Source organism: Syngnathus typhle, unplaced genomic scaffold, assembly GCF_033458585.1.
Source record: "Syngnathus typhle isolate RoL2023-S1 ecotype Sweden unplaced genomic scaffold, RoL_Styp_1.0 HiC_scaffold_33, whole genome shotgun sequence".
In the NCBI taxonomy this organism is placed as follows: domain Eukaryota; kingdom Metazoa; phylum Chordata; class Actinopteri; order Syngnathiformes; family Syngnathidae; genus Syngnathus; species Syngnathus typhle.
In genome coordinates this window covers 313,313-385,401 of record NW_026871939.1, presented here as the reverse complement: position 1 = coordinate 385,401, position 72,089 = coordinate 313,313, and the positions used below count along the sequence as shown (strand labels likewise).

Below are 72,089 nucleotides of genomic sequence, written 5' to 3'. Positions count from 1 at the left end.
CGCGCAATCCACGCCCGTCGTTCGAGCAGGTTCCAGCGCCATGGGCTTCGCGGCCGCCATCAGAGTTCCTCCCGGTGCGACCGGCTCTGCTGTTGCAATCGGACTTCGCCCATCTGCAACGCCAGACTCGCGGTCGCCGTCGGACATCGCTCCAGCGACGGCGGATCCGCGGCCACCATCAGGGTTCCTCCCGGCGCCATCGGCTCAACGGCTGCCATCGGACTTTGCTCCAGCGACGCTGGACCCACGGCCGCCGTTGGTCCTTGTGCCAGCAGCGCCCGAACCTGCAATCATCACCCGACCCCACATCTAGGAAGGCAACATGCTCGACTCCTGCTGCTGCGCACAACTCCGCCTCCCAGAATGCCGATTGCGGCATGGACTCCCCGAATGCCGTCGAATGCGGTCCTGTTTCCCCGGGTGTCTGCCGATTGCAGTTCTGTTTCCCCGGGTGTCCGCCGATTGCGGTTTTGTTTCCCCGGGTGTCCGCCGATTGCTGTTTTGTTTCCCCGGGTGTCCGCCGATTGCGGCATGGACTTCCCGAATGCCGCAGAATGCGGATCTGTTTCCTTGAGTTGCCGCCGATTGCGGATCTGTTTCCCCGAGTTGCCGCCGATTGCGGATCTGTTTCCCCGAGTGTCCGCCGATAGCGGTTTTGTTTCCCCGGGTGTCCGCCGATTGCGGCTCTGTTTTCCCGGGTGTCCGCCGATTGCGGCTCTATTTCCCCGGGTGTCCGCCGATTGCGGCTCTGTTTCCCCGGGTGTCCGCCGATTGCGGCTCTGTTTCCCCGGGTGTCCGCCGATTGCGGCTCCGTTTGCCCCTAGTCGCTGCCAGAGTGCGGAACGGTTTGCCCCTAGTCGCCGCCCAAGTGCGGATCGGTTTGCCCCTAGTCGCCGCCCGAGTGCGGATCTGTTTGCCCCTAGTCGCCGCCCGAGTGCGGATCTGTTTGCCCCTAGTCGCCGCCCCAGTGCGGTTCTCTGCCCCTAGTTGCCGCTGTGGGGGGTTGGGTTTTTGGGACGTCGGGAGCCGTCCCTTGTGAGGAGGGTTCTGTCATGCCTCGTCTCCAGTTTTGGTTATGTGTCTGTGTGCTCGCCCCTCCCTTCCTGTGTGCCCTTGATTAATGTAACCACACGCACCTGCCTCTCGTTACCTGGGATGTATTTAAGTTCTGTTTGCGGGTCACTTCCCGTCGGAGCATTGTGCGTAAGATGTAGACAATGCATGTCTCACGGTCACGGTTTGTTTGGTTCCTGTCTTTTGTTTCACGCTTTGTTCTGTTAGTCTTGTTAGTTGGTTGTTTAGTCACGTCAGTTTGCCGAGTCTTTTGAGTTTGCTGCAATAAACCCTGGTCCAAGCTGCACTTGGTCGCCCTGCTCCATTTCTCTACTCCGCACCGTGACACTTTGTACGTTTTTCCGGCCAAAGAACAGCTTGGGTTCAAGTCCCAGCGTAAGGAACGGACTAAGAAAAAGAACAGAGCTTCTTTTTCTTAATTGAAGAAGGGCGTAGATTCTTTTTTTTGTCCGTTCTTCCAAGCTGTGTTGGAGGGTTTTAAACCCATCCTGGATAGGCTTAGAAATAACAAGCATTTGTGTTTGTGTGGTTGAGAGAGTGCGACTGGTAGGATAAATTGACTGCAGAGAGAATTTGGTGAGAGGTCAATTTAAACCTGCATTGAGGATCATCAAAGAAAAAAAAATTGTATAAACCTAAAATACCAAATTAAGATGGGAAACAAAACCGGTAAATCCCTAGCTCTTGAAGGAGATGAGAAGTACATGGCGACTAAATTTCTTAATTGTATGCAATACATGCCAAAGTGGAAGAAAAAGTATGGAGTAGAAGCAAAGTTGAAAGTGGAAGTCTGGAAGATAGTGGTTGATGTTTTGGAGGAGAGTGTGAATAGGAAGTCAAAGGGACTGAAAAAGAAAAGTAAAGAGAAATAATTGATTTGCGCTAGAATGTGGTTGAGTGCTTCACAAGGGAGAAGAGAACAAATCCAAAGGACAAAAGATAGAAAGTTGAGAAGTGATGAGGCTGCGTCTATGTTTGTCAGGCCGGAAGACAATGAAGCCACAGTGCGCAGGCGCACTGTCCCGGCCACGGCTCCAGCCGTAGCTGGAAATGCAGTTCAAGCGGAGCAAGAGGGCTCTTCCGCTCGTATGCAAAACTTGTATCCAGGTTTAACAGACCTCCACCCTCCCCCATATAACAGACAAAAAAAACAGGGTCACATTGCTAGAAGTCCTGTACAAACAAGAAGTTTGACCACTGCTGCTAGGTTTTCCATTAATTTGGACAATGTTGATGTGTGCCCAATGATACAGGTGCCAAACCCTATTGTAGGGGAAGGCCAACCTCCACATACGTATGTTTTTCGGCCATGGACTTTGGAAGAAGCAAGAAAAGCAGTTGAAGGGGTTACCCCTGTTGCTGAAGACCCAGATAAATGGGCAGAAGACATGGCTGGAATCATACATTCCTATAGACTGAATGGGCATGAGGCAGGAGAAGCTGCAATGTCTTCTTTGGGAAAAGACTGGGCAAAGGTTAGAGGTCATTATACGGGTAGAAATAATCAAGGGCCATTTCCCTATCCCGGTGAGGGAAATCAATTGGTAGGGGAGTATGCAGCACAATGGAATGATCTTGTGCAAAGAGTGAGAACTATATTTCGAAGACGAGCGAATTATGGTCATTTGGTAGGAATTAAACAGAAGCCTGGGGAAGATACTGATGATTTTCACTTAAGATTTGAAAAAGAATTCAGGGTGCATAGTGGCATCCCATTCAATGATGCAGCTGAGGGTGCTTATCAGCAACAGCTTAAAAACAGCTTACGAATTTCCGCCATGAAATCGGCAACTGGGTGAGGAAACATTTGGTGGAAGTAGATGTTGCAAGTGTGACAACAACTATGCAATGGGCCAGACATGCTGAAAAGGTGATCAAAAGAGGCAAAAGTTCTGATGTATTTCATCTAGGCAACGATGATGATGATGACCTAGATGAAGATACAACAGTGTTCTTCCATGGGTCCCAGCGGGCCAGAGGAAGAGGTAGAGGCCAGCAAGGTCGCAGGCCACCATATATCTCAAAACCCCCATCAGATTCTGACAACTGTTGGAACTGTGGGAGACGAGGACACTTGGCAAGATCGTGTCGTTTTGCAAAACAATACCAATCAAAGGGTGGAGGAAATGGCAGAGGAAACGGCAGAGGGAAAGCCAAATTCTCAGCATGACTAGATTGCCCCCCCTGTGATCTCTTGTCCTCCTACAGAGGAAGAGATAGTAGATGCCCATGCAGCATGGGACATTTTGAATGCATTAAAAGAAAAAACATATGTTACCTTAAACATTGGAGGAAGTGAAGTAGAATTTTTGTGTGATACCGGAGCGTGTAAGACCGTAATAAAAACTAAAGTCCCAAATCTAAAGGCCGCCCAAAATACTATTTGGGTAAAATATGCTGATGGGCAGGTACACAGGGAGAGTATCTCCAACTCAGTTGTAGTGAGAGATGATGAAACGGGAGTCATAGCTTCAGTCTCGATTGTGCTATCCCCAAAATGTCCCATAAACCTTCTGGGACGAGATCTGATGACTAGATTGGGAATTGCAATAATTCCAGTAAAGGATGGCATGCGAGCATGTAGAGTGAGAGATGTGGACTCATATGCTGCACAAACAGGTGAGCGGATTTTCTGTTCCTATGACGTCTCTGCTGAACAGAATCCCAAGCTACCAGGCAATTTGCTGAGTGAAGCCCGAAAACAATTGACACGACCTGAATCAGAAATGACTTGTAATCAATTACATGTCACCATGAATATCCTCACTGACCCACATGATGACTATATTGAAAGTTTTCTCAGTGACACAGAAGTAACTTTAGCAATCACTGCTATGTACACTGATCGCAGGTCATTTGCAGCTGCTGCTGTGCTTCTGCCCGCTCCTCAGGATGACAAATACAAGTTGTCGGCTGTACCCCACATTTCATTTTTTAAACCTCACAGTATCACATGGGCAGATGTGGGTTGCCGGATTAAACTTGCTGCTTCTGTCACTGATTATGAGGATAAAGGTGATGGGTGGAGCTACAGTACCAGTTGTGACATGTGGAAGCGAACTGTGTGTGAAGTAGGTGTTGGTGGGGCAGGCGCGTATGCGCGTCCCTGACTAGTTAACATTTGTTTGAATGAAAAGGAGGAGGGGGAATTGGCTGGGCTTCCTGACAAGCTGTGGACAAAGGGGCCATCTGATGTAGGACAGTTAACATCCATTCCGCCAGTGCAGATCAAACCAAGATCAGAGTGGCGTCCAAGAGTTAAGCAATATCCTTTAAAACAGGAGGCAATAAACGGGATTGCCCCTGTTATAAATGATCTTTTGTCAGGAGGAATCATTAGGAAGTGCTCGGATTCTCCTTGCAACACCCCTATTATAGACGAGACTCAATACAGGCTGGAGGTTGACCTTCTGACCACGTGGTGCAGGGACAACAACCTCCTGCTGAATGTCGACAAGACCAAGGAAATTGTTGTGGACTTCCGGAAGGGTCACACCCAACACCTGCCGCTGACCATCGACGGTGCTGTGGTGGAGAGAGTGAGCACCGCCAAGTTCCTGGGGGTGCACATCAGTGAGGATCTCTCCTGGTCCGCCAACACCGCATCACTGACAAAGAAAGCCCAGCGCCGCCTGTACTTCCTGCGGAAACTCAGGCGAGCGAGCGCCCCTCCGGCCAACATGACTACATTTTACCGCGGCACCATTGAGAGCGTCCTCTCCAGCTGTATTGCTGTTTGGGGTGGCGGCTGCACTGACTGCAAATTGAAGGCCCTGCAGCGCATAGTGAACACGGCTGGTAAGATTACTGGTGCTTCGCTCTCCTCCTTGAAGGACATTTACACCTCCCATCTCACCCGCAAGGCGACCACGATTGTGAGTGATGTGAGTCATCCCGCTCACTCTTTGTTCGAGCTTCTGCCCTCTGGGAAGAGGTACAGAAGCCTTCGCTCCCTCACCACCAGACTCTCAAACAGCTTCATACTCCAGGCTGTCAGGATCCTGAACTCGCTTCCCCGTTCTGCGTAGCGTCCTGTACTTTTACTGTCTGTATGCACACTGGCTTTTATTCGTTGTGTTATCTATTTATTTATTATTTATTGTTACTCTTATTATTTATTGTTTGTGCCTTCTTGTTTTTTATATTGCGTCGTTTACTTGTGTTAGAATAATTAGTTTTGCTGAAGCGCTGGTCGGCCTGGAACCGAAGGTCACATATCTTCGGTCAAGTCAACATATGTGCCTTATGAGCCTTGGGGGAGTCCTTATACTCCCTTCCTTGTCTTATCTGTGAAGAGGCCCTCACAAGTTAGAAACAGAACATCTTTGTTCTTTGTTTCTTGTTAGTTCAAGAGAAGTCCTCTCTCTGTTAATTGTTTTGTCCGAGACAGTGTTTAGTTATCCCATATTTACTCAATGTTTGTTTAAGTAGACTTCATACAAGTTATCTCACATCGTTGTTGGAGTGTATGCACGAGAGAGACACGGCATCCAGTTTTGGAGATTGCAGCCAGGAACAAGGATGCCAACCATCTAAGAACAGACTCTGCATTCCTGGGGTCACTGATCGGCCAAGGCCATGCGGCCTCGCACCACACAACATTATTAGCTAGCTGAAACAGTGTTGCTACAGACACACTCTCCCCTCCCTTTAGTGTAGCAACGCCTCTTGTAACCAGGGCAACCCAATATAAAAAGAGGAGATGACGGTAGGGCAGGTCAGAATTGGTGGAGGACTGTGAACTGGGCCCTCTACCTAATTCTCCTCGCGAGCAAAAGAATACTGGTTTTCTTCTCCTCTTTGTTTCCAGCGTGTAAATAAATGTCTGATGGTATTTAGACCTGACATTTTATTGGTCCTTCGAGCCGGATGCCAATACACCCGAGGATTCCAGCGGGCGGCAGCGGAGATCCAGAAAGACTGCGCGCGGCAGGACCTCCCTAGGTGAGGTCCTAGAATCCTTTTCAAGGGCTGGCTGTCTGCTCCGCCGGCTGGGTTCCAGAGGTTGAAGGCAATCCGAAGTGCAGAGGTGAAGAGAACCAGAGGGTGAGTTTGTTTTTGTTTAAAAGTGTGGTGCGGCCGAGGGCTTGTCGTGCCCTATAAAAGTCCTAGGACAGAACGGAGAGGTCCGTTCTAAAGGTACCAAAACGGAGAGGTCCGTTGAAATAAAAGGACAGAGGTGTCCAAGAAAAGTTACAAAACGGAGATGTCCGTCTAAAGTAACAAAACGGAGAGGTCCGTTGAAATAAAAGGACAGAGGTGTCCAAGAAAAGTTACAAAACGGAGATGTCCGTCTAAAGTAACAAAACGGAGAGGTCCGTTGAAATAAAAGGACAGAGGTGTCCAAGAAAAGTTACAGAACGGAGACGTCCGTCTAAAGGTAACAAAACGGAGAGGTCCGTTTAAATAAAAGGACAGAAGTGTCCGACGGAGAGGTCCGTCTAAAAAGGTCAGCGGAGTCCACGTGAAGCCGAAAATTCCGTAAAACTGTGTGAATGAGAGTGTGAATGGGAATACATATCACTAGATATAGTATTCCATATTAAAGCAGTGGGGAACACATAACGTGGTTCTGTGGACGCAGTAGGCAAGGTTTCTCCACCAGCCACCAGAACGCTGGTAGAAGTGAGAATCACCACAGGATCTTTTCGTTATCCCACTGGAAACACCCGACTTTAGAAACCCCTATGGTTTTACAGTTGGGACCAAATTGATTAAAATGGGGAACGGGAAAAGTAAAACTAATATCCGAGATACTCTAAAATGTAACGATTGGGAAATAATTGAAAGGCAGGGTCCCGACCAACTTAGAAATTTCGATAAATGGGTTAAAAAAATATAAATTTGAGGGACAACCAAATTATTAGGACTTAGAGGTGCCATAAACGAAACAACATAAATAAATCTTAAAGAAATTAAAGAAGGCATCTGATGATGTAGTGTTTTGGGAGAGAGAGAGAGAGAGAGAGAGAAAGGGAGAGAGAAAGACAGAGAGCTCAGAAAGCACTGTATTGCAGGTAGGAAGATAATGAGACTGGGCCTAACAGTAGGCAGGCAAGAGAAAAACAAAATTTACAGAGTTAGAGAAGAAGGGAGAGGTCTAGAGAAAGTAGAGAAGCACGTAGAGAAAACACATGCTACAAATTCAAAACTAAATATCATAGCGGGAGGAATACATAAATCACCCCCTCCATGCAGAAAGTGTAGTAATAGACAAACAAAAACGAAAAAAGATGAAAGCTTCAAAAAACACTTTTTTGGTAGACCAGGATAGTGACACTTTTTACCAAAATGCAGGGCGAACAATACCCAACAGAGAAGGCTTTAGAGGCCGAGGAAGAGAAGTTGTGCAACCTCCAATAGAATGCTGGAGTTGCGGGGAAAACGGTCACATGGCACGTGACTGCATAAATTACCAAAGACAGTTATGACTAGGCCAAAGTCAAATCAAATCAGGTTTCCATGTAATGAAGTGGGAACCTGGATGCCAAAATTAAAGAGAAATTAGCTTAAATATACAGGAAATATTTGTGTTAAAAGGATAAAGTAATATAAAGTAACACTGAAGTTAAAATTGGCTAAATAAATGGAAAAGAATTACAAATAGCTTCTAAAAGTAAAAAAGAGAATAAATCTAACAAGTAAGACGGGTAAAAAGGTCTTCTTAGTGCGTTCTATGTGATCATATATGTTGTGCGTCATCCTTTTGTGCTGGTGTGTGTGTGCGTGTGCGCGCAGAGGATCCTCATGAATGAGTGCGTATGAGTGCGAGTGAGATGTGTGTTCTATGGAAGAAATCAGTAATGGAGAATGTTCTGGAGGCTGTTGAGCAATAATAGGGAAATTGAGAAGTGGATGATGGTGTGTTTAAGTTGGTTGGAGAAACTAAGATGAGCAGTGTGTGGCAGTAGAGAAAATAAGACGTGCGTGGCAGACAGTGAATAGAATGGTGGCTTGATAGGACGAGAATAAGAGACAGCAAATGTTGTGTAAAAGACTGAAAGATGTTGAAGATGAACATGATGGGGAGGGCAACAGCAGAGTTGGCCTGCCCTTTGAGAAGGTGGAACTGATAAGCGTGCCTGCGCTCGCGCGTTGTCGCGGGGCGGGGCTGTCCGCGTGGGCCTTTGCTATGCTCGTGTGGGCGGTGGGCCGGCATCATGGTTGTTGCAGGAAATGGCCAGCCTGTGACCAATCAACATTGATGCTGCGCCCCCCCTCGCACGAGGGGTGCTATGGCTGCGGGCGGGGCTGGGACAGTGTGATTTTCTCAGAGAGTGATGCTTAAGGAAGATGTGACAATATTTGCATGAAGGATAAAAGGCACTGATGAGAAAACAAAAGTATAACCAAAACGTCAAAATAGAGGATGACGTTTGCGCAGCGTTGTTTGTTTGTTTGAATTGTTTGTGAGTTGTGTCTCTGCTGTAAGTTTTTGTGTTGTCTGTGTGCTGTCAGTGTTATGTGTTAAAATTGGCTAATGTAGGTGCACAAAAGAATTGATTTGCACCGCAAAACAAAAGCAATTTTGAAAAGAATAAGAAGAGAAGAAAGGCGAGCAATTTTTTGTGGGCAGAAACTGGTCCATACTGCATTAATGCCTATCCATGATGAAACAAAATTTGAGAGATGGAAAGAATTTGCTTTCTGGAATTGGATGAAGCAAAATTATTAAATAACAACATTTCCAAGTTAAATTTAGAAGAAATAGTCAATTGGTTGTGTCAAGACTACACAAGTTTTTACATTTGAGGATAAGAGAATGATTGAGTTAGTTAAAGTTAAGAAACAACAAGAATTGTCTATTATATTAATTTACTGGTGTTATTTTGTTAGTTTTTATCTTTATCTTGATTGGTTTGACACTTGGAGGGAGGAAAGATTAGGATGTGGAACACGGGTTGAGACGGCCAGTTACACACGCAAAACATGTATGCACTGGGACACTGAGAAGCATTTTGAAAGGTGTGTCAAAATTAAATGAAGATGAAATCATATGTAGTAATACAACACTTTACTACATATGGATTTTCTAAATCGTACTATTGAGTAAAATAAAACATACATTTTGATTTTGATTTTTTTTACTGAGATTCTTGTGATAAACGATGAGAAACTGATTGAAAAGAAACTACAACTAAGCTAGTTGTGGAAGCAGTCCAATTGCCACAAAAAGTAGCTATATGCACGTGTGCAGGGCACACACACAAGAAGCTGATTAAATTCAAGAGGTAACAAGCTTGCAGACGGAACCGCATAGCTGTGGTGCAAGAGATGCTTCAACTTTTATACACACAAGAAGCAGATTAAACTCCTGAAACGTTTTTAAAGATGTGCAGCGACAATGTCCATAGACTGAAATTCAATCATGGACAAAAAGAGGGGGAAGAGTAGAGAATGGCATCTATAAATGACCAGAAGACAGACCTATCCTACCAAAGAACTTATACCAATTGGCAGCAATATTGAGCCATAGTGCGTGTCACATGGCTCAAGAGGAGGGATATTGGGGCAGGTCAGTCAGCTTTATACAACATACGGATTTGATTCATATTCAAAACATTTTCAAAACAAATTTTTTTTTTGTAGAGCTTGTTTAACATGCAATCCACAGGGTTATACTGCCTGGTCATAAAAGATGCATTCTCAAAATGGTTTGAATCGGTTTCAACAAAAACACTGAATGCCTTAACAGTGGCAAACACGTTATGCAAAGAAATAATACAGAGATATGGGATTTCGGAGATAAATTCTCATGATAATGGGGGCACTTTGTAAATCAAGTAATGAGGAGAAGAAGCACAATGTTCAATAAAGACTTAAAAATCATTGTGCACACCATCGCCGAAGTGCAGGATTAGTATAAAGTGTGAAGAAGTGCATGGAAGAAACTGGAAGATAATGGACAAAATGTTTAGACCTGGTCAAACTGTACATAAATATTACAAGTACTGTGGGTTTAATCCCGTATGTTTGGGCGACAATATAGATTACCATGTTTTAAAACCAAGTGGGAAATTAAGGATGATTCAAATTTGGCATTTACATTTTATAATTAATATTTTAAAAGCAAAAAGAACAAAGCACGTTCTCATTAAGAGCATTGAAAATGAAATACTGGTGTTCTTCCAAAGGGGAAGGCCCACATTGAATATTGATAATTACGTCAACTGCCATTAAAATAGCACAAAGGTCAGTTGAGGTGGTCCTAGCAAATTACAAAAGGGTAATTTCTTTTGAGGTAACGTTCAATCGGAAAAAGTGACCCAAAGGGAGCCTTACCTCTTAGAGAAATGCCGGGAACAAGAAAATGGAGCAATGACGTTATGGCATGTAAGGTGGCCATCTTTGTTGCCACTTTGTTAACTTCAGCAATATGGTATTTGTGGGAACTAAGTCATAATGAGTAGGGGAGAGATGAGTGAACAACTTATATTGATCACTCCTAAAAAATGATGCTGCATTGTAGCGATTTAAAAGATCAATTTGACCTTTGCAGGATGATCTGCTGTGTCAGATCTGGACTGCTATGAAAGTATAATGTTTATATGTGTACTTTGTCAACAATCGCTGTAGATGTTAATGAATGGGATGAATATATCTAAAGTGAATGTGGATAATTTGTTTCAGGTAACTAGTATAAGAGTAAACTGCTAAACGAAACAATTGATTGCTAATGGCAAAACAAGCTGTAAAGACAAACAAAAATCATATGTATGGGTTTGTGACCATTGCTTTATGTTGTACCGTCACCATTGATCAAAGATTGTGTGAAATCTATCTATTGGATTGTGAAATGTGTGACAGAACATTCTATAGAGCATCCATTAAGAAAAAAAAAAAGAAGAAGAAGCCATTGCTTTCAGAGAATGTAGTCAAGTGAAATTGTATATGCATCAACATGCCAAGATCAGGAAAGAAAGCTAGTAAAAACCAAAATATTTTTAAATTTGAGAGGCGACGATGATCTGACCGAAATTGATGCAATTGGAGTCCCTAGAGGAGTCCCTGATTAATAAGAATTAATTGACCAAATTGCAGCGCGACGGGAGTCCTCCATTTGCTGTTGGTGAGCGGTGAACAAGAACGTAGACAGAATAAATTACATCCACTACAATGTGAAAAAATTGGGCAATTGGACACAAGCGGGGCTTGAGGCAGTGCATGAACAGCTAGCCACAACCTCCCTAATGGCATTCCAGAACCGTATTGCTCTTGATATGTTGTTGTCTGAGAAAGGAGGGGTCTGCGCAATGTTTGGAGAACAATGCTGCACCTTCATCCCCAACAACACCGCCCCTGATGGGGGCCTGACGAGGGCGATTGCAGGCCTGCAATCCCTCAATGCGAAGATGAAAGAGCACTCTGGTGTGGACACATCAGTGTGGGACAAATGGATGGATGTTTTTGGGAAGTATGAAGCCTTGTGTCCTCAATTTTGATATCAGTTGCCGTATTTGCTGCTATACTCACCTTGTGTGGATGTTGTTGTGTTCCTTGCCTGCGTGCTCTGTTTAACCGTCTCATCACTACAGCAATATCGCCCATGGAGGACAAGATGGCTCGGATGTACCTAATGTCTGAGCGCGAAGATGATAGCGATGACGATGATAATGATGTCGATGACGGGATTTGTACACAGACGCTAGAGGACTTTTTCCCCGATCCATGCGATTCTGAATGATGACGACGCGACGTTTATCCTTTGAGTGTAAACATATTTGTTTTCATAAATGTGATCCGACAACTGAAAATCGAGAGAAGTGGTTGTTTACGGTGATGTGAGGATTTGAGCAAATATGTGATAAACAGGAGGGAAATGTTAGAATAATTAGTTTTGCTGAAGCGCTGGTCGGCCTGGAACCGAAGGTCACATATCTTCGGTCAAGTCAACATATGTGCCTTATGAGCCTTGGGGGAGTCCTTATACTCCCTTCCTTGTCTTATCTGTGAAGAGGCCCTCACAAGTTAGAAACAGAACATCTTTGTTCTTTGTTTCTTGTTAGTTCAAGAGAAGTCCTCTCTCTGTTAATTGTTTTGTCCGAGACAGTGTTTAGTTATCCCATATTTACTCAATGTTTGTTTAAGTAGACTTCATACAAGTTATCTCACATCGTTGTTGGAGTGTATGCACGAGAGAGACACGGCATCCAGTTTTGGAGATTGCAGCCAGGAACAAGGATGCCAACCATCTAAGAACAGACTCTGCATTCCTGGGGTCACTGATCGGCCAAGGCCATGCGGCCTCGCACCACACAACATTATTAGCTAGCTGAAACAGTGTTGCTACAGACACACTCTCCCCTCCCTTTAGTGTAGCAACGCCTCTTGTAACCAGGGCAACCCAATATAAAAAGAGGAGATGACGGTAGGGCAGGTCAGAATTGGTGGAGGACTGTGAACTGGGCCCTCTACCTAATTCTCCTCGCGAGCAAAAGAATACTGGTTGTCTTCTCCTCTTTGTTTCCAGCGTGTAAATAAATGTCTGATGGTATTTAGACCTGACAACTTGTATGTCTGTCGTGTAATATGTCTTGTCACCGTGGGATAGGGAAAACGTAATTTTGATCTCTTTGTGTGTCTCGGCATGTGAAGATGTTGACAATAAAGCAGACTTTGACTTTCCAGTTCGAAAGGCCAATAAAATTGATTGGCGAATGATACAAGATTTACAAGCAGTGAATGATGCAGTGCAGACAAGAGCACCTAATGTGCCTGACCCACACACACTTCTGAACACTTTGAAACCTACCCAGAGGTTTTTCACGGTAATTGATCTTAGCAATGCATTTTTCTCAGTGCCAATTCACCCAGACTCACAGTTCTGGTTTGCGTTCACCTTTAAAGGGCAAAGTTATACGTACACCAGATTGCCACAGGGATTTGCTGATAGTCCAACTATTTTTATGCAAGCTATCATGGCCTGTTTGGCTGATTTTCAGATGTCAAACAAAAGCCAACTTCTAGTTTATGTAGATGAGCTCCTGGTGGCCTCTGAAACTGAAGCTGCTTGCAGGGAAGAATCCTTAGCATTGTTACGCTATCTCTGCAAAACAGGGAATAAAGTGAACAAGAACAAACTCCAATGGGTCAGGCAGGAAGTGAACTATTTAGGTCACACGTTGACAGCTTCTGGAAGACATCATTGCAGATGCACCAAAACCGGAGACGAAGAAACAAATTATGTCATTTTTGGGGCTCTGCAATTACTGCAGAGCATGGATCCCACATTATGCGGAAAAGACGCAACCGCTGTTAGATATTGCGCATGGAGTCCCCATGGCAATGACAGAAAAATTAATGTGGACTCCAGAAGCAGATGATGCTTTTGTAGTGCTGAAACAGGCTGTTAGAAAAAATGTATATATAGTATTTTATCATGCGTTCTCTAATCAATGCCTTACCGCAATATTACTGCAATATATGCTTGCTGTTTTAGCCTTGCTGTTTTTATGATGTACCACAGAAGGACAGTTCCTTTCTAACAAAGACCACTTTGTTAGACAACATGCCTCATTGCTGTCCTGCACCCCAGATGAACCTCCAAGTGACCATTAAAGTCAGGGTTTCCCAACTATCTTGATCGTAGGATTAGGTTGGAATGTATATAACCAGTAATAAATAACTTAGCTTGTTGCATCCTACACAATGTCGTAAAACTTCCCTTGCTATGTTTTAACTAGAGGTCAAAGGTTTTTTCTTCTGTATCCAGTCCACTCAAACTTCTCTTCCCAGATGTTCTTATCAGTATGTAAACACCTAGTGATTTTTGCTTACGAGACAAAGCCCACATGCTTTCCTCCTCCCCTTTTAGTGGCTTATGTCTCACACTGTGGGTAGGGCAATTCCAAATAAAAAGAGCGGGAGTGCCTACAGATATTCAGTGTGTGTAGAGATTGTATTAAGCTATCTGTACTGCACTCCTCGCGAGAAAAGACTTAATATTCTGTCTCACTTGTGGTTTGTTTGCTGTTGCTCTTCTTAATAGTTATTCAGTCAGAAAATTATGTGGACACCAGTAGCAGATGATGCTTTTGTAAGTGCTGAAACAGGCTCTGATGGAAACCACATCTCTTATCTTGCCAGACTACAATAAAACCTTTGTACAAACAGCAGACTGCAGGAATGGTTTTATGACTTCAGTGTTGCTGCAGAGCCATGGCAGCAAACTACGACCAATTGCATTTTATTTGAAAAAATTGGATCCAGTGGCTCAATCCTTGCCAGACTGTGTCCAAGCAGTATGCGCGGCAGCGCTTGCAGTGAGACAATCTGCAGATGTGGTGCTCTTTCACAACATATTCACTGACATATTTCACATTTTGCCTCGTTGTTATTAAGTAAAATATAATATCCCCAAACCAGACTTCTCTTGCGTTCGCCGCCGCCGTGGCCATGCTTGTTTGTGTTTGTTTGGATTGGAACGGGGGGCGGAGGAGGGCTTGGCTTGTGAGAAAAGGGGGCGGGAGCAGAGCAGAGCAGGACACGCCGGTGCAGCAGGCGGAAGGAAAAGTAGTGCTAGCATGAGTGCAAGTCGTCAAATTGGAGCAGAAAAAAATGAGGAAAAATATAATTAAATAATTGTAAGTATCGATATTTTAGCTAGGGAGATCAATACTCAAAAATAAGCAGCCTGGATCGATATATCGATATTTTGGTATCGATCCGCCCATCCCTAGCTGCCACACAAAATCGCCACAAAGAAAGCCAGTAAGTGCGAAAGATAAAAGCCATCAAAGCAAAGGAAAAAAAGTAACCGGCCAACCAGCACCCCTCAATATCAAAGAAAGCCCCAAAACACACAAAATAGCTTCCATGGGGTCCATAAACAGGTGTAAGGACAGTCCAGTTCAACGGCGCCCAATGGACCGTGGTCTGGTCGTGAATTGGTGAAAACATCACAAAACAGGCAAACGTGTGAGCAACGTCCTGGGCACGTGCAGATGGACACCACGGGGCTAGCACGGTGAAAGTCGTTGGTTCCGACGAGCACGAAGATGCGAGGCCAAGGCGAGTGTTGGAATAATTTAAGTGAAGCCTTGGCCTGCCAGACCTGTAAGCCTTGTCTCTACGAGTTTATGGCTTTCCTTTTATCTACGTTCTTTCTCTTTAGTGACAGGGATGTCTTTTGATCCCTGTCAGCCATATGTGTCCTTCCTGTCCTTATGTTATCTGTGTGTTTTTGTTCCTGTGAGAGGCCTTCACTAACAATGAGCAGAGCTTATTTGCATAGGTGAAATGTTCCTATTTGGTTTAAAGAAACTCCATTCCTTTTAGTTAACTGTAGGTTTGGTTCATATATTGTTGTTGATCAAAACTGTTTTTCTTTGTTAAGTGTTAAACACAGTTTGAAGTGGTTGCCTACAAGTTATCCCATATTTACTCAAGTCTTGTTCAAGTGTTTAGGACAAGTCACTCATTGTTATTGAGTCTTAATTTACTAAGTAGATAAAGTCTAGCCAAGGTTAAGTTGCATTGTTCCACAGGAAAAGCGGTAATTCAAGTTATCTGATCACACTCGAGGACGACTCGGCCAACAACTGGAGAAGAACAGATGGACAAACTCTGCGGGGGTCACGGGCCGACAATGAAGTGCTAATTCACACCACACTACATTCCTTAGCTAATCAACGTTGCTACAGACACAATCTTCCCTCCCTTTAGTGTAGCAACGTCTCTGTAACCAGGGCAACCAAAACATTAAATAGAGGAGCACGTGGAGGGAGAACTCAGAATTGATGGAGATTGTCCCCGAGTTTCCTCTCTCTATCGTTCTCCTCGCAAGAAAAGACTTAATATTCTGTCTCACTTGTGGTTTGTTTGCTGTTGCTCTTCTCTTAATAGTTATTCAGTCATTGAAATAAACCTGGCAGAAATTGGGGGCTCGTTCCGGGATCTCAACACGCCCTGAACGGTTCCAGCAGGCTCTTCGACACAGGCAGAAATCCTCGGCCGAGGTAAACAAAAGCCCTTTGACGGGACTGTCTCGATCAGTCCGGCTGGACACCGGGAGGGTTGACGAGATCTTCCGAGGAAGAGAATCAGCAGACCGTGAGTAGGAATATTAATTCTACTAAAAAGGAATGAATGAGCTGTGACAAGAGGTCACTTAATTAATGAGCTGTGACAAGAGGTCACTTAATACACTTAAAACCTTGAGAATTCTAGACCCTATCAAGTACAAATAGTAACAGTTAAATTCTGCAGGGGCGGATGTGGAGCTCCCTAGCTTTTAAGCTAGTTAAATTCCGCAGCAGGAGGGGCGGACTCCTCTGTTATTAAAAAAAATAAAAAATAAAATCGCGCGTGGTATGCTTGTGTACGGTTTGACTGAAAGTGATCTCATTTGAGCGCTCCTCTATATAAACACACAGGATTGTAAACGGTGGCTTTGTGTGGGTGCAGAGGTAACAACTCTCCGTTCCCTTTTGGGGGAGGTGAAAGGAGACTTACCACACATTTAATTTTTAACCACTGTCCTGTGAATAAAGTTGGTTTTAGGACACTGTAGGTCCCATCCAAATTACCAACTTTAAAATTTAGAAAAATAAACCATGGGAAACTTAAATAGTAAGTGAAAGTCCCTACCTCGACATGAACTAAAATGCAAGGATTGGAAATTAATGGAATGGGTCGACCCAGAAAATGTAAAATATCTTGACAAATGGATAACCGATTACAACTTTGATGGCCAGCTGAGCTCAAAATCATTAAACGACCTAAAGCAATCAATTAAAGCCAAGTGTGGCGCGAATAAAAAGAACAAAGACGGGTATCATTTAATAGTACAATGGGAATTGGAAACTTAGAAAAGAAAATGTGGACAACTGAAAGAAAAATTGAAGAATAAGGGAAGTGAAGAAAAATCCAAAGAGAGCTTGTTGTTGCATAGGCAGGAAGATGATGAAACGACATCAGCGCGGCCTCGCTTGAGGGCCGTAGCTGAGGGTGTGACAAATGAAGATGAAAGGATGATCAAATTACAAAGGAAGGCGTTGTGGGACGCCAAAGCGAACCATCCTTTCCGACTTTGTACCCCAAATTGTCAAGCCCAGGTGATCCTCCAAAGTATAGTGATTCTGCTCATGCCATGGTGACGCGGAGCTGCGTGAAGTCAGAAGCTCCCTCTCCCTCCGCCCCCGCGGCGAGCTGCGGCCCAGGCTACATAGGAGCGGAAGTAGCTGACGCTTACCCTATGATTCAAATAGCAAATCCTCATGATGACGGGGGCCCCACAATTTTAGTATACAGAACATGGACACAAGCCGATGTAAAATCAGCTACAGAAGGAATAGCATTGCCTTCTGAAGACGTTGAACAATACTGCACCGACATAATACAACTCATTGCTTCCTATAACTTGAGAGGTGATGAGGTGCAGCAGGTTTTTATGGCAACCTTGACCAAAGATTGGGCCAGTGTCAAGGGCGGGTGACACTTTTGATGACCAAGGCCGTCCATTAGAATATAATGGGGTGCCATTGAAAACTCAAATTGACCAACTATTGGGTAGGATCAAAATAAAATTTCAACGTAGAGCAAATTATACAGATATTGGCCGAACCAAACAAAAAGAGGATGAGTTGTTTGAAGATTATAGACACAGATTGGAGAAGGTGTTCAAAGCCAATAGTGGTTTGGAGCCTGGAACTGATGTCTATAACCAACAACTCAAAAATGCTCTACGTACATGCAAATTCACGACCAGCAATCCAAAACTGGGTTGCTAAACACATGATTACTTTCCCAACCTCTACATTGCCACAATTTATTGATCATGCTATACACGCTGAAAAGGTTGTCAATTTAAAAAAAGGGAAAAGAAAAAGGGAAAGTAGCTGCCATCTTTTTTGCAAATGATGATTCATCTGAGGTGTTTTATCAAAACAGAACCTCCAAACCACGCCAGAGAGGGCGCGGTCGTGAGAATTTCTGTGGCAGAGGGAGAGGAGGGTATAATCGTGGTGCGCTCGATTATGACCCAAACGGCCAGCCCGCCCAGGGTCAGTCAAAGCGATATGACTCCCGACCTCCTCTTTGTTGGTCATGTGGCAAAGAGGGCCATATAGCAAAATACTGTCCAAATTCCCATAAGGGTCAGGCTGATCCTCCTTTATGACTAACCGATGGTCAACAGAAAATTGAAAAGACTGTCCTGGCGAAAGCTCCCCCTGCTGATGTAGATTTGAACATTCAGGACTTGTTGATGAACAATGTAGAGAAACCTTTGATAACTTTGATGGTAAATGGGACTCCCATAACGTTTTTGTGTGACTCAGGCGCGTGTGTGACCACATGTCGCGACATACCTGCTGATGTGCGAGAAGGAGGAAAGACTTTCTGGGTGAGAGCGGCAAATGGTGTGACAACCCCAGTACCCCAGTCTCGTCCAGTCTGGATACGGGACCCAGAAGGGGGAAGTTGTTGCATTCCCATTTTGCTGATGCCCAATTGCCCTGTTAATTTGCTAGGAAGAGATGCTCTCACTGCACTTAGTCTTTCCCTTGTGCCCAATAATGACAAAATCATTGTCAAAAGGCGACATCAATTACAGATTTTTGGCCAGTTTCATTGCTATTATTTCTATTCATTGGATTTGACTAATGCAGAAGTTGTGCAGTTTGGAACCCCTCTTTTAGCCCAGGCAGGCACCCTGTTGCGCTGCCCTGAACAGGCGATGGACCCAACCAACCTGCACGTAACCATGTGGCAGAAAGACACGCCTGGTCCTGATCACAACTACGAGAACATGCTTGAGGCTGTTACGCCTGCCTCCTTGAAGACATCCTTCCTCCTGCATGATGGTGAAAGCCATGCCTGTGTTGTCATAGGGCCGGCTCCCTCTGAGGTGCAGAAATTGCACATGTCTCCCACTCCGCTCCACATCTCATTGTTTCGGCCTTTTACGGCCACATGGCAGAGTTTGGGATTTATGGCCAGAGATGCACTGGTGGCTTCTGATTGGACTCAAGTTGGGCCTGACTCCTTTTGTAGTCCTTCTACTAAGTTTTTTAAACAAAACATGAACCAGGTCCTGTCATTTGTTAGTGGAGTTCACGTTGACTCCTGTTCTGAGAAAGCATCCTCATTTTGACATTTTGTGCTGTCGTCAGATGACGAGCAAATCCTCGCTGGGATTCCAAGTGAACTTTGGTCGACAGGTCCCTCTGACGTAGGTTTGGTGAAAGGAGCACTTCCTGTTGTTATTAGACCTAAAAATGAATACCGCCCTTGTGTGAGACAGTACCCATTGAAACCCGATGCCTTGCAGGGTATTGCACCTGTTATTTCAGATTTATTAAGGGCAGGTGTCATCATTCCTTGCCCTGATTCTCATTGCAATACTCCAATTTTCCCTGTGAAAAAGGCACTACCTTCTGTCGGGTGGAGATTGGTGCAAGATTTGCAAGCAGTGAACAATGCTGTCATTCAAAGAGCACCTTGTGTCCCTGACCCGCATACCCTGTTGAATTCGTTAACACCTGATGCGAAGATATTTTAAGATGATGAGACTTGGCCTAACAGTAGGCAGGCAAGAGAAAACCAAAATTTACAGAGAGCTAGAGAAGAAGGGGGAGGTCTAGAGAAAGTAGAGAAGCATGTAGAGAAAACACATGCTACAAATTCAAAACTAAAGATCATAGCGGGAGGAATACATAAATCACACCCTCCATGCGGAAAGAGTAGTAATAGACAAACAAAAACGAAAACAAATGAAAGCTTCAAAAGACACTTTTCCGGTAGACCAATAGGATGCTGGAGTTGCGGGGTAAACGGTCACATGGCACGCGACCGCACAAATGAACAAAGACAGTTATGACTAGGCCAAAATCAAATCAAATCAGATTTCCATGTAATGAAGTGGGAACCTGGCTGCCAAAATTAAAGAGAAATTAGCTTAAATATCCATCCATTTTCTGTACCGCTTAGTCCCCACTGGGGTCGCGGGCGTGCTGGAGCCTATCCCAGCCGTCATCGGGCAGTAGGCGGGGGACACCCTGAACCGGTTGCCAGCCAATCGCAGGGCACACAGAGACAAACAACCATTTGCACTCGCACGCACACCTAGGGACAATTTGGAGTGTTCAATCGGCCTACCAAGCATGTTTGTGGGATGTGGGAGGAAACCGGAGTGCCCGGAGAAAACCCACGCGGGCCCGGGGAGAACATGCAAACTCCACACAGGGAGGGCCGGAGGTGGAATCGTACCCTCCTAACTGTGAGGCGGACGTGCTACCCAAGTGCGCCACCGAGCCCCTAGCTTAAATATACAGGAGATATTTGTGTTAAAAGGATAAAGTACTACAAAGTAACACTGAAGTTAAAATTTGCAAAATAAATGGAAAGGAATTACAAATAGCTTCTAAAAGTAAAATAGAGAATAAATCTGACAAGTAATACGAGCAAAAAGGTGTTCCTAGTGCGTTCTGTGTGTTCTTATATGTTGTGGGTCATCCTTTTGTGCTGGTGTGTGTGTGCGTGTGGGCGCAGAGGATCCTCATGAATGGGTGTGTGTATGAGTGCGAGTGAGATGTGTGTCCTATGGAAGAAATCAGTAATGGAGAATGTTCTGGAGGCTGTTGAGCAATAATAGGGAAATTGAGAAGTGGACGATGATGTGTTTAAGTTGGTTGGAGAAACTAAAATGAGCAGTGTGTGGCAGTAGAGAAAATAAGACGTGTGTGGCAGACAGTGACTAGAATGGTGGCTTGATAGGACGAGAATGAGACAGCAAATGTTGTGTAGAAGACTGAAAGCTGTTGAAGGTGAGCATGATGAAGGGGGCAACGGCAAAGTTGGCCTGCCCTTTGAGAAGGTGAAACTGATAAGCGTGCCTGCGCTCGCGCGTTGTCGCGAGGCGGGGCTGTCCGCGTGGGCCTTTGCTATGCTCGTGTGGGCGGTGGGCCGGCATCATGGTTTTTGCAGGAAATGGCCAGCCTGTGACCAATCAACATTGATGCTGCGCCCCCACCCCTCGCACGAGGGGTGCTGTGGCTGCAGGCGAAACAGAGAAAGTGTGAGTTTCTCAGAGAATGTTTGAATATTTGGAGCAGGGTGATGCTTAAGGAAAATGTGACAATGTTTGCATTAAGGATGAAAGGCACTGATGAAAAAAAAAAAGTATAACCAAAACGTCAAAGGAGGATGATGTTTGCGCAGCGTTGTTTGTTGGTATTGTTTGTGAGCTGTGTCTGAAATTGAAATTGGCTAATATAGGTGCACTAAGGTATTTATTAGTCTGTAATCTATCTGATTTGCACCGCAAAACAAAAACGATTTTGTAAAAATAGGAAGTAAAAAAAAGCAAGCAATTAGTTTATGGGCAGAAACTATATTAATGAAACTTAATTAGAAACTAGCATTAAGGCTAGGAATTAATGCCTAGCCTTGATGAAACAAAATTTCAGAGATGGAAAGAACTTGCTTTCTGGAATTGGATGAAGAAAAATTATAAAATAATGACATTTTGAAGCTAAAATTAAAGGGTATAGTCAATTGGTTGTGTCAAGACTTTTAAGTTTTTACATTTGAGAATAAGAGAGCGATCGAGTTGAAGTTAAGAAACAACAACAATTAACTATTATATTAATTTACTGACGGTTAATTTGTTGATTTTTATCTTTTCCAATTCTGCTTATCCGGCCGGTGCTGACGTGTCCCTCGCCTTGCCTGTTTTGTGATGTTTTCACCAATTCACGACCACGGTCCATTGGGCGCCGTTGAACTGGACTGTCCTTACACCTGTTTATGGACCCCATGGAGGCTATTTTGTGTGTTTTGGGGTGTTCTTTGATATTGAGGGGTGCTGGTTGGCTGCTGTTACTTTTTTTCCTTTGCTTTGATGGCTTTTATCTTTCGCACTTACTGGCTTTCTTTGTGGCGCTGTTGTGTGGCAGCCTTATGAGAGCCTATTGAGTTGCGCTCATGCCATCTGTGTCTTTTGTATACCCGCTCTGTGGTATGGATTCTGATTGGGCCTGAATTTCCCCACCCCCGGGATCAATAAATGTTCAATCGATCAATCAATCAATCAATCGTTTAATCAATGTTGGCATGGTGTGATTGTGAGCACTTTGAATCTAGCAATCCAAGTTCAAGTCTTGGTGGAACTTCCAATTTGTAGTCATTTACATGGAACACAAATTTGGAAATTCCAATTCAGTACTTTGTGGACAGCCCTATGAGTGTGTAAACCCTGCCTCCACTACTTCTGTCAATTTTGTAAAATGAGCACCTTAGTTAGTACATTGTGCTCAGAAAAATTATGCTCCTCCTTCTGTCACTGCCAGGGTTCTATGGTGATAATGGTGAGCACTCTGGACTCTGACTCAGCGATCAAATTATTTGTCATTTAGCTGGGAAAAATTTGCAAAATGGTGATAGCTTGTGTGCTGCCCCATGAAATTGTAGGCTTCCCTACACCTGAGGGTTCCATGAGCGCCCCTCACAGAAAGACGCATATTCCACCTCCACGAGATTTTCCCCCTTGTACAATGGCCCGGTCCGCCCGATAACACGCTAGCCGCTACATGAGATCCGCCCAGAGTTTTTAAAGGCTCTGGATGTTGTGGGACTGTCATGGCTGACACGCCGCAACAGCACTGCGTGGACATCGAGGACGGTGTCTCTGGATTGACAGACTGGGGTGGTGGTTCCCCTCTTTAAGAAGGGGGACCGGAGGGTGAGTTCCAACCATAGGGGAATCACATTCCTCAGCCTCCCTGGTAAGGTCTATTCAGGGGTGCTGGAGAGGATGGTCCGTCGGGAGGTCGAACCTCGGATTCAGGAGGAGCAGTGTGGCTTTCGTCCTGGCCGTGGCCAGTGGACCAGCTCTACACCCTCGGCCAGATCCTCGAGGGGGCATGGGAGTTCGCCCAACCAGTCCACATGTGTTTTGTGGACTTGGAGAGGGCGTTCGACCGTGTCCCTCGGGAAGTTCTGTAGAGGGTGCTTCGGGAGTACGCAGTGCTGAGCCAACTGATAAGGGCGGTTTGGTCCCTGTATCACCGATGCCAGAGTTTGGTCTGCATTTCCAGCAGTAAGTCGGATTTGTTCCCAGTGAGGGTTGGACTCTGCCAAGTCTGCCCTTTGTCACCGATTCTGTTCATAACTTTTATGGACAGAATTTCTAGACGCAGCCGAGGCGTTGAGCGTGTCCGGTTTGGGGACCTTTGTATTGTGTCTCTCCTTTTTGCAGACAACGTGGTTCTATTGGCTTCTTCAAGCCGTGATCTCCAGCTCTCACTGGGGCGGTTCGCAGCCGATTGTGAAGCGGTCGGGATGAGGGTCAGCACCTCCATATCCGAGGCCATGGTCCTTGGTCGGAAAAGCGTGGGATGTCCTCTTCGGATCGGGTATGAGATCCTGCCCCAAGGAGTTCAAGTATCTTGGGGTCTTGTTCCCGAGTGAGGGCAGGATGGAGCGTGAGATCGACAGGCAGATCGGTACAGCGTCTGCAGTAATGCGGACTCTGTAACGGTCCGTCGTGTAAAGAGAGAGCTGAGCCAAAAGGCAAAATTTACCGGTCGATCTACGCTCCTACCCTCACCTATGGTCACGAGCTTTGGGTCGGATACAAGCAGCCGAAATGAGTTCCCTCCGCAGGGTGTCCGGGCTCTCCCTGAGAGATAAGGTGAGAAGCTCGGTCATCCGGGAGGGACTCGGAGTAGAGCCGCTGCTCCTCCACGTTGAGAGGAGCCAGATGAGGTGGCTCGGGCAGCTCACCAGGATGCCTCCTGGACGCTTTCCTGGGGAAGTGTTCCGGGCATATCCCACCAGTAGGAGACCTCGCGGCCGACCCAGGACGTGCTGGAGAGACTATGTCTCTCGGCTAGCCTGGGAACGCCTTGGGATCTCCCTGGTTGAGCTGGATGAAGTGGCTGGGGAGAGGGAAGTATGGGAGTCCCTCCTAAAGCTGCTGCCCCCACGACCCGACCCGGATAAGCCAAATAGAATCGATAAATGGATGGATGATAAACGAGGGATTGTCTGTCTGCACTTATTATATATGCACTTATTATGCACTTTATATTTATCTTATTTATCTTATCTTATTTCATATTTATATAGAAATGTCACTTTTTATCCAGCCGAAATGTCATTCCTTTGTTGAGAGCCGTATGCAACGTAATTTTGTTTTGTGTGCACTGAGTGTTTACAAAATGACGATAAAGTCTGTCTAAGTCTAATATAGATTGGTCATCAAGGACTTTGTCAGCTAGTGTGAGCTCAACCAGCTTCAGCTGAACACCAGCAAGACGAAGGAGTTAATTGTGAGCTTCGGGAGGACAGCACCCATCTTCACTCCGGTGAACATCCAGGGATCGGGCATTGAGGTAGTGGAGAAGTACAAATTCCTGGGTGTTCGCCTTAACAACAAACTGGACTGGACTGATCACACCCACGGCCTGTACAAAAAGGGCCAGAGTCTCCTCCACCTGTCAGACTTTACAACATGCATGCCACCTGATAAAATGAATGTGTTTTGTCTTTACTAGCAGCACTTGTGTTTATCCTTGTCTGTTATTTACCCTTTTTTGTAATTCTGGCAGTTGTTTTATTCTTGCACTCGTATTATTCTTGCACCCATGCGCTGCTGTGACAAGTGAATTTCCCTGCTGTGGGATGAATAAAGTTCAATCAATCAAGAGTTGGTTCAGACTGAAATAAAGTGTTTGATTTCTAAAGCATGACATTAAATTGACTATGAAGGGACTCAAACTCGCAATCATCTGATCCGAAGGCAGACGCCTTATCCATGAGGCCACATCGCCATGTGAAAGACTCAATTTTTTAAGTGAGGCCTTGATAAGACTAAGAATTGAACGGCTCCTAAAAAGCAGGGACGCCCAACGTGGGGCTTGAACCCACGACCCTGAGTTTTGTCGGCAAAACAGGGTATGTAACGTCTGCTGTAGCCGCACAACCCCAGGAACCATAGCATCTCCTGGACGGTGGGAGGCCGTGGGATGGAGTTTCTATGTTCAGGCGACATGGCGAGGCCACTAGGGGTCAGCACACGTTCCAGAAAAGTGACCTGTTGGCGACAGATTGCAGTTTCATTCTTGACACCTTGAACCCTTTCTCCTCTAACCACAGCAACACTTTCTTTGTTACTGCGTGCTCGTCTTTTGCTGCAATCAACAAATCATCGACATATTGCAACAACAATGTGCCGATCGGCATGGTTCGAGGAGTGTTTTGAGGACCTGATCGAACAATCCGGGCAAATATTTTAATCCCTGCAGCACGCGAGTGTATTGTAATTTCATCCCTTTGTAAGTGAATGCAAACACGTGCTGCACTAAGGGGGAAAGCGGGAGGCAGACGCCTAATCAATCATGGTGAAGCAGGGACGCCCAACGTGGGGCTTGAACCCACAACCCTGAGATTAAGAGTCTCATGCTCTACCAACTGAGCTAACCAGGCTTCTTCTATTAGGAAGTGTTTCATTCTTTCACTTTTTTTTTAACAGGTTTGGTTCACGAAAACCAGCAGACACATTTTAAATCTAGCCTCTGAAACACATTCTTTGATAAGACTAAACATATAAAGGTTCCCAACAAGTGGCAGCTGTCCAATGTTGTCTCTAGTTGGAAACCCCAGCCCAAGTTGGAAACCCTAATTGGGAGCCCTTGCCCCAGTTGGAATTACTAGTTTGAAACCCTACCCGGAATTGGAACCGTAGTTGGAAACCCTAGCCCTAGTTGGAAACGTTGGCCCTAGTGTATAACAGAGAAAGCATTTTTTCTTTTGGTTTTTGTCCCTTTGTTGCACTGAAAACGGAGATTGGGGGGGAGTCAGCACAACAAAAAAAGAAATCAGAAACCAAAACCCTTTCTGACAGTATACAAGAGTTGGTTCAGACTCAAATAAAGTCATTAATGTCATATGAATTATATTAAATTGACCATGAAGGGACTTGAACCCTCAAGCTTCAGATCCAAACTCAGACGCCTTATCCATTAGACCACATAGCCAAATGAATGACTGTACCAAGTGAAACATGGCAACGACTTCTGATGACTGCAGCCTGCCAAGTGAAGTTCACAATTGTTACTGACATAAATGGCCTGTGGATTATTCAATTTACCGTAAAAGAGGATTGTAATGCAATTGACATATTACCTTGTTAGTGCAAGTGGTCGTGCATGAGTCTCAAAATCTGAAGGTTGTGAGCTCGACCCTCACACGGGGCGCTCTTTTCTATAGTCCACAGTAAAATCATTGTCAATTTCAGAAGATACTAGGTTGCTCAGAGTAGAATAAAGTTTTCTGTCTGTGAAGTTGAGTTTAATTGAAATGGCCGGTGGTTGAATCAGTTTTACAGTAAAACAGGTTTGTAAAACCAGCTGTTCACGGCCTTGTTAGCGCAGGTAGTGGCGCGTCAGTCTAGTAAACTGAAGGTCGTGAGTTCAACCCTCACACGGGACTCTAATTTATTTAGTCCTAACCCGAACTCGACCCCTTGTTGGAAACGCTTGCCCCAGTTGGAAACCTTAGTTGGAAACCCAAGTTTGAGAATGCTCAGACAAAAGTAACTTTTTCTTTCGATGAATTGCAGTTTGATGGAAATGGCCGGTGGTTGAATCTTTTTTACAGAAAAATAGAATTTTAAGACAGGTGCCACAAAGACTCGTTGGCGCAGGCGGTAGCGCGTCAGTGTCATAATCTGAAAGTCGAGGGTTCGATCATCACACGGCGCATGATTTATTTATAGTCCAACCCTAACTCTAGCCCTTCCTGGAACCCTAGTCTGAGTTGGAAATCCTAGCCTAGTTAAGTTTGATCAAAATGGGCGGTGGTTGAATTAATTTTACAGTAAAAAACAATTGCACAAAATGCAAAGACAAACCCTCGTTGGTGCAGGTGGTAGCGTGTCAGTCTCATAATCTGAAGGTCGTGAGTTTGACCCTTACACGGGGGCACACTTTTATATAGTCCTAACTCGAGCCCTAGTTGGAAACTGGGTAGAAACAGCTTCGTTACATTCCGATTGGTAGCGAATATAAAATGGACCTGAGGACTGCATTTCAGTGATTAATGAATTCTGATTAATATCATAGACGAGTCCTTTCAGGGTCATAATTGTGTGTCGACCGCTTCCTCGTGGCAGCCAGCCCTAAAAAAAGATGGGAACGCCTAAGGGAGTTTCGCCAAGATGAATTAGGAAGAACTTTATGAAATAAAGTTGATGTTAAAACGTAGGTGGACATAATGTCTGGAAGCTTGTGTTCAACAGAAGACTGTTTGGTAACAGTGAACACAGACAAATCCAGAAGGGTAATTTAATTACCCCATGACCCAGCTTAGTTCCGGGGATGCTACGGCCATAACGCTATACGATCATGCAATAGCATACAAGAAATTTATGGTCTTTTCTTTGGGATCTTCAGCCGACATACCCAGGCAGACCATGAAAGAATGTTGATGTTAAAATGTTGATGGAACTATCCAACTGCGCAGATCCGAGGATCCCAAACATTTGGGGCGAGACAACATTGAACAAATATTTTTCTTTGTTGACAGCGCGCTGCGGTTGCGTGATCGGACCAAATTGAGGTCCCTGCGCACTGAGGTCCACTTAAATTTTGGATAGTACATCAGGACTTTAAAAATATTTTCTAAATTTCAGCAACGGGTCTGTCACAATATTGCGACCAGTGCGGTGTAGTTGCACGGTCGGCGACACGCTACGGTTGCGCGTTCGGCGGTGCGCTGCAGTTGCACGATCGGACAAAAATGCGCAAATGAACAAATGCTTAAAAAAGGCGTTTTTTTGCTTGGAATGGGTTAATTTTTATTCTATTATTTGTAATGGGAAAACTTGATTCGGAATTTGAACGATTCACTTCTCGAACAGCCTTCTGGAACGGATTGTTGTCGTCAACCAAAGCTCCACTGTATTTGTAATGGGAAAAATAGATTCGGAATTCGATCGATTCGCTTCTCGAACCGCTTTCTGGAACGGATTGTGGTCAAAATCCAAGGTTTGACTGTATTTTTGCTATTCTTGTTAAAATCACACTTACATGTGAACTGGAAATGACAATAATAACACATAGTGAAAACCAAATTGAGCAAATTGGCTACTTCAGAAGTGTGTGTCAAACTGGTAGCCCTTTGCCTTAATCAGTACCCAGGAAGTAGCTTTCGAATTAAGAAAGGTTGGTGACCCCTGGCATACAACATACAACAATAGGGAAAAAACACACTAAAACTAAAACTAAAGAGAATAATGAATGGATCCAGGTTCATATGGGAAGTGTCAAAGAGAAGTGATTTCAGAGCCTTCTTAAATTGGTGAGAAGATAAGTCCCATAAAAATAGTGGTAGCGAATCGATGGCATTTAACAATGTCACATTGAATTATATAGATGCATTAAGATGCAGATATAGAAGATATAGATGCAGTAAGATTATCAATAGAGCCGATATATGCTTGAAATATATCATTGGAGCCACCGTGTATCACTATATCCGAGTGGCTAGTTTTGTTGGAACTACGCGGTTGACTAGACCTATTGCGAGCTAGCGCCCTTAGATTAGCTTCTATGTCGGATGCTCTGCCTCCAGGGATACACAATACTGTGGCTGGATTTTTAAGTGTGATGCTTTTCAGGTAATGGAGTCAACTATGACCAAGGTGCGAGAGCCAGTAGGCCGAAATGGCTTGGGACGGCTATGCGTCTTAACTGGCTTATCGTGGTTTGGGGCTAATGCTAACTGGGCTAGCAGGCTGACTACAGTCCGCATCTGGGTCCGCCACATTTACTGTTATACCACTATTCTGCTCTGGCTGGCGGACACGTCCCTCTAGCAGGGACGACCTCTCTGAGAGAAGGGTGCAGTTGGTGCAAAAAGCCGTACAAACCTCTTTATCCGCAGCCATACTTACGTGTCCGATGATCGACGGTAGACAAACAGCCACGAAGCCGGGCAGGAATTGACGGTCCGCGACTTTCAACAATAGTAAACTCCAAAAAGTGGAGTAAAAAGCGAGGAAAAACTAGAAAAGCATATAGAAATGTAGGAATGTAGATCGTCTCTCTAGTGACGCTGCGGCGCTCTACGTGGCAAACCGGAAGTATGATACAAAGTGAGGTTAAAAAGATGTAAAATAACACAAAGTAACAGAGAGCGAGTTACCGAGGTGGCCATCTGCGGCGCCATTTTACGATGTAATGATACCAACCAATGCATCTATATAATTACTCTGCTGCAAACACTGGTTAACGCACATGGATTGAAAACCTGCTTAAATGCTATTTCGCATAAAGAAGTAAACTCCCCGTCAGGGAATCGAACCCCGGTCTTCGGCATGACAGGCGGAGATATTGTCCACTATACTAACGAGGACTGCGCTGCAGGGGGAAAGGAAAGCGAGGGGGCGGGCGAGAACGCTCTCGGAACACATGCGCGCATAACTATTATGTGGATTTTAACCGTCTGTAAAGGTTTCTAAAACACTTCTGAAATGGGGCAATCTGCTGGTCCGGTTCGCATATGCCTGCTTTCAAGTTTAGAGAGCACTACCTTTAGTGGGAGCATTAGAGATTAAAGGTGAGGGGGTTATGGTAGGCTGGTCTACTATGGGGCTCATTGGTACAGGGGAATGATTCTCGCCTAGGGTTTTTTGATTACCCGGGTTAAACTCCCGAACGAGCTTTTCTTTGAAACACTGTTGTCTATCGCTGTGTGGACTGTTTGACAGGCCAATGTTACACAGAATGTAACATGGTCTGCAAGCTTTTTTTGTGGCTCGTTGGTCTAGGGAAGGGGTGTCAAACTCATTTTTGTCGCGGGCCACGTTGTAGTCAAAGATTCCCTCGACGGGCCATTATGACTGTCAACCCAAATAAATAAACACCTCATATTATATACAGTATAAGCTACAAAACAAACTGACAATAATAATAATAATAATAATTGCTTTTTCAAATCAGAGTGGAAACTTTTCAAATATTTCAAAAATAATTTTAAGAAGATTCTTGAAAGTTACAACAATTTGCAATTTTAGTATGACATACATTTAATGCACAATTTGTCGTTCCGGGCCACAGAAAATGATACGGTGGGCCATAACTGGCCCTCGGGCCTCGAGTTTGACACCGGTGATCTAGGGGTATGAATCTTGCTTTGGGTGTGAGAGGTCCGGGGTTCAACTCCCAGATGATCCCTTCGTTATCACATTGCTGTTGATCAACTAGCCCGATTTCATCTGAGGTGCATATTACATGGGCTGTCAATTAAAACAAAACGGGTTCAGTTAATTTACCTCGGTCTCTTAAATCTTTTGTTTTGATTCTCATCACTTTTCGTCATGTGTCTTCTATTGCGCCACTCACCCTACAAGACTGTATCGACTGTAAACTTGTGTGGAAAACTGTCATTGTCCAAAGGAAGGCTGTCTAGCAACAGTGACCAGCAGACAAATTCAACAAGGTAATTTGATTAAACCATAACCCGGATTCGAATCGACCACTACACAATCATGGCGTGTATGCAGTAGCGTTAAAAAAGTTATGCATATTGGCCATGATCGTATAGTGGTTAGTACTCTGCGTTGAAGCTGCAGCAACCCTGGTTCAAATCTGGGTCATGGCATACTTTGAAGAATTTCTCCCTTGCTCACTATTGCTAAACTGCCATCTTGTGGACAACGACGATTTTCCACACAAGTTTACGGTCAATGGCCGTAACTTGTAGGGCGAATGGCATATTCAAATAATGTCACCCTTTTTTTTTTTTTTTCATTTTTGCAAAAGTGTTACAAGCCACATATTCCCGTGGGGCTCGTGGAGCAGTGGGTAACGCATCTGTCTACAGATCAGAAGATTCCAGGACTCCTGGCCAGCTCACATGCCATTTTGAGGTCAACATTAGCTATGTGTAGTTTATGTGAACTTTTGGGTTGAAGTAACTCACAGACACTGTCAACAAATAGTCTTTCCAATTTTGTCTCGTCTTAGGGATCATCGGATCTGCGTAGTTATTGGATAGTTCCACCAACATTTTAATATCAACATTCTTTTATGGTCTGCCTGGGTGTCGTGGCTGAAGATCCTAGAGAAAAGACCCTAAACATGCAACTGCATATTGGCCATAATATAGCATTGAGGCAACTGCAACCCCAGTTTGAATCTGGTTAATAGCAGAATAAACTTGTTACAGTTATTTTTTATTTACCCTAAACAGTCTTACGTTGGACCATGACAAATTTACATACACACAAGCTTACAGAAAATGACAACTTCCCGTGGGGCTAGTGCAGTGCTTCTCAAATAGGGGGCGCGGTGCTATTCCTGGGGGGGCGCGTGTGACCCTGGGGGACAGGCTTTTTTTTTGGCAGTACTAGAATAAAGTGTAATTGCGCGTTTACTACAGCAGGGGGCAGTGGCGCTCTCATTGTTACTTCTGTCACGTTTGCGACAGTGCAACATTTTACGACTTACAAGACAAGTTAGGATAGTCACGGTGGGGAGGGGGGGCGCGAATAGATTTCTTCTTGCTAGGGGGGGGCGTAACAGAAAATAATTGAGAAGCACTGGGCTAATGGCTCGTTCCTTGCTCTGAACGGACAGCCAAAACGATTCCTAACACTTACTAACTAAGTCCTAACCAATTCCTGTGTGTGTATGGGGGGGGGCGCAAAGGAACTAATCAGATGGCCCGAATCCATGCATGGCCGATGACGGCAGTGATCAACACAGTGATATTTGAGAAGTGAAATGAAGTTTATAGGATTTGCAGACAGTGTGCAATCATTATTTAAACAAAAGTAGGCAGGTGCATACATTTGGAAACCCCATCAGAAAAATGACATCAATATTTAGTAGTTCCTCCTTTTGCAGAAATAACAGCCACTAAACCAGTGGTTCTTAACCTGGATTCGGTCAAACTCTATGAGTTCGGTAAGTCGGTCTCAGGGGTTCAGCAGAGCCGAACACACCTGATTTATAAATTCGTGATAACGCATATCTTAACTGGTCTCGCAAAGGCAAAAGCAGAAGTCCTACTGATTTGCTGGCATGTCATTTTTCGTGAAGTCATGCATTGTGTTGGTTTTATTCTTTCAACAAGGTGGTGTTCATGCACTTCTGCATGAGTTACGCTCTATTCTTCTGGCCCAACTCTTTCGGCGCAGCCGATAGGTAGATATGATGACCATGGAAAGTTCTTTGTGAATTATCAATCTTTGCCTTTCATATTCATCGGGACTACACTTTTAGTAGGTACCTACACTGTGTATTTGGATAGAGACTGCTGAAAGTGTACACATATGCCTCGTGAACTACATGCATTACTGCGGGTAAAGGGTGAACAAATAAGTCAGCAGACAAGTTTGCCGATTTATTAGTGCCCAGAAGAGAAGCACTTCACAATTTAACTATTTAATGTCTGCCAGAATGATCGATGTACAGCTGTGGAGCCCTTTCTGCGAGATGCGAAAGAAGGTCCCTCTCCCAGCGCCAAGGTTCTTTATACTACTCTGGGCCGCCTTCCTGCAAGGAGGCAACTCTGCCTAGCCTAGCGGTGGCCAACCCGCGGCTCGCGAGCCGCATGCGGCTCTTTGGCTGGTTTCATGCGGCTCTTTTACGTTCATATCAACATTTGTGTTTATTTTTTGTGCGTATTTGCTTCGCTTCAGTTCAATATGGTATTTTGGTCAAACGCGCATGCGCGTGAGGTGAAATCCCGCAAAGGAGGAGGGACAAACAGAGTGACTGGTTTTGCTGGCTTTTTAACGAATGGCGACTGTGACTACGGGGGCCCATTAGGTCCAGAAAAGCTGACACGACGCTTGCCAAAATGGCAAGGAAAAAATGCAAAGCTAAACGAATATATGACGATGAACACAGGATGTTTTGAACAGAGTTAAAGTTATTTTTTTGTTGAACGCTATGGCAAGCCATTCTGCCTGATATGTTGGACGTCATTGGCGCATTTAAAAGCTTCAAATGGTCAGTGCCACTTCAGCTCACTTCATGCCAATATTGATAAGGACTTTGCAAAAGGGACTGAATTTCGCAAGCACAAGTTTGGAGACTTTGAAAAGTCAGGCAGAAAAATAGGTACAGTTTTTTTTTAAAAATTACGAAGCACTCAGAGACTGTCACACTTGCATTGTTTCAACTGACTTGGAATATTGCGCAGGCTAAAAAGCCATACAATGAAGTGGAGTTCGTTAAAATATGCCTCAGTGACGTTATTGAAATCCTGTTTCCTGAAAATGACAAACTAAAACAAATGGTCTGTCCCGCCACACATAGTAAGTGAAAAAACTTATGTTTTTGTTTGTGGAATTTGTTGAACTGAGTTTGTCTGTGTGAGACAATGCACACAATGTTCATTGTCTAAAATGTGGTCTTTGGTCTGTGGTTTTAGTACTGTAGGAGTCAATTTGTCATTATCATGTTGGTGCGTGACATAATAATGTCACACAATATATTTGGCTGAGCAGAGGGGTGTGTGTGTGTGTGTGTGTGTGTGTGCGTGTGTGTGTGTGCGTGTGCGTCTGTGTGTGTGTGTTTGTGTGTGGGGGGGGGGGTTCATGTGTGCTCAGGTGTATGATGTGGCTCTTTGCGATGACACAGTAAAAAATGTGGCTCTTAGTCTCTGACTGGTTAGTAAGCTGCTGTGATAACGTGTGACCTTCTAGTCTTAACTGAGAGCGACTTCTACATATGTGCAAAGGGTGTCATAGAGAAGAGAAAGCTAATAAAGCAAGACAAGGGTTACAGCGATATAACGGCATAGCTAAAGCTACCTAGCTAATCACGTGCCAAAGAAGCCTATTCTAACAAACCGTTGGTGAGAATGGGTAGACAGGGAAGCCTGTAATGTCATGACTCGTCCCCGGTCACGTCCATGTTGTCATAGTTTTGTCCGTGTGTCTGTGTGCTCACCCCTCCCCTCCTGTGTGCCCATGATCAGTGCGATCATTCTCACCTGCCTCTTGTTACCTGTCTTGTATTTTAAGTCCTGTCTGTGTATCACTCCCTGTCGGAGCATTGATGTGTTTGTCACTGTCATGAGTTTTTTTTGGTTCCTGTCTTGGTAATGTCACCCTGTCTTTTTCTCTCACGTCTCTGTTGTTGGTTTTGTTAGTAAGTCTTGTCAGTTTGCCGAGTCTTTTGAGTTTGCTTCAATAAACCGTGGTCCAAGCAGCACTTGGTCTCCCTGCTCCATTTCCACACTCCGTTCGTAACATGTAAGCGAGTCCATCACTCGTATACTCCATCGCTTTTCGGCCTTTTGGCTAAAATCAAGTGTAGTATCTGTTCTTGGGTTTGGAGGATTAAGAGAGCTGACCATAGAAGAGAGAATTTTAACCATAAAAGTGGTGATTTTAACCTTGGTTTTACTAATCAGTTCTGTTTTATCCCAACAATGAAGGTGCTTTTAGAGTTGGACAGAGCCATTTTTTACATCATCTGGAAATCCAAGTTGGAGAGACTGAAGAAGGACACCATGAAGAAAAACCAAAAAAAGGGAGGAAAAGGAGTGCCAGACTTAAAGCTCTTCTTAAAGCCTCGGAAGCAGATATGTCAAAAGTCAAAGTCAAAGTCAAAGTCAAAGTCAAAGTCAGCTTTATTGTCAATCTCTCCACGTCACAACACACAAAGAGACCGAAATTACGTTTTTCTCTATCCCACGGTGACGAGACACATAACACGATAGACATACAAGTACGCGACACAATATAAAAACAAGAAGGCAAAAAATTCAAACAATCAATAGTAAGAGTGATGAATAAATAATAAATAAACAGATAACACAATAAATAAGAGGAGCAAAACGGAGCCAGCAAGCATAGCGCAAAAGTAAAAAACATCATAAACAAAAAGGCACAAACAATAAATAATAAGAGTAATAATAAATAATAAATAAACAGATAACACAACAAATAAGAGCCAGTGTGCATACAGACAGTTCAGACAGTAAAAGTACAAGACGCTACGCAGAACGGGGGAGCGAGTTCAGGATCCTAACAGCCTGGTGTACGAAGCTGTTTGAGAGTCTGGTCGTGCGGGAGCGCAGGCTTCTGTACCTCTTCCCAGAGGGCAGAAGCTCGAACAAAGAGTGAGCGGGGTGACTCACATCACTCACAATCGTGGTCGCCTTGCGGGTGAGATGGGAGGTGTAAATGTCCTTCAAGGAGGGGAGCGAAGCACCAGCAATCTTACCAGCTGTGTTCACTATGAGCTGCAGGGCCTTCAAGTTGTAGTCAGTGCAGCCGCCACCCCACACAGCAATACAGCTGGAGAGGACGCTCTCAATGGTGCCGCGGTAAAATGCAGTCATGACGGCCGGAGGAGCGCTCGCTCGCCTGAGTTTCCGCAGGAAGTACAGGCGGCGCTGGGCTTTCTTTGCCAGTGATGCGGTGTTGGTGGACCAGGAGAGATCCTCACTGATGTGCACCCCCAGGAACTTGGCGCTGCTCACTCTCTCCACCACAGCACCGTCGATGGTCAGCGGCAGGTGTTGGGTGTGACCCTTCCGGAAGTCCACAACAATCTCCTTGGTCTTGTCGACGTTCAGCAGGAGTTGTTGCCCTGCACCTGCGAAGCGCGCTCCTTACACCAAATGCACCGAAAAGCCAAGCAATGACACGATTCTGGATGGACTCATACCTCCGGAAACTAAAGCTAATAACCACCGACCAAAGAATTCCTGTGTCTTTTAACCTGCCACCTTCTTATTCCTTAATCAAGAAGTTTTTGAAGAACTTTAAATTAGAGCAAGAAAATAGTGAAATTTTAACAAATCACAGATGTATGATCTCTGTCGTACAGGAGCGGGAAGCGGTGCGCCCAGTGCGCGGGCTTGCATTCGGCGAGCCCGCAACAGTTTGGCGCAACGACAACCACCCCGCCCTGTCAAAACAAACTTCGGGACCTGTCATGGATGGTGGCCCATGATGTCCTCCCAGTCAGGTCCGTTATGCACTCTCAGGGCATGTCAGCGCTCTCAACGTGCCCAGGAGTCAGTGTGGGACCTGCTCTGGTAGTGCAGGGCTGCCGTAGACCTGTGGGTGACCTGCAATTCCCCCGCAAGGTAAGCGCAGAATGCAGACCTTGTACTCTATGCAGTGACCCCGTTGAAAATCAAGCAAGAAGACTTTACAAAGCAGTCGCTGACCTTTGCTGCCATCAAAGACGCCATGTGGACTTCCAGTAACTTGCTGGTAAGGAAGAACAGACAGATACCCCCCCAGCCCGTGGCTGTGCTCCAAATGGCTGCAGCAACTCTCACAGCTGCACACGGCAAACCTAGGAGACATCGACCTGGTATTGCAGTACCTCCAGGAATGGTGCACCCCCTCTACTGGTCAAATCAATAGTTCATATGTTAGAAAACCATTTCAATCCGTTCGCTTCATTCTTACAGGATTAAGCAGTCAATTATGACTTGATGGGGTCTGATCTCAATGTAAGATGTTAGGATTTGAGGCTTCCCCACCAAACGGTTTGCAAATAGGTTCATTTCTCGAGGCTTCATGTGCACACCCCCCCCCCCCCCCCTTGCTGGTCAAAAGGAGTAATTTATTCCATTAATGAGAATTACACTCACCTTTATATTTTGCTTCATGTAGTCTGATCAAAATGAATAAAACTTCTCTGTATGTCCATTCACGTGTAACATTGAAGGATGTGGACGTGTGTTTCAATATGTAAATAAATACCATCGTTGTCTGTTAAGAAGTTAAAAGTTGATGAAACACATTTCTTTTTTTGTAGGGATGCTGTGTTTTAACAAGGAAAGACTGATATGCTTATGGATGAAGATGACTTGTACTTGTGATTGTGCTTGTAAACAGTAAAGAGGAGTGCGTGTGCAATTGAGGGGGTGGTTATTGGTTTTATTCAAAAACAATATTTTTGGCCAAATTACAATAGACTGACATGTGCCCATTCAGTGGGAACCACCAGAAATTAAACTGCATTGATAAACGAGGTCCCTTCGTTAGTCGTCACCTTACCGTGGTGGAAGGGTTTGCGCGCCCCAATGATCCTGGAGCCATGTTGTCTGGGGCTTCATGCCCCTGGTTGGGTCACCCATGGCAAACGGATCCTAGGTGAGGGGCCAGACAAAGCACGGCTCTCACAAGCCCCTTATGAAGAAAAACATTTTTGGATTTTGTTTTTCCTCACCCGGACGCGGGTTACCGGGGCCCCCCCTCTGGAGCCAGGCCTGGAGGTGGGGCTCGAAGGCGAGTGTCTGGTGGCCGGGCCTTCGCCCATGGGGCCCGGCCGGGCACAGCCTGTTAGGGTTTGCAGAATATCTTCATCGTATGATTATGTTGGAATATAACCTGTAATAATTTAACTAGTGTGTCCTGTCTAGACAAAATTAGTTTACCAAAGTGCTAAGATCATTTCAACTTATTGACTAGCTGCAGAGGAAGCAATCAAAGTTGCTTTGTTTACAGAACGTCGTAAAAGGTCCCTTGCTATGCTTTGATCAGCAGGGGACCGTCTTCACCCTATCCTGTGTGTTCCCACACCCCCACTTTCAACCCCCACTTTCAACCCCACTCTGTTTCTCTCAATAAATAAGCGCCTGACGAGGCCTGAGTCAGACTTCATTCGACCATCGCTGTGAGCACAGCGACGAGTGAACTCTCCGCCTGCAGGTGCCTAAAATGACTAACTTGACTCCAGTGTGGTTCTTGAAATAAGTTAGAGTTAGCAGCACCCTAACATTTTGGTGCCAAAACCCGGGACCCTCATACCCGCCATCTGGCTGACGGAGGAGGACGTGCTGCATTGTCGACAAGCCAGCGTCCTTTATGGGGACCTGGAAAAGAAAGTCCTGGGAAGAGAACTTCTTCGCTGGGCCAGCATCTTAGGTCTGCCTTCGTCTGTCAGAGGTGGTTTGACGGGGTCCCACATTGCAGCGGACCGAGGAGACAAGTAAGTCATGGAAAAAAGCGCAGATACAGCTTTGGTTTGTCCGAGCTATGAGATACGGCTTTGGTTTGTCCGAGCTATGAGATACGGCTTTGGTTCGTCCTAGCTATGAGATACGGCTTTGGTTTGTCCTAGCTATGAGATACGGCTTTGGTGTTTCCAAGCTATGAAACAGCTGGGTTTCAAGTCCCAGTGGAAGGAACGGGCTAAGAAAAAGAACAGAGCTTCTTTTTCTTAAGTGAAGAAGGGCGTGGATTCTTTTTTTTGTCCGTTGTTCCAAGCTGTTTGCATGAATGTTGTGTGGTTGAGAGTGTGCGACTGGTAGGATAAATTGACTGCAGAGAGAATTTGGTGAGGGGTCAATTTAAACCTGCATTGAGGATCCTCATAGAAAAGAAAAAAGAAATAACAAAAAAAAATTGTATAAACCTAAAGTACCAAATTAAGATGGGAAATAAGAACGGTAGATTTCTAGCTCTTGAAGAAGATGAGAAGTTCATGGCGAGTAAATGTCTTAATTGTATGCAATACATGCCGAAGTGGAAGAAAAAGTATGGTGTAGAAGGAAAGAGAGAGAGTTGAATCGTGCTAGAATGTGGTTGAAAGCTTCGCAAGAGAGAAGAGAACAAACTCAAGAGACAAAAACTGGAAAGATAAAAAGTGATGAGACCACCATTCAATTAAGGTTTGGAAAAGAATTCTGGGTGCACAGTGGCATCCCATTTGATGATGATAATGATCTAAATGAAGATGCAACGATCTTCTTCCGAAGCTCCCAAAAGGGCAGAGGAGGAGTAAGAGACCAACAAGGCCGCAGGCCGCCATTCAATTCAAACTCCAGCTCAAATTTGGACTGTTGGAACTGTGGGAAACGGAGCCACTTGGAGAGAGTATGTCGTCGTGTAAAACAATACCAATCAAAGGGTGGAGGAGGAGGCAGAGGAAAATGTCAAGCTTCCCCCCCCTTTTTTTGACCGCTCATGCTAATACAGAGACATTGTATGCTACATTTAATGGAAATTATTGATTGGTTGTGTTGTAAGATCATACGATCTTCTATATGCAAGCTGAATCTGAGAGATTGAGTTCTTTAAATTTGAAAACAAAGAAAAAACTTAATTTAATTAATTTGCCAGCCGTTTTTATTGTATTGAGTTTTTTTGGGGATTAGTGGATTGTTCTATTAGGAACCTTGAATTGAAAATGGTATGTGAATGTTGTGTGGAGTGCTTGGATGAATTGGGACCAATGTGATGGAAAGACTCCTTTTTGGAGACTGTGTGTGAGATGCAAATGAGCATTGATGACTGAATGCCCGACTGAAGGGAAAATACAGGTTGAATGGTTGAAGTTGTTGGAGACTGCTATGGACAAGTAGTTGAGCGACTTTGAAGGAAGAATGATTTTGAGTAAGTTAGATGCTAGGAAGGAAAGAAAAGAAAGAAACAAATACAAACAAAAGAGAGAAAAAAAAGGTTGCTTTTGACAAGAGTTGCAAAGGACAGACAAAGGAACAGTCCTTGACCCGGCATTTGCGTTTGGCGGTCGTCAATGTGGTTCCAAGACCTGCGTCTTGTGGTTTGTCATTTGTAACGTTTGGCTGTTGTGAACTTCCCAAACAGACATAAGTGATTTGGGCTTTTGTTGTTTGTTGTAATTGGTTAGTGGGAGGACTGCTGGAGCTTGCTCCTTCAGTGTCTCACCTGTGCCTTCCTGCCTTCCATTGTCTCCACTTAGACTGGACTGTGGAGGGGGGAGTGTGGTATTGTGGTGTGAAAAGGGTGTAGGAGCCGGCTCCTGTGGTGATTGATATTGTAATTTGATTGTGGGGGAAACTGATGTAGGTGTGGGGCTCTGGACTCTGCGGGTAGCTGTTTTCTGGGTTGGCGCGAGTGGGGGACGGCGGCATTGATTGTCCCAGTACTGGCCAGGCTGGGATAAATCAGTATGAAAATGCCGGGCCCCCCCCTCTTGCTTCCCTTGCTGTGGCTGCGCGCAGAGTAGGGTCGTACCCACTCCAGGGGTGTGCTGAGTGCGCGGTGGCAAGTGATATTGAAGCAGGGTGATGCCTAGGGAAGGTGTGACAATAGTTGCACGAAGGATAAAAGGCACTGAGGAAAGAAAAAAGAAAAAGAAAAAGTATAACCAACACGTCAAAATAGAGGATGACGTCTGCGCAGCGTTGTTTGTTGGTATTGTTTGTGAGCTGTGTCTCTGCTGTTTTTGTGTTGTCTGTGTGTTGTGTTATGTGTTAAAAGAATGAAATTCGCTAATATAGGTGCACTAAAGAATTTATTTATCTGTAGTCTATCTGATTTTCACCGCAAAACAAAACCGATTTTGTTAAGATAGGAAGGAAAAATAAAAAAGCGAGCAATTTGTTTATGGGCAGAAACTGGTCCACGCTCCTTTAATGCCTAGCCTTGGTTAGACAAAATTTGAGAGATGGAAAGAACTTGCTTTCTGGAATTGGATGATGAACAATTATGAAGTAACGACATTTCAAAGCTAAATTTAAAATTTGAGAATAAGAGAGCAATTGAGTTAGTTAAAGTTATGGAACTACAACAGTTAACCATTATATTATTTTACCAGCAGTTATTATTATTATTATTTTTTTTTATTATTATTTTTTTTATTCGATTGGTGGATTGGGTTGTTACGTTGAGAAAGGAAAGGAAACGATACAAATGGGCAGCTGTATTGAGCCATGGGGTTGTCACGTGCCGTTGACACCTGGCTCAACAGGGGGGATGGAAGGGCAGTTCAGTCAGCTTTATACAACATATGAATTTGATTCATATTCAAAACGTTTATGAAAATTTTTTTAGAGCTTGTTTAACATGTGCTTAACACAATCCACAGGGTTATAATGCCTGGTCATAATAGATGCATTCTAAAAATGGATTGAATCGGCTTCAAAATAAACATTGAATGCCTTAACAGTGGCAGAAGGGTTATGTAAAGAAATAATAGTTTGTCAACAACTGCTGTAGATGTTAAAGAATGGAATCAATATCTCGAAAATGAATGTGGATAGGTTGTTTACTGATTGTGAAATGTGCGACAAAGTGTTCTAAATAATATCCGTTGAATGGAAGAAAAAGAAAAGAAACCATTGCTTTTAGAGAATGTAGTCAACCAAAATTATATATGTACCAACATGCCAAGATCTGGGAAAAAGCTGGAAAAAATAAAAACATAATGTCTTTAAATTTGAGAGGCGACAATGATCTGACTGAAATTGATGCAATTAGAGTCCCCAGAGGAGTTCCTGATTAATAAGAATTAACTGACCAAATTGAAGCGGGATGGGAGTCCTCCATTTGCTGCTGGTGGACGATGAACAAGAACGTTGACAGGATAAATTACATCCATTGCAACATGCAGAAATTGGGCAAACGGACACAAGCGGGACTTGAGGCAGTGCACGAACAGCTAGCCATGACTTCCCTAATGTCAATCCAGAACCGCAATGCTCTTGTTATGTTGTTGTCTGGGAAAGGAAGGGTCTGCGCAATGTTCGAGGATGAAAGAGCACAACAAGTGGATGACTGCTTTTGGGAAGTATGAAGCCCTTGTGTCCTCAATAACTGCTATACTCACCTTGTGTGGATGTTGTTGTATTCCATGTCTCCGTGCTCTGTTTAATCGTCTTATCACTACAGCAATCTCGCCCATGGACGACGAGATGGCCCGGGTATGTCTAATGTCTGAACGACAGCATGTTGATAACGATGATTGTGATGCAATTTTTGCACTTGAGTTTACAGACTTTTTACCAGATCTGTGTGTTTCCGAATAATGATGTCGCAACATTTATCCTCTTTGGTGGAAATATTTGTGCGCATACTTGTGATCCGACAACTGAAAATCAAGTGAAGTGGTTGTTTTTGGTAATGTAAAAATTTAGCAAATGCGTGATAAGCAGGAGGGAAATGTTGGAATAATTTAAGTGAAGCCTTGGCCTGCCAGACCTGTAGGCCTTGTCTTTACGAGTTTATGGCTTTCCTTTTATCTACGTTCTTTCTCTTTAGTGGCAGGGAAGTCTCTTTAGTGACAGGGAAGTCTTTTGATCCCTGTCAGCCATATGTGTCCTTCCTGTCCTTATGTTATCTGTGTGTTTTTGTTTCTGTAAGAAGCCTTCACTAACAATGAGCAGTTCTCCCCGGACGGAGCAGATCTGCGAAGGGGGTGAGAATCGTGCTCACCCTCCACCAGTGGGCGTGCCAAGCCCCCAACGACTGAACAATCGCGAGCAATTTTTATCTTGATTGATAACATTCTGGTCGCCTAAGGCAGAGGGACCGTGTAACTCTTTTCCTGCATTTAATCTGGCCGCAGGTTTTTTAAATTACACACACAATTTGGACTGGAGTATTGAGGAAAAACCTCATCTTCACTGGAAGTTATTGCTTTCATTGTATTTTCTTACTTATGTTTGATTGATCGAGGTTGACATAATCATATGATAAAACAGGGGGGAGATGTTAGGGTTTGCAGAATATCTTCATCGTATGATTATGTTGGAATATAACCTGTAATAATTTAACTAGTGTGTCCTGTCTAGACAAAATTAGTTTACCAAAGTGCTAAGATCATTTCAACTTATTGACTAGCTGCAGAGGAAGCAATCAAAGTTGCTTTGTTTACAGGACGTCGTAAAAGGTCCCCTGCTATGCTTTGATTAGCAGGGGACCGTCTTCACCCTATCCTGTGTGTTCCCAAACCCCCACTTTCAACCCCCACTTTCAACCCCACTCTGTTTCTCTCAATAAATAAGCGCCTGACGAGGCCTGAGTCAGACTTCATTCGACCATCGCTGTGAGCACAGCGACGAGTGAACTCTCCGCCTGCAGGTGCCTGAAATGACTAACTTGACTCCAGTGTGGTTCTTGCAAAATAAGTTAGAGTGAGCAGCACCCTAACACAGCCCGACAAGGAAACATGGGTCCCCCTTCCCATGGGCTCACCACCTGTGGGAGGGACGAAAGGGGTCGGGTGCAGTGTAAACTGGGCGGCGGCCAAGGGCAGGAAACTTGGCGGACTGATCCCTGGCTTCAGAAGCTAGCTCCTGGAACATGGAATGTCACCTCTCTGGCTGTAAAGGAGCCCGAGCTGGTGTGCGAGGCAGAAAGGTTCCGACAAGACATGATCGGACTTGCCTCCACACCCATTTGGGTTCCGGTATAAGCTGGCCCTGGACTCTCTTCCACTCTGGAGTTGCTCACGGTGAGAGCAGGTGTGGGTATACTTATTGCCCTCCGGCTGGGCGCCTGAACATTGGAGTTCACCCCGGTCAACAAGAGACAACCCTAACCTACCTGTGTAGGTGGCTACACCAATGTGGCTACGCAGAACGGGAAAACAAGTTCAGGATCCTAACAGCCTGGAGTATGAAGCTCTTCTGTACCTCTTCCCAGAGGGCAGACCTCGAACAAAGAGTGAGCGGGGTGACTCACATCACTCACAATCGTGGTCGCCTTGCGGGTGAGATGGGAGGTGTAAATGTACTTCAAGGAGGGGAGCGAAGCCGTGTTCACTGTGCGCTGCAGGGCCTTCAAGTTGTAGTCAGTGCAGCCGCCACCCCAAACAGCAATACAGCTGGAGAGGACGCTCTCAATGGTGCCGCTGTAAAATGTAGTCATGACGGCCGGAGGAGCGCTCGCTCGCCTGAGTTTCCGCAGGAAGTACAGGCGGCGCTGGGCTTTCTTTGCCAGTGATGCGGTGTTGGTGGACCAGGTGAGATCCTCACTGATGTGCACCCCCAGGAACTTGGCGCTGCTCACTCTCTGCACCACAGCACCGTCGATGGTCAGCGGCAACCCACGCCCCTTTAACGTTCTCATGGCGCTCTCAACTACGTCCGCCTTACAATAACACACACAAACACACACACGCACACAAATACACACACAGCATTGACTCTCCAATACACATCGATACCAAATGATCAGGTGTTGCTTTCCCGCCTTTTCCGGACAGTATAAAACCTTCTTACCTGGAGATGGAGGATGTTGTTACATCTGCTGAAGTGCCATGTGTACTGACCGCCATTAAACAACCCAAGATCTTGCCAATAAAGAACAAACCGTTACCCCACATCTTGGTTTTCCTGACCCAACAACGGACATCATCAACAACACGCAACAGCCGTTGATGAAATCGAACCCGCACTTTCTCAACTGTGAAGCGGACATGTAACCAGTTCTCCACCGAGCCGCCAAAGAGTATAAATATTACGATATTGAGTCAAATACAAACCAGATTACAGATACAATGGAGCCTCGGTTTTTGACCACAATCCGTTCCAGAAGGCTGTTGGAGAACTGAATCGTTCAAATTCCGAATCATGTTTTCCCATTACAAATGGGGGAAAAAAAACACCTTTTTGAAGTATTTTCTCATTTGTATAATAATAATAATAATGGAAAAAAAAAAATTAATTTAAAAACCCCACCTTTTTAAAGTATTTTTTCATTTGTACATTTTTGTCCGATCGCGCAACTGCAGTGCTTAGCCTTATTGTGACAGAGCGGTCGCTAAAATTTAGAAAATATTTTTAAAGTCCTGATGTACTTTCCAAAATTTAAGTGGACCTCAGTGCGCAGGGAGCTTAATTTGGTCCAATCGCGCAACCGCAGCGCGCCGGGCGCTCACTGTTGCATTGCTTTAGGAGCGTCTTTGGGTTTTAGGATGGCTTTACTGATCCCACTTGCTTCCTTTAGAGGCATGATTAGAGTTGTTGCAATCCTCAGAGTAACGAGAATGTAATAACGAACAGAGTCAGTTGGCATGCGGGTCCTCTCATGAGGTTCGACAATCAAATTTCGTTCGACATTGGGAGCAAAAAATTCTCAAATTTTTTCGTTCAAATATTGATTTGTTCGAGAACCAGGACGTTCGAAAGCCGAGGCTCCACTGTAAAACAATGTAACATTAACTTCCGACGAGGATGGGATTTGAACCCATGCGTGCAGAGCACAATGGATTAGCAATCCATCGCCTTAACCTCTCGGCCACCTCGTCTTGCTTATAGAGTGTTGACAACATGTTGTGCCGAGATACTTTGTGTGAAAATCCGACGAGTATGTGATATGAAATGCTGAGTGGAGAGCACAATGGAGTAGCAACTCATCGCCTAAATATCTCAGCGATCGCATCTCATGCATGAGTTGCATGGGCGACATGATATGGCATGTACGGGGTAGTATAAGCTACATGTTAAAATAATACGATACTTTAGATGTGAAATGAAGAAGAGCTAAGCCACAAAAGAAGTGACACTGTCAGCAAAGAAATTTTTTTTTTCAATGTTGTCTCACCCCAAATCTTTGGGATCATCGGTTCTGCGCAGTTGGATAGTTCCACTAACATTTTAACATCAACATTCTTTCATGGTCTGCCTGGGTATCTCGGCTGATGATCCTAAAGAAAAGAACCTAAATTTCTTGTATGCTATGGCATGACTGTATAGCCTCCGGCCGTCATGACTACATTTTACCGTGGCACCATTGAGAGCGTCCTCTCCAGCTGTATTGCTGTTTGGGGTGGCGGCTGCACTGACTACAACGCTGATCACTCCTAGAATAAACAACCCTATCATCCCAGTTCGTTCCGTCCCTGGATCAAACCTGATACCCATCCGTCAGAAACAGCTCCAGAAATCAAAACACTCCACCAGAACCAAAACAATTCGAGCGACCCTGCTCAATATTAAATCATTAGTCAATAAATCACTTCTCATCAATGACCTCGTTACGAGTGATGAATTAGATATCATGTTTGTTACAGAGACCTGGCTTGATCTAGATAACAGAGAATATATTCTTATATATAATGATAATATAATATAATGAATCAACTCCACCTTATTTCAACTGCATTGACGCCCTCAGAATCGGAAAGAGAGGGGAAGGCGTTTTCCTAATCTATTCTGATTTGTTTCAATGTAAACGGACGTCATTTGGAGATTGTCTTTCGTTTGAGTGTCTTGCAGTTGTAATGAAGTCTTCTCCCCCTGTCCTACTTATGGTTGTATCCAGACCCCCAGGTTATGCTAATAACTTCTTTTTCGAATTCTCTGAACTCCTCGCTATAATTTCCTTGGAACATGGCTGTATATCAATAGTAGGTGACTTTAATATTCACATAGACAAACTCAATGATAATAACATCAAAGAACTAAACGACCTCCTTGACACCTTCGACCTATCCCAGCATATCTCTGGACCTACACACAACGGAGACCATACACTCGATTTATTCATAACCAGAGGTCTTGAGTCATCTTTCCTCTCAGCAGTCGATATTGCCTTATCTGATCACTTCTGCATCTTTATCGAAATGAAGGTCACCCCTATAGCTCTCAGTCAACCACAAACCATTAAAAAGCGGCACTTTAATGAGGCCACTAGTACACTATGGAGGCCTTCTCGCAGGCCCCTACCCTTCCATCAGAATCTGTCAATGACCTCCTAGATAACTTCAACTCTAAAACCCTAAAAGATATCGACGCAGTAGCCCCTCTGAAAACCAAATTAATCTCTGGTAAGAAGAAAGCACCATGGACATACTCTCTCTCTGTAAAAGATAAAAAAAAGAGCCTAGAAAAGCAGAACGCAAATGGCGAAAAACTAAACTTCACATTCATCATGATATTTACAAAGACAGCCTTAAATCCTATAACCAAGAACTACAAAAATCCAGACAATCTGTCAGGTTTATTTTGATGACTGAATAACTATTAAGAGAAGAGCAACAGCAAACAGACCACAAGTGAGACAGAATATTAAGTATTTTCTCGCGAGGAGTGCAGTACAGATCCTTCACAACAATCTCACTACACTAATTACCGTTTTTTTCCGTGTATAGTGCGCCAAATTTAACGAATTTATTGTCCTAAAATCTGGGGTGCGCATTATACATGGGTACAAAAAAAATTAAAAAACTTTTTTTTTTTTTTTTTTTTTAGAAAACAAAACCAACAACAGGACTGACTGACAAAGTCGTGGAACAAAAACACAGGGTGACATTACCAAAGACAGGAACAGAAAGCAAACAGACTGTCATGATTCGTCCCCGGCCACGTCCAGGTTGTCATTGTTTTGTCCGTCTGTGTGCTCATGTCCGTGGATCATGTGGGCTTCTGTCATGTCTTGTCCCCAGTTTTGCTAGGTTGCCATGGTTTCTGTTCGCGTCGCCCCTCCCCTCCTGTGTTCCCTCAATCAGTGTGATCATTCTCACCTGCCTCTCATTTCCAGTCTTGTATTTAAGTCCTGTCTCTGTGTCACTCCCCTGTCGGTTCATTGCGAATGTCACCCGGTCCCTTTGTCTCACATCTCGGTCAGTATCTGCTGTTGGTTTGGTTGCAAGTTATGTCTGTTTACCGAGTCTGTCCGTAAGTTCCTGCAATAAACCCTGGTCCAAGCTGCACGTGGTCGCCCTGCTCCATCTTCCACTCCGTTCGTGACAGAATGAACCGACCAACACAGCGACCAGCGCTTGGACCCCCCTCCACCACCAGCTTCCGTTGTCCAAGCCACGCCACCAAGCCACGCCACCAAGCCACGCCAAGAAACCAAGCCACGCCAAGAAACCAAGCCACGCCAAGAAACCAAGCCACGCCAAGAAACCAAGCCACGCCAAGAAACCAAGCCACGCCAAGAAACCAAGCCACGCCAAGAAACCAAGCCACGCCAAGAAACCAAGCCACGCCAAGAAGCCAAACCAAGAAGCCAAACCAAGAAACCAAACCAAGAAACCAAACCAAGAAACCAAACCAAGAAACCAAACCAAGAAACCAAACCAAGCCAAGCCGCCTTCAGCTACGCAGGATCCAGCGGCCGACCCCCGACCCTGTCCCGTCGGCGCGGATGCTCTGGCCGCCACCAGTCCGGGCGGCGTGGATCCAGCGGCTGACTCCCGACCCTGTCCCGACGGCGCGGATGCTACGGCCGCCACCAATCCAGGCGGCGTGGATCCAGCGGCCGATTCCTGACCCTGTTCCGACGGCGCGGATGCTACGGCCGCCACCAATCCAGGCGGCGTGGATCAAGCGGCCGACCCCTGACCCAGTCCCGACGGCGCGGATGCTACGGCCGCCACGGATCCAGCAGCCGACCCTCGACCCTGTCGGTCTTCGGAGGCGTGTGCAGGGCGGATGCCTCCCCGTTCCCCGAGTTTCCACCGAGCGCGGTTCTGTCCCTGAGTTGCCATAGTTTGCTTTTCTGTCCCTGAGTTGCCGCCGTTTGCGGCTCTGTTTCCCCCAGTCGCCGCCCGAATGCGGTTCGGTTCCCCAAGTCGCCGCCCGAGTGCGGTTCATGTCCCCCAAGTCGCCGCCCGAGTGCGGTTCATGTCCCCCAAGTCGCCGCCCGAGTGCGGTTCATGTCCCCCAAGTCGCCGCCCGAGTGCGGTTCATGTCCCCCAAGTCGCCGCCCGAGTGCGGTTCATGTCCCCCAAGTCGCCGCCCGAGTGCGGTTCATGTCCCCCAAGTCGCCGCCCGAGTGCGGTTCATGTCCCCCAAGTCGCCGCCCGAGTGCGGTTCATGTCCCCCAAGTCGCCGCCCGAGTGCGGTTCATGTCCCCCAAGGCGCCGCCCGAGTGCGGTTCATGTCCCCCAAGTCGCCGCCCGAGTGCGGTTCATGTCCCCCAAGTCGCCGCCCGAGTGTGGTTCATGTCCCCCAAGTCGCCGCCCGAGTGCGGTTCATGTCCCCCAAGTCGCCGCCCGAGTGCGGTCATGTCCCCCAAGTCGCCGCCCGGGTGCGGTTCATGTCCCCCAAAGTTGCTGCCAATTGCGCGACAGGCCCCCAGTGTGTGCCGCGATTGTAGCCCTGGGCCCCTGACCTCCGCTGAGTGCAGTTCGGTTCCCCAAGTTCCTGCCGATTGCGCGTCAGGCCCCCAGTGTGTGCCGCGAGTGTGGCCCTGGGCCCCTGACCTCCGCTGAGTGCAGTTCTGTTCCCCAAGTTCCTGCCGATTGCGCGTCAGGGCCCCAGTGTGTGCCGTGAGTGTGGCCCTGGGCCCCTGACCTCCGCTGAGTGCAGTTCTGCCCTTAGTCGCCGCCGCCCGAGTGCGGCTCTCTGCCCCTAGTCGCCGCCCCCCGAGTGCGGCTCTCTGACCACCTGCCCCCCCCCCCGCGTGCCGTCGTGAGGGATTGGATTTTTGGACGTCGGGAGCCGTCCCTTGTGGGGGGGGTTCTGTCATGATTCGTCCCCGGCCACGTCCAGGTTGTCATTGTTTTGTCCGTCTGTGTGCTCATGTCCGTGGATCATGTGGGCTTCTGTCATGTCTTGTCCCCAGTTTTGCTAGGTTGCCATGGTTTCTGTTCGCGTCGCCCCTCCCCTCCTGTGTTCCCTCAATCAGTGTGATCATTCTCACCTGCCTCTCATTTCCAGTCTTGTATTTAAGTCCTGTCTCTGTCTCACTCCCCTGTCGGTTCATTGCGAATGTCACCCGGTCCCTTTGTCTCACATCTCGGTCAGTATCTGCTGTTGGTTTGGTTGCAAGTTATGTCTGTTTACCGAGTCATTCCGTAAGTTCCTGCAATAAACCCTGGTCCAAGCTGCACGTGGTCGCCCTGCTCCATCTTCCACTCCGTTCGTGACACAGACATCATGACAGTAACACATGCAATGATCCGACGGTGAGCGAGGGGCAGACAGGACTTAAATACAAAACACGTTACATCGATTGAGGTGACACAGGAAGAGAGGGGCGACGCGAACAGAAACTATGGCAACCTAGACACATAGCAAAACTGGGGACGAGACGTGACAAATGTCCCTCGAAATGAAACTTGAAATCACCAAGTTTTGGTTTCCAAGGGTGTTTTTATTCCTCTTCAACGTCTCTCCCATACAGAGCCGCCTTTTTCACGTCCGCACGCCTCGGTGGTGCGTTTATGGGCAGTCGGAGAAATCAACGCCAACAAAAAAAATTACATCCAGCCTAGTTAAGACCATACCAAAGACTATAAAAATGGGACCCATTGCCTCCCTGCGTGGGTGACGATCATTGGGACTTAAAAAAAAAAGAAAAAAAAAATTCATAAAAAAAATTCATAAAAATTGGGTGCGTATTATACATGGGTACAGGCTTTTTTCCAGCATCAGCATGCCATTTTTAGGGTGCGTATTATACGTGGGGGCGCACTATACACGGAAAAAAGCGGTATCTGTATGCACTCCTGCTCTTTTTATTTGGATTTGCCCTACCCACAAAATGAGACAAGCCCTGTAAAAGGGGAGGAGGGAAGCACGTGGGCTTTGTCTCGTAAGAAGAAAAATCACGAGGTGTTACATACTGATATGGAACAGTGTGAGAAAGAGTACGAGTGATCAGCAACCATTCTTTGTGTCTGTGATGAATTCAGGAAACATGAGTGATCAGCGATCATTGTTTGTGTCTGTGATGAAATCAGGAAACATGACTGATCAGCAATCATTCTTTGTTGAAAAGGAACTGTCTTGGTAGATGTCTTCATTTTGCTGTGTCACTGAGTTGCCAGCTGCGTCCTGTCTGACCCAGCTGTAATCTCTCTTCTGTGGTACATCATAAAAACAGCAAAACCAAACAGCAAGCATCTCTTGCAGTACTATTGGGGTAAAGCATTGATTAGAGAACGCATGATAACATATATATACATTTTTCTAACAAAATGACTGAAGGAGGAGCATCATTTTTCTGAGCACAAGGCGCTCATTTTACGAAATTGACAAAAGTAGTGGAGGCAGGGCTTACACACTCATAGGACTGTACACAAAGTACTGAATTGGAATTTTCAAATGTTTGTTCCATGTAAATGACAACAAATTGGAAGTTCCACCAAGACTTGAACTTGGATTGCTAGATTCAGAGTGCTCACAATCACAGCATGCAAACATTATTTGATTGATTGATTGGTTGATTGATTGGTTGATTGACAGATTGATTGACTGATTGATTGACATATTGACTGATTGATTGGTTGACAGATTGAGTGATTGCGAAAGGATAGCAAAGAATGAGAATATCATCGAATGACAAGATGAACAATATAAGCAACTCGAAATAAGCGATATGGGCATGAAATGATTTTAACGTTCATAAGGGGTGACCCTGAACCAACAGTTTAAGCTCCAGTAGTTTGTACCCTGATAAATTGCACTCACTGAATGTCTTCTTGCATGGATGAACTGGAGGTAGTTCTGGAGTGGGTCTGCAGGCAGCTGGCCAAGCCAAGAAGGAAAGTGTTGGCTTGACAGTTGAAGGAAAAAAAAGGGAAACACAAATTAGAGGCTGGTTTCGGCCTACACGTGGTCAGGGGAGCATTGTAGCGGAGTGTCGCACACCTGGCTGTTGCTGACTCAGAGAGCTTCTGGCTCCTGTTTGCCAAGGTGTCCCTGGCCCACTTTGCAAAGCAGACAACATTGACAAATAGATTTAGAAAATGTTGTTTCCACCCAGTCTCAAAGAGGGGTCGTTTTGCGTCTTAGAAGAACATGATGACCACTACGCTACGGAAACTGCTGTGACGTCCAAAGCATTTTGAGAAGCCTGAATTTATAAAGAAAATGTTGAAGTTGATTGGGGTGCCCAAACTTTTGCATACAACGGATATGTATATGACCAAATATTTGAGGTCCAACCGGGACTAAAACTGAGATCTAGAGCGCTGATGGAACCCTCAGGTGTGGGGAAGCATGCAAATTCATGGGGCAGCACACAAGCTGCTGCCATCTGCAAATTTTTCCCAGCTAAATGACAAATTATTTGAGGTCCCACCGAGACTTGAACTCAGATCGCTGGATTCAGAGTCCAGAGTGCTCACCATTACACCATAGAACCCTAGCAATGTGTCAAGTTTATTTTGATGACTGAATAACTATTAGCAGCAAACAGACCACAAGTGAGACAGAATATTAAGTCTTTTCTCGCGAGGAGTGCAGTACAGATCCTTCACAACAATTTCACTACACTAATTATCTGTATGCACTCCTGCTCTTTTTATTTGGATTTGCCCTACCCACAAAATGAGACAAGCCCTCTAAAAGGGGAGGAGGGAAGCACGTGGGCTTTGTTTCGTAAGAAGAAAAATTACAAGGTGTTACATACTGATATGGAACAGTGTGAGAAAGAGTACGAGTGATCAGCAACCATTCTTTGTGTCTGTGATGAATTCAGGAAACATGAGTGATCAGCGATCATTGTTTGTGTCTGTGATGAACTCAGGAAACATGAGTGATCAGCAATCATTCTTTGTTGAAAAGGAACTGTCTTGGTAGATGTCTTCATTTTGCTGTGTCACTGAGTTGCCAGCTGCGTCCTGTCTGACCCAGCTGTAATCTCTCTTCTGTGGTACATCATAAAAACAGCAAGGCCAAACAGCAAGCATCTCTTGCAGTACTATTGGGGTAAAGCATTGATTAGAGAACGCATGATAACATATATATACATTTTTCTAACACAATGGCTGAAGGAGGAGCATCATTTTTCTGAGCACAAGGCGCTCATTTTACGAAATTGACAAAAGTAGTGGAGGCAGGGCTTACACACTCATAGGACTGTACACAAAGTACTGAATTGGAATTTTCAAATGTCTGTTCCATGTAAATGACAACAAATTTAAAGTTCCACCAAGACTTGAACTTGGATTGCTAGAATCAGAGTGCTCACAATCACAGCATGCAAACATTATTTAATTGATTGATTGGTTGATTGATTGGTTGATTGACATATTGATTGACTGATTGATTGACATATTGACAGATTGATTGGTTGACAGATTGAGTGATTGCGAAAGGATAGCAAAGAATGAGAATATCATCGAATACATACAATTTCATGGGGCAGCACACAAGCTATTGCCATTTCGCAAATTTTTCCCAGCTAAATGACAAATTATTTGAGGTCCCACCGAGACTTACACTTGCATCACTGGATTCAGAGTCCAGAGTGCTCACCATTTCACCATAGAACCCTGGCAATGACAGAAGGAAGAGCATAATTTTTCTGAGCACAATGCACTAACTAAGGTGCTCATTTTTATGAAATTGACAAAAGTAGTGGAGGCAGGGCTTACACACTCATAGGGCTGTCCACAAAGTACTGAATTGGAATTTCCAAATTTGTGTTCCATGTAAATGACTACAAATTGGAAGTTCCACCAAGACTTGAACTTGGATTGCTAGATTCAGAGTGCTCACAATCACACCATGCCAACATTGATTAATTGATTGATTGATTGATTGATTGATTGAACATTTATTGATCTCCCGGGATGGGGAAATTCAGGCCCCATCAGAATCCATACCACAGAGCGGGTATACAAAAGACACAGATGGCATGAGCGCAACTCAATAGGCTCTCATAAGGCTGCCACACAACAGCGCCACAAAGAAAGCCAGTAAGTGCGAAAGATAAAAGCCATCAAAGCAAAGGAAAAAAAGTAACAACGGCCAACCAGCACCCCTCAATATCAAAGAAAACCCCAAAACACACAAAATAGCCTCCACGGGGTCCATAAACAGGTGTAAGGACAGTCCAGTTCAACGGCGTCCAATGGACCGTGGTCGTGAATTGGTGAAAACATCACAAAACAGGCAAACCTGTGAGCAGCGTCCTGGGCACGTGCAGATGGACACCACAGGGCTAGCACGGCGAAGGTCGTTGGTTCCGACGAGCACGAGGCTGCGAGGCCAAGGCGAGGGACCCGTCAGCACCGGCCGGATAAGCAGGAAGCCGTTGTAGAGTTACGCCGGTTTCAACCGATTACTCGGTAATCCAGAGAGCATTAGCTTTAAAACCATCCAAGATCTAAAGTAAGTTCCACCAGTTGACATTGTACTTTGGAGAACATGTGATTACTTTATCAAATACTATATGGCTCCTGTTTGCCGAGGTGTCCCTGGCACACTTTGCAAAGCAGACAACACTGGAAAATACATTTAAAAAATGTTGTTTCCACCCAGTTTCGCGTCTTAGAAGAACATGATGACCACGCTATGGAAACTGCTGTGACGTCCTAAGCATTTTGAGAAGCCTGGCAAAAATCCAACAAAAGTGAGTGAGGAAGAAAGCAGGCACTTATGAACTTTTTGATTTGCTTTACAAAACTGTGCTAGCAAAAGCAATTTTTCCATACAAAGAAATAAACTCCACGTCGGGGAATTGAAGCCCGATTTGCCGAGCCCAGGCTGAGTCGTTTCGCTAAAGGGTACCTGATTTGAGACTGGGTGAAAACCAGGTTTCGCACTTTTCTTTAACTTTTGCCAGGCTCTTCAAAAGGCTATGTGTCAGCGCAGTTCCCATGGTGTAGTGGTTATCACATTCCCTCACACGCGGAAGGTCCCTGGTTGGAAACCGCCTATCCCAGCAGTCATCGGACAGTAGGCGGGGGACACATTATAACTGGTTGCCAGACAATCGCAGGGCACACAGAGACAACAATCATTCACACTGGCACTCACACCTATGGGCAGTTTGGATTACTGAATCGGCTGACCAAGCATGTTTGTGTGATGTGGGAGGAAAACCCGGGGAAAACATACGCAGGCACGGGGAGAACCTACAAACTCCACACAGGGAGAACCTGCCCTCACCTTTGGTCCAGTAAGTAAGGTCCACCACTGTAGCAGATGTTTCCATAGTGTAGTGATTATCATGTTTGCCTAACACGCGAAAAGTCCCCAGTTCGTGACTGGGTAGAAACAGCTTCGTTACATTCCGATTGGTAGCGAATATGACATGGACCTGAGGACTGCATTTCAGTGATTATTCTGATATCATAGCCGGTTTGGACGTGTCCTTTCAGGGTCATAATTGTGTCCACCGCTGCCAGGCCTAAAAAAAAATGGGAACGCCTAAGGGAGTTTCGCCAAGATGAATTAGGAAGAACTTTATGAAATAAAGTTGATGTTGAAATGTAGTTGGACGTAATGTCTGGAAGCTTGTGTTCAACAGAAGGCTGTTTGGTAACAAAGTCAAATTTATTTATATAGCACATTTCATACACAGAGGCAATTCAAAATGCTATACAAAACAAATTATTGAAGCAGGGGAAGCAAAGCATAGCATTTACCGTATTTTCCGCCCTATAAGGCGCACCTAAAAACCAAATTTTTTATCAAAAGTCGACAGTGCGCCTTATAGTCCGGTGCGCCTTATATATGGATCAAGTGATGAATTTGTTGATCCATACTGGTTGTACTCAGTGCTCTCCCAAAATGTTTTAGTACGTTTTAGTACGACTAGTAAATTACAAGGTCGCATCGCTTCCGAACATTACGGTAACTGTAGTCAGGGGGCGTCACCGAAAAGCTGTTGTACCCGCGAGGCTATTTCATTTCAAAATAGGCTGCTTTGTTAATGTTTCGAGTAAATATACGGATCGATATGGAAGGGAAACATAGGTAAGTAGTACCAATGCGTTAGATCGAACTTTAGTCAGTTCTGATCATTTTTTGGAGATCGTTTGAGAAACGCGATTGTTTACACTTTGCTGAGGCTCATGGGAGATTGCTAGCTGAGGCTCATAGGAAATTGCGGATGGCTAATGCTATAACGATAGCTGCTATACGCGCGAGGCTATTTCATGTCAAAATAGGCTGCTCTGTTCATGTTTTGAGTACCGTTTTTTTCCGTGTATACCGCGCAAAATTTAACGAATTTATTGTCCTAAAATCTGGGGTGCGCATTATACATGGGTACAAATTTTTTTAAATTTTTTTAATTATTTTTTTTAATTTTTTATTAATTTTTTTTAGAAAACAAAACCAACAACAGGACTGACTGACAAAGTCGTGGAACAAAAAGACAGGGTGACATTACCAAAGACAGGAACAGAAAGCAAACAGACATCATGACAGTAACACGTGCAATGATCCGACGGTGAGCGAGGGGCAGACAGGACTTAAATACAAAACACGTTACATCGATTGAGGTGACACAGGAAGAGAGGGGCGACGCAAACAGAAACTATGGCAACTTAGACAAATAGCAAAACTGGGGACGAGACATGAGAAATCTCCCCCGAAATAAAACTTGTAACCACCTTTTTTCTTGTTTGTTGTCAATCGCGCATCGCATTCAGCCATCCTGTCCCAACACACTTAGTCAAAAAAAATCCATAATTGACGACACATCGTTTGATGCGATGGTGCAATCCTTGATGGTGTGTTATTGTCAAATATTGTTTGTTTTTTAATCTCCATCGCGGACCGGACGTCATACGGAGGCCGCCATTACAGATGCGCAGAACGGATGCGCAAGACACGTCAGCTATATAAAGAGTGAGAGTTCAGTTCTCCTGTGGTGTGCAAGGACTGGAGTTGGAGGCGGAGTGACAAATGACGGTGCCAACGGCAGTTGTTTTAATGACATTTATAATTATTTTCATTCAACCACGGGCCGACTCTTTTCCCCTCGAGATCCTAACACCAACTAAACCAAACAGGAAACTCCCACACCTCTAAACCATCCCACCGGAACTCGGCAACGTGAACTTAGGTTCCGGGTGAATTATTCCAACCAACTACACTCCACCTATTAGTTTCAATTTACAGTTTAATTTGCAGTTTCAATCAGCAAATAACAAAATGCGTATTACAGGTCGGTCATATTTTATTTCACAACACTTTGCCTTGTTCCTTTCGTCTCTGCTGTTCACTTCAAACACGCTCCATACGAGCGCAATGCTCTCGTATCAGACAAGGCTTGCTTGATCACCTGCTCGTTTGCTGTCTGTCACAATGTACCCTACACAAATCCGAAACATTTGTTGCGGCTCCGAGTCACGACGAGGGTCAAGTTTTGGTTTCCAAGGGTGTTTTTATTCCTCTTCAACGTCTCTCCCATACAGATCCGCCTTTTTCACGTCCGCACGCCTCTTTCCCGTACGCGCACGGAGCGCGGTGGTGCATTTACGGGCAGTCGGAGAAATCAACGCCAACAAAAAAAAAATACATCCAGCCTAGTTAAGACAATACCAAAGACTATAAAAATGGGACCCATTGCCTCCCTGCGTGTGACGATCATTGGGACTTAAAAAAAAAAAAAAAAATTCATAAAAAAAAAAATTGGGTGCGTATTATACATGGGTACAGGCTTTTTTCCAGCATCAGCATGCCATTTTTAGGGTGCGTATTATACATGGGGGCGCACTATACACGGAAAAAACGGTAAATCTACGGATCGATATGGAAGGGAAACATGGTAAGTAGTACCAATGCGTTAGATCGAACTTTAGTCAGTTCTGATCATTTTTTTTGGAGATCGTTTGAGAAACGCGATTGTTTACACTTTGCTGAGGTTCATGGGAGATTGCGAGCTGAGGCTCATAGGAAATTGCGGATGGCTAATGCTATAATGATAGCTGCTATACGCGTGAGGCTATTTCATGTCAAAATAGGCTGCTCTGTTAATGTTTCGAGGAAAACTACGGATCGATATGGAAGGGAAACATAGGTAAGTAGTACCAATGCGTTAGATCGAACTTTAGTCAGTTCCAATCATTTTATAGGAGATCCTCTCGTTCATGTGTGATGAGAAGGGCAGTGGAGGGGGGAGGGAGAAAAGGATATGGAGGAGGGTGGGAAGTGGGGGGTGGATGAGAGAAGGGGGGGGGGGGTAGTGGGTTTCTGGGGGTGTGGAGGGTGAGGTGTGGGGGGTGGATGAGAAGAGGGGGGGGGGGGGTGATGGGTTTCTGGAGTTGGAGAGGTGGGGGGGTCTGAAGCGTGTGGGAGCTGCTGAGCTTGGTTGGTCTCCGTACCGGCGGCTGTAGGCGATAGAGGGTCGGTCTGGGTCCGGTCTAGTGGTTGAGATTATTCTGTGGTTGCTGTTTGTAGGGTTTCGGCTTCTTCTGCTGGAGCAGTGGTCTCTGCGTCTAAAAGTGAACAACGGACAAATTCAGCAAGGTAATTTAAATACGCCAGGACCCAGATTCGTTCCGGGGATGCTACGGCCACAAAAGTCAAGGTCAGGTGCGGGAGTGCAGGCTCCTATACATCTTCCCAGAGAGCAGAAGATCAAACAAAGAGTGAGCGGGGTGACTCACATCACTCACAATCGTGGTCGCCTTGCGGGTGAGATGGGAGATGTAAATGTCTTTCAAGGAGGGGAGTGAAGCACCAATAATCTTACGAGCCGTGTTCACTATGTGCTGCAGGGCCTTCAAGTTGTAGTCAGTGCAGCCGCCACCCCAAACAGCAATACAGCTGGAGAGGACGCAATGGTGCCACGGTAAAATGTAGTCATGACGGCCGGAGGCTATACAGTCATGCAATAGCATACAAGAAATTTAGGTTCTTTTCTTTAGGATCTTCAGCCGAGATACCCAGGCAGACCATGAAAGAATGTTGATGTTAAAATGTTAGTGGAACTATCCAACTGCGCAGAGCCGATGATCCCAAAGATTTGGGGTGAGACAACATTGAAACTTTTTTTTTCTTTGCTGACAGTGTCACTTCTTTTGTGGCTTAGCTCTTCTTCATTTTACATCTAAAGTATCGTATCATTTTACCTTGTAGCTTATACTACCCCGTACATGCCATATCATGTGGCCCATACAACTCATGCATGAGATGCGATGGCTGAGATATTTAGGCGATGGGTTTCTACTCCATTGTGCTCTCCACAGCATTTCACACAAAGTATCTCGGCACAACGTGTTGTCTAGGCCATATGAGCAAGACGAGGTGGCCGAGAGGTTCAGGCGATGGATTGCACGCATGGGTTCAAATCACATCCTCATCAAAATTTAATGTTACATTGTTTTACAGTAGAGCCTCGGTTTTCAAACGTCCGGGTTCTCGAACAAATCAATATTTGAACAAAAAATTTGAGAATTCTTTGCTCCGGATGTCGAACGAAATTCGATTGTCGAACCTCACGAGAGGACCCGCATGCCAACCGACTCGGTTCTTTATTACATTCTCGTTACTCTGAGGACTGCAACAACTCTAATCATGCCTCCAAAGGAAGCAAGTGGGATCAGTAAAGCCATCCTAAAACACAAAGACGCTCATAAAGCAATGCAATATCAAATGCGCGATCAGACCAAATTAAGCTCCCTGCGCACTGAGGTCCACTTAAATTTTGGAAAGTACATCAGGACTTTAAAAATATTTTCTAAATTTTAGCGACCGCTCTGTCACAATAAGGCTAAGCACTGCAGTTGCGCGATCGGACAAAAATGTACAAATGAGAAAATACTTCAAAAAGGTGTTTTTTTTCCCCCATTTGTAATGGGAAAACATGATTCGGAATTTGAACGATTCAGTTCTCCAACAGCCTTCTGGAACGGATTGTGGTCAAAAACCGAGGCTCCATTGTATCTGTAATCTGGTTTGTATTTGACTCAATATCGTAATATTTATACTCTTTGGCGGCTCGGTGGAGAACTGGTTAGCATCTCCGCTTCACAGTTGAGAAAGTGCGGGTTCGATTCCATCAACGGCTGTTGCGTGTTGTTGATGATGTCCGTTGTTGGGTCAGGAAAACTAAGATGTGGGGTAACGGTTTGTTCTTTATTGGCAAGATCTTGGGTTGTTTAATGGCGGTCAGTACACATGGCAATTCAGCACAACATCCTCCATCTCCAGGTAAGAAGGGTTTATACTGTCCGGAAAAGGCGGGAAAGCAACACCTGATCATTTGGTATCGATGTGTATTGGAGAGTCACTGCTGTGTGTGTGTATTTGTGTGCGTGTGTATGTGTGTGTTTGTGTGTGTTATTGTAAGGCGGACGTAGTTGAGAGCGCCATGAGAACGTTAAAGGGGCGTGGGTTGCCGCTGACCATCGACGGTGCTGTGGTGGAGAGAGTGAGCAGCGCCAAGTTCCTGGGAGTGCACATCAGTGAGGATCTCTCCTGGTCCACCAACACCGCATCACTGGCAAAGAAAGCCCAGCGCCGCCTGTACTTCCTGCGGAAACTCAGGCGAGCGAGCGCTCCTCCGGCCGTCATGACTACATTTTACAGCGGCACCATTGAGAGCGTCCTCTCCAGCTGTATTGCTGTTTGGGGTGGCGGCTGCACTGACTACAACTTGAAGGCCCTGCAGCGCACAGTGAACACGGCTTCGCTCCCCTCCTTGAAGGACATTTACACCTCCCATCTCACCCGCAAGGCGACCACGATTGTGAGTGATGTGAGTCACCCCGCTCACTCTTTGTTCGAGCTTCTGCCCTCTGGGAAGAGGTACAGAAGCGTTTGCTCCCGCACCACCAGACTCTCAAACAGCTTCATACTCCAGGCTGTCAGGATCCTGAACTCGCTTCCCCGTTCTGCGTAGCGTCCTGTACTTTTACTGTCTGTATGCACACTGGCTTTTATTCGTTGTGTTATCTATTTATTTATTATTTATTGTTACTCTTATTATTTATTGTTTGTGCCTTCTTGTTTTTTATATTGCGTCTGTTATTTGTATGTCTGTCGTGTAATATGTCTTGTCACCGTGGGATAGGGAAAACGTAATTTTGATCACTTTGTGTGTCTCGGCATGTGAAAATGTTGACAATAAAGCAGACTTTGACTTTCCAGTTCGAAAGGCCAATAAAATTGATTGGCGAATGATACAAGATTTACAAGCAGTGAATGATGCAGTGCAGACAAGAGCACCTAATGTGCCTGACCCACACACACTTCTGAACACTTTGAAACCTACCCAGAGGTTTTTCACGGTAATTGATCTTAGCAATGCATTTTTCTCAGTGCCAATTCACCCAGACTCACAGTTCTGGTTTGCGTTCACCTTTAAAGGGCAAAGTTATACGTACACCAGATTGCCACAGGGATTTGCTGATAGTCCAACTATTTTTATGCAAGCTATCATGGCCTGTTTGGCTGATTTTCAGATGTCAAACAAAAGCCAACTTCTAGTTTATGTAGATGAGCTCCTGGTGGCCTCTGAAACTGAAGCTGCTTGCAGGGAAGAATCCTTAGCATTGTTACGCTATCTCTGCAAAACAGGGAATAAAGTGAACAAGAACAAACTCCAATGGGTCAGACAGGAAGTGAACTATTTAGGTCACACGTTGACAGCTTCTGGAAGACATCATTGCAGATGCACCAAAACCGAAGACGAAGAAACAAATTATGTCATTTTTGGGGCTCTGCAATTACTGTAGAGCATGGATCCCACATTATGCGGAAAAGACGCAACCGCTGTTAGATATTGCGCATGGAGTCCCCATGGCAATGACAGAAAAATGAATGTGGACTCCAGAAGCAGATGATGCTTTTGTAGTGCTGAAACAGGCTGTTAGAAAAATGTATATATAGTATTTTATCATGCGTTCTCTAATCAATGCCTTACCGCAATATTACTGCAATATATGCTTGCTGTTTGGCCTTGCTGTTTTTATGATGTACCACAGAAGGACAGTTCCTTTCTAACAAAGACCACTTTGTTAGACAACATGCCTCATTGCTGTCCTGCACCCCAGATGAACCTCCAAGTGACCATTAAAGTCAGGGTTTCCCAACTATCTTGATCGTAGGATTAGGTTGGAATGTATATAACCAGTAATAAATAACTTAGCTTGTTGCATCCTACACAATGTCGTAAAACTTCCCTTGCTATGTTTTAACTAGAGGTCAAAGGTTTTTTCTTCTGTATCCAGTCCACTCAAACTTCTCTTCCCAGATGTTCTTATCAGTATGTAAACAACTAGTGATTTTTGCTTACGAGACAAAGCCCACATGCTTTCCTCCTCCCCTTTTAGTGGCTTATGTCTCACACTGTGGGTAGGGCAAATCCAAATAAAAAGAGCGGGAGTGCCTACAGATATTCAGTGTGTGTAGAGATTGTATTAAGCTATCTGTACTGCACTCCTCGCGAGAAAAGACTTAATATTCTGTCTCACTTGTGGTTTGTTTGCTGTTGCTCTTCTTAATAGTTATTCAGTCAGCGAAATAAACCTGACACAGGCTCTGATGGAAACCACATCTCTTATCTTGCCAGACTACAATAAAACCTTTGTACAAACAGCAGACTGCAGGAATGGTTTTATGACTTCAGTGTTGCTGCAGAGCCATGGCAGCAAACTACGACCAATTGCATTTTATTCGAAAAAATTGGATCCAGTGGCCCAATCCTTTCCAGACTGTGTCCAAGCAGTATGCGCGGCAGCGCTTGCAGTGAGACAATCTGCAGATGTGGTGCTCTTTCACAAAATGGAGCTGCTGGTTCCACATGCTGTAGATGTGTTGCAACTGCAAAGCAAGATGAACTTTTTGTCACCTGCCAGACACCTATCCTACACTGCTACGCTTCTGTCACAACCACACATTGTGATAAAGAGGTGCACAGTCCTTAACCCAGCAACGTTGATTCCGTTGCCAGGGGATGGTACACCACATAACTGTTTGGATGCTACAGAACATCTACAGCTGCCCAGACAAGATTTAATTGACACACCACTTGTCAAAGGGGAAAGGTGGTTTGTGGATGGGTCAATGTTAGGGTGGTGCTCACTCTAACTTATTTTGCAAGAACCACACAGGAGTCAAGCAAGTCATTTTAGACACCTACAGGCGGAGAGTTCACTCGTCGCTGTGCTTACAGCGATGGTCGAATGAAGTCTGACTCAGGCCTCGTCAGGTGCTTATTTATTGAGAGAAACAGAGTGGGGTTGAAAGTGGGGGTGTGGGAACACACAGGATAAGGTGAAGACGGTCCCCTGCTGATCAAAGCATAGCAGGGGGCCTTTTACGACTTTCTGTAAACAAAGCAACTTTGATTGCTTCCTCTGCGATTAGTCAATCGGTGGTAAACTAATTTTGTCTAGACAGGACAAACTAATTAAATTATTACAGGTTACATTCCAACATAATCATACGATGAAGATATTCTGCAAACCCTAACATATCCCTCCTGTTTTATCATATGATTATGTCAACCTCGATCAATCAAACATAAGTGAGAAAATACAATGAAAGCAATAACGTCCAGGGAAGATGAGGTTTCTTCTCAATACTCCAGTCCAAATGGTGTGTGTAATTTAAAAAACCTGCGGCCAGATTAAATGCAGAAAAAGAGTTACACGGCCCCTCTGCCTTAGGCGACCAGAATGTTATCAATCAAAATAAAAATTGCTCGTGATTGTTCAGCCGTTGGGGGCTTCGCACGCCCACTGGTGGAGGGTGAGGACAATTCTCACCCCCTTCGCAGATCTGCTCCGTCCGGGGAGAACTTGGAAACTTGCGTGGTCGTTGTCTTCAGTGGCTCAGGGTGGACTACGTGGCCACCAAGGGGGAAGAGGATTATTCTGCCTCTGTTTGTACCGGGGGCGGGGATGCTGTTGATGGCGGATCTGGTTCCTGGCAGGAAACCTTCTTCGGGGCGCACTGGGACAGATGATACCACGTATCTCCTTTGCCGGCCAGCCGGACGGCATGTGAGATGGGCTCATTCGAGATGTTTCTTCCGCTCCTCCCATCACTGTCTGTTGAATTCTTACGTGTCCTGTTAAGACTCCAAAAACAATCACATTTGACAAAACATTGAATTTTACAGTAGATTAAATCATTCTACTCCCCCACCGTTTTGACACATTCACGTAATGTGTCAATAGCGTCGTTGGGGAGCGAAAAGGACCAGCAAGGTGTCTCTGACACATTATCATACCCATCCCAGCTGGACTAGATGGTCCTGTCTTGTCCAGCCACAGGAAACGGGCCTTCTCCATTGAACCATTTGACGTCAATGGTGCCCCTGAGTAATCATCAAATCCTATTCATCTCAATTTGTATTACACTTACAGGCGAGAGGGAGCTTATCTTCAATTTTGATCACGTCGCCTCCACATCAACCTACCTAGGCCATTCATATGCGCGCACACACGTACAAACTAACAGACGCAAAGGCACCCATTCATTCATACTCCAGGCTGTTAGGATCCTGAACTTGTTTTCCCGTTCTGCGTAGCCACATTGGTGTAGCCACCTACACAGGTAGGTTAGGGTTGTCTCTCGTTGACCGGGGTGAACTCCAATGTTCAGGCGCCCAGCCGGAGGGCAATAAGTATACCCACACCTGCTCTCACCGTGAGCAACTCCAGAGTGGAAGAGAGTCCAGGGCCAGCTTATACCGGAACCCAAATGGGTGCGGAGGCAAGTCCAACCATGTCTTGTCGGAACCTTTCTGCCTCGCACACCAGCTCGGGCTCCTTTACAGCCAGAGAGGTGACATTCCATGTTCCAAGAGCTAGCTTCTGAAGCCAGGGATCAGTCCGCCAAGTTTCCTGCCCTTGGCCGCCGCCCAGCTTACACTGCACCCGACCCCTTTCGTCCCTCCCACAGGTGGTGAGCCCATGGGAAGGGGGACCCATGTTTCCTTGTCGGGCTGTGCCCGGCCGGGCCCCATGGGCGAAGGCCCGGCCACCAGACACTCGCCTTCGAGCCCCACCTCCAGGCCTGGCTCCAAAGGGGGGGGGGGCGGTAACCCGCGTCCGGGTGAGGAAAAACAAAATCCAATTATGTTTTTCTTCATAAGGGGCTTGTGAGAGCCGTGCTTTGTCTGGCCCCTCACCTAGGATCCGTTTGCCATGGGTGACCCAACCAGGGGCATGAAGCCCCAGACAACACGGATCCAAGATCCTTGGGGCGCGCAAACCCTTCCACCACGGTAAGGTGACGACTAACGAAGGGACCTCGTTTATCAATGCAGTTTAATTTCTGGTGGTTCCCACTGAATGGGCACATGTCAGTCTATTGTAATTTGGCCAAAAATATTGTTTTTGAATAAAACCAATAACCACCCCCTCAATTGCACACGCACTCCTCTTTACTGTTTACAAGCACAATCACAAGTACAAGTCATCTTCATCCATAAGCATATCAGTCTTTCCTTGTTAAAACATAGCATCCCTACAAAAAAGAAATGTGTTTCATCAACTTTTAACTTCTTAATAGACAACGATGGTATTTATTTACATATTGAAACACACGTCCACATCCTTCAATGTTACACGTGAATGGACATACAGAGAAGTTTTATTCATTTTGATCAGACTACATGAAGCAAGATATAAAGGTGAGTGTAATTCTCATTAATGGAATAAATTACTCCTTTTGACCAGCAAAGGGGGGGGGGGGGGTTGTGTGCACATGAAGCCTCGAGAAATGAACCTATTTGCAAACCGTTTGGTGGGGAAGCCTCAAATCCTAACATCTTACATTGAGATCAGACCCCATCAAGTCATAATTGACTGCTTAATCCTGTAAGAATGAAGCGAACGGATTGAAATGGTTTTCTAACATATGAACTATTGATTTGACCAGTAGAGGGGGTGCACCATTCCTGGAGGTACTGCAATACCAGGTCGATGTCTCCTAGGTTTGCCGTGTGCAGCTGTGAGAGTTGCTGCAGCCATTTGGAGCACAGCCACGGGCTGGGGGGGTATCTGTCTGTTCTTCCTTACCAGCAAGTTACTGGAAGTCCACATGGCGTCTTTGATGGCAGCAAAGGTCAGCGACTTGTTTGTAAAGTCTTCTTGCTTGATTTTCAACGGGGTCACTGCATAGAGTACAAGGTCTGCATTCTGCGCTTACCTTGCGGGGAATTGCAGGTCACCCACAGGTCTACGGCAGCCCTGCACTACCAGAGCAGGTCCCACACTGACTCCTGGGCGCCACAGCCAGGTCAGGGGCACGTTGAGAGAGCTGACATGCCCCGAGAGTGCATAACGGACCTGACTGGGAGGACATCATGGGCCACCATCCATGACAGGTCCTTAAGTTTGTTTTGACAGGGCGGGGTGGTTGTCGTTGCGCCAAACTGTTGCGGGCTCGCCGAATGCAAGCCCGCGCACTGGACGCACCGCTTCCCGCTCCTGTACGACAGAGATCATACATCTGTGATTTGTTAAAATTTCACTATTTTCTTGCTCTAATTTAAAGTTCTTCAAAAACTTCTTGATTAAGGAATAAGAAGGTGGCAGGTTAAAAGACACAGGAATTATTTGGTCGGTGGTTATTAGTTTTAGTTTCCGGAGGTATGAGTCCATCCAGAATCGTGTCATTGCTTGGCTTTTCGGTGCATTTGGTGTAAGGAGCGCGCTTCGCAGGTGCAGGGCAACATATCTGCTTCCGAGGCTTTAAGAAGAGCTTTAAGTCCGGCACTCCTTTTCCTCCATTTTTTTTGTTTTTCTTCATGGTGTCCTTCTTCAGTCTCTCCAACTTGGATTTCCAGATGAAGTAAAAAATGGCTCGGTCCAACTCTAAAAGCACCTTCATTGTTGGGATGAAAACAGAACTGATTAGTAAAACCAAGGGTAAAATCACCACTTTTATGGTTAAAATTCTCTCTTCTATGGTCAGCTCTCTTAATTCCCAAACCCAAGAACAGATACTACACTTGATTTTAGCCAAAAGGCCGAAAAGCGATGGAGTACACGAGTGATGGACTCGCTTACATGTTATGAACGGAGTGTGGAAATGGAGCAGGGAGACCAAGTGCAGCTTGGACCACGGTTTATTGAAGCAAACTCAAAAGACTCGGCAAACTTGTTAGAGTGGTGCTCACTCTAACTTATTTTGCAAGAACCACACGGAGACAAGTTAGTCGTTTTGGGCACCTGCAGGTGGAGAGTTCACTCGTCGCTGTTGTCACAGCGATGGTCGAATGAAGTCTAACTCTCCCTTCCTACAAGAGCATCTTTATTAAGAGGAAAAGGGTGGGGGTGACAGTAGACTGAATAAACAAGTTAAAGCTCTTGACCTCTAGCAGGGGATGTTTTACGACATTATTTAGGATGGGACAGAGTTAGGTGGTTTATTACCGGTTACATACCAACGTAAGCATAAAACTAATCTACCTAAGTTATTTATTACCGGTTATATACATTCCAACATAATCATAGATCAAGATAGTTTGGAAAACCCTGACATATCCCTCCTGTTTTATCATATGATTATGTGAACCCGATCAATCAAACATAAGTAAGTAAGTAAATATAAAGAAGAATAGCAAAAATAAGAAAAACAATAATAAAAAAGATCAATAAAAAACGGAGACGACAGCGGACGGGCTGGGGAGCGTGTAGGGTGAAACACGACAAAAACAACAAACAATGATAGCAACAACTTCCAGTGAAGATGAGGTTTTTCCTCAATACTCCAGTCCAAGCTTATTGTGTGGTCTAAAAACCTGCTGGCCGATGTTAAATCGCAGGAAAAGTCTCACACGGTCCCTCTGCCTTAGGCGACCAGAATGCTATCAATAAGAAAATATAAATAAAGCCACGATCCGTTCCTAATGAAGTAGGACCCGTCCAATGGTACAGCCATGTTGGCAGGAGAGCCCTTACACCTTGAAATCGCTCTCCTACCCTGGCACACAGCGGTGATGTCCAAAGCTCCCATCCAGTTCCCTCCTGGAGAGCAGTTGTCGTGAATGCATCCGTGGGTCTTGTTTTCTTGGATGAAACACGTGTAGTCCATTCCAGGTAGCGTTCTGGATTAGGCCGCTTGTGGCATCTGTCTTCCTCCAACAGTCACATTGGGATTAATCCAAAATAGTTTGATCACAGATTCATTCCTGCGAGTCCAGGGCGCTAGGGGTAGCGTCACTGTCCGACAGCACGGTGTTGATATCAATCTCCTCCCATGGATGCCATACATTTCGCTTCAGTGACATTCATTTCTCTGGCCTCCAAGTGAACTTGTGGGGAGCAAGGGGAGTTTTTGGAAACACAGATAACATCCCTCCTGTGCGTGCGCTCTCACAGCGACCTTCACATACCGGTACCAAGCGTTGGTTTCGTATGGGTTTCTGGGGTCTCATGACCAGCCCTCAAAGTTCTCATCGTGTGACCATCGTTTCCCACGGTCAACATTATCACTTGGTCTGTTCAGATGTGCCCATAGACCATAGCATGCTCCAACCACAACGCAGCAGAGGATCCACCTGGCATGTGGAGCCCCGTTGCTACTAAGATGACAGGAACACCGAGACATCCCCCCGCCTAGCGGAGTTGGGATAGTTGTTTGCAGACTTCGCCACCGTCCCGAAATGAGGGGTCCAGGACTCCTTGTAGCTTGCATTGGCTAAGGTGAATCCAGCTGGGTTGTTCAGCGATCTTCACTGCGGTGGGGGTAGTCAGCAAGACTTGGAATGGTCCCTCCCACCATGGCTGGCCCAGTTCTTTTCTTTGATGACCCTGATGTAGACCCAGTCTCCTGGATTGATGGGGTTGCCGACCTGTGAGGAGGAAAGATCAGGCGGCAGTAAATTTGCATTGGACATATCTTTCGGTTTGAGGGACCTGATCATATAATCTGCCAAGGACTGTTCTTCATCTGCCCTTTGCAACTCTTGTAGTCAATTGTAATGCCCTTTTTAACGAGGCAGATAGGAGTGTTTGAAAGAAGAGTTTGAGCACTTCCTAATGATTCCTCCTAACCAAAGACCGTTTATGACAGGGGCTTTCCCATTTATTGCCTCCTGTCTTAAAGGAGATTCCCTTATCCATGCCGTCTTCTTCCTAACACTTTCGCACACACACAGGGTGTGCACATAAACGCACACACACCGAGCGCGCACCCAAGGCTCAGACAAACGACAACAGCCTGACACAACTTTACAGAGATTACGCACGAACACAGAACACAGACAAAGGGATTCTATACATCTCTCATGTAGCTCCTTTTGATAGAACCTCCTATTGGTAACTGTATAGCGGACTGTTCCGCATATAATCCCTTACTCAACTCCCTTGCTTCTACTTTTCCATGTTGGTGCAGTCGTAAGTGATCCCTACTGCAGTCATTGTCTTGTTAACTGTCGCCTTGTGCGACTCCTATGCATGATTGTGTGAAAGTCAAAAATTTAACGTATCCAACATTCTGACCACCCAAACTCCACCGTGGTGCAACGAACTTACTATTTTATTGAGTAGGTACATTGAGCAACCTAGCTTCCTCTTGACTGAATTCACTTTAGTCCAAATGTCCTATTCTAAAATGTATCTAACTCAATTTCTACTTCTTATGCCTGATGAGCCAAAACATCAGATCTCGCTCTTGTTTCCTACCGTTTTAGCCTATTTGTCCTATCCAAATCTGTTCAGTCTCCGATTATGATGCTTTTCTCTGTAGCTCTACGCATTATTAAATTTTTATCAAATCTCCTCAGTTCTGTCAAACCCAGTGCACAATGAAGCTCCTTTCCACTTTACCCCAAGCCCCACGAAGTTTCAGCACCGCCACAGCACGGAGTGCGATTTGGCCGTTGGACATTTCAAGTCCATATCTTTTGCCGCACCTCACCCTCTCAAGATGGTGTTCTTTTGTTGTTGCTTCAGAGTCAACACATCCATCACTCTCAAATGAGTCCATTGTTCAAATGTCCATTTTTTCTTCAACATTGTGAGTTCCTCCACTTCTCACTGTCTTTTCTCGTCCCCGAGGATGTGGTCTTTTCTCCGGAGTGTACTTGCCCCCTCCAAGCACAACAACAGTCTTTCTTTGTCCTTGCCAAAGGTCAAAGGTGCCTCAAAGCCAGGCACCGTTTTGTAGACGTCCATGGCTGCAGGCAGAGTCTCGGGATCGAGTTTTCAGGGATCCTGGCACTGAGAGTGACAGACTGGGACATCAAACTTGTAACCAAATGTAGCTGCTGCCATCAATTCGCTAGTAACGTTTGTTTACCAAACTTCAAATTCTCCTAGTAACAGCGATCTCGTCTTTATATTGTAAGTCCTGCAACTCATCCTATTTTCGAGCTACGTTTCGTCTATAGTTCCTATTTAATGAGACAGTACATTGTCTTCAGTATCATTATTTAAAATTAACTCAACGAGGTCTGCGTTCCACATCTAGCCCTGATCTATGTCTCGACCTCTCAAACGTTATTACCTGTGTCATGCTTGCTCAAAAATGTGACTTAGAATATGGTGTTGTGAATTTCCAATCTCCCTGATCAAATTGGATCCCGCTTCTTAGCTCTTCTTTCTCATGCTCCTGTTAGCCTGCAATTGTCCAAATTAATAATGTTGTTTTCTTTTAACTGTCTTTCTGTTGAACCTCTAAATCTCTCTTGTTGCTAACCTATCTGCACCAGGAAGGGTCTTAAAGAAAGGACCAACAGATTACTCCCAATATCTCCTCATTATTTATGAGTTAGCCTCCCTTTCTTCACTCGGGTGCATATCTTGTCAGTTGTTAATGGAAACCAGATGTCTCGTGCCAATGAGATCATGGACCAAGGCCCAAACAATCCCGCACGAACCTGACCCGAAACATGACCCGGTCACACTTAGGCTTACTAGTGAGATATACATTGCATGATACCAGAATAGAATTTTACCACAGTATGACACTAAATGTATTAGAAAATCCATATGTCGTAAAGGTTTGTATTATTACTATCTTCCACTATCTGTCCTATTCACTCCCTCCTTCTGAGGCTTGACAACGCCCATGCCTCACACCTTGACAAACGTTTTGGGAGAACTTGTTCTTTCCTACTTATGATTCCATCATTTAATTTGACTGTCTTTTCAAAACGCTTCTCAATTATTTTTTTTTCACACATCTTCTGCATATGTTACTGGTTCTCCAATTTCTTCTCTAGTTAATCATTAATCCAAAAGACATGTTTTTCATTTTAGCATTCAACTTACTCAAAACCACTCTTTCAGCAAAGTCGCTCTACTGATTTTCCATAGTAGTCGCCAACAGCTTCAACCATTCAACCTGTATCTTCCTATCATTCAAGGCAATCATTCATCAATGCTCATTTGCATCTCACACACAGTCTCCAAAAAGGAGTCTTACCATCACATTGGTCTCAATTCATCCAAGCTCACCACACAACATTCATATACCATTTTCAACTCAAGGTTCCTGATAGAACAATCCACCAAAAAAACTCAACTCATAAAAACTGCTGGCAAATTAATCCGAATTTTTCCTTTGTTTTTAAATTTAAAGAACTCAATTTCTCAGATTTAGCTTGTATATAGCAGTTTGTATAATTTTATAACACCATCAATCAATTATTCCTATTAAATGTAGCATTGCAATGTCTTAATTTCACAATTTTGCTTCTTCCAATTCCTGAAAGCATGTTCTGTCGTTTTTTTTCAAATTTCTCATGAGGGCTCGACACTTAACATGCACTAGTGTGGATAAATTTCTGCTCGCAAACACATTTTTCTCTTTTCCTCTCATTTTTATCTTTCCAAATCGTTTCTGTTCTACGGTGCAAATTGGATAGACCACAATCTAACAAATTTCTTTACACTAAAAGTTTAGCCAATCTTCATCATTTTAACACACATGCACAGCTCTCGCGCGCGTAGGGCAGGTCCCAGCACCAATGATTCGTCACAGGCTGGCCATTTCCTGTGGTCGATCATGAGCTAGTCCCTCCCACGTACACGAGGACAGTACATTTTAATTTTTTTTTAATTTATCTTCAAGTTGCATTCATTTACCACTTGATTTGCAAATTTTAACTTTGGTGTACACACACAATTTGATCTCTGGTCATTTGTCATTGGGCATACAAACAGCATTGTCATACTTCTTGCATGGACAAGAGCTCTAATAATCCAAAAAATGTTCCAATAATCTGACAATGACATGTTTTGCTGTCATATGGGCATCTATTCTTTCTTTCTCTGTATTAGCATGAGGGGTCAAAGGAGAGGAAGCTTGTCATGCTGTAAATGTTATATTTTTTATGTTAAATTTTTCCTCTGCCTCTTCCTCTGCCCCTTGACTGGCACCGCTTTTTTTCTTTTCTTCTAAAACACTCTATTGACCAGTGTCCACGTTTCCCACAGTTCCAACAGTTGTCAGAATCTGATGGGGGTTTTGAATTATATGGTGGCCTTCGGCCTTGTTGGTCTCTCTCTCTTCCTCTCCCCTTTGGGAACTTTGGGAGAAGATCGTTGTATCTTCATTTAGATCATTATCATCATCTAGATGAAATACATCAGAACATTTGCCTTTTTGGATAACTTTTTCAGCATGCCTGTCCCACTGCATAGTTGTTGTATACAAGTTTTGCACACGAGCGGAATGCCTCTCTTGCTCTTCTGCTTGAGCTGTATCCGGGACAGTGCGCCTGCGCACTGAGGCCTCATTGTCTTCCGGCCTGACAAACATGGTCGCAG

The 72,089-nt window shown here is 45.1% G+C and overlaps 5 non-coding genes and 1 pseudogene across 5 annotated transcripts; 2 read left to right on the top strand and 4 right to left on the bottom strand.

The window, feature by feature from the left end:
- Positions 1-25,430: 25,430 nt before the first annotated feature.
- On the bottom strand, positions 25,431-25,503 carry trnak-cuu (transfer RNA lysine (anticodon CUU)). The gene has a single exon. It is a non-coding gene; the product is annotated as a tRNA-Lys (tRNA).
- Positions 25,504-26,435: 932 nt separating this feature from the next.
- On the top strand, positions 26,436-26,508 carry trnat-agu (transfer RNA threonine (anticodon AGU)). The gene has a single exon. It is a non-coding gene; the product is annotated as a tRNA-Thr (tRNA).
- Positions 26,509-34,316: 7,808 nt separating this feature from the next.
- LOC133147127 (U2 spliceosomal RNA) lies at positions 34,317-34,498 on the top strand. The gene has a single exon (XR_009711523.1). It is a non-coding gene; the product is annotated as a U2 spliceosomal RNA (small nuclear RNA).
- A 10,440-nt stretch (positions 34,499-44,938) lies between these two features.
- Positions 44,939-45,020, bottom strand: trnas-gcu (transfer RNA serine (anticodon GCU)). The gene has a single exon. It is a non-coding gene; the product is annotated as a tRNA-Ser (tRNA).
- Positions 45,021-51,742: 6,722 nt separating this feature from the next.
- On the bottom strand, positions 51,743-51,814 carry trnaq-cug (transfer RNA glutamine (anticodon CUG)). The gene has a single exon. It is a non-coding gene; the product is annotated as a tRNA-Gln (tRNA).
- Positions 51,815-66,144: 14,330 nt separating this feature from the next.
- On the bottom strand, positions 66,145-66,352 carry LOC133147129 (U2 spliceosomal RNA; annotated as a pseudogene).
- Positions 66,353-72,089: the final 5,737 nt, after the last annotated feature.